The sequence below is a fragment of the Cottoperca gobio genome, chromosome 16, assembly GCF_900634415.1.
Source record: "Cottoperca gobio chromosome 16, fCotGob3.1, whole genome shotgun sequence".
Lineage (NCBI taxonomy): Eukaryota > Metazoa > Chordata > Actinopteri > Perciformes > Bovichtidae > Cottoperca > Cottoperca gobio.
The window spans coordinates 7,863,089-7,935,177 of NC_041370.1; the positions used below are offsets into that span (position 1 = coordinate 7,863,089).

The following is a 72,089-nucleotide window of genomic DNA, read 5'->3' on the forward strand; positions in this document are numbered from 1 at the left end:
TTCTGCACAGAAGAAAAAAAAGTATGTTTATATTGGAACTCAGTTTTGGCTTAGGGCTGTATGAAAAGCTGCTCTCAAAGGGAAAGCCCGCTTCAATCACAACCTTCTCATATTTTTTAAGGGTTAGAGTGAAACATATTTTGATATCTTATCAGTCTCTCAAATCACAAATGATCCCCTTTTCAAAACCAATACCTTGTGAGAGAATGGATCTTTTTCTGCATTATGGTTGAGGGTGTTTGGAAATGAAACTCAGTTTTTTTTCCTCCCTCTTTTTCTTTTACAGAGCTACAGTGAGGAGGTAGCAGTCAGCGCTCAGGCCTGGGTTGACAAATGTTATCTGGCTCACGGAGCACCCAGCACCCGCATGATCAATGGTATTTTATTCTTCCTTTATTCTTTCTCTTTCTTTTTTGTCTTCTTGTTATCTTGCTCCACATTTGCCAGGACCTTGAATAATACCTCAGAGGTGCATTCAGTGTAAAGGTTCCCTGTGAACTGCCTGACCTTGCGATTGATTGTCAGAGCCACATTGAACAATAGCTTATCTCCAGTCTTTCTTTTAATAACAAATTACATGGAGTAGGACATGTTATCATTAAGGAGATTATCATCAATGGGCCTTTTAATGAACCCTGTTTTATCAAAATAACTTAATCTACTGGGACATAGAAAGAAAACTGTGAGTTTTGCAGACACCCATTAATCAGTGCTGCCATGTGTTTCTCACCAACGAGCAGGATATGAATTAGGTGAGAATCTGTTCTATTCATCCTCACCTTTCTCGTGGACGTCTGTCATCAATGCCTGGCACAGTGAGGTGTCACACTACCTGTACCCCAATGGCTCCATCACCGGACAATCTTCTGGTCACTACACACAGGTAACGCTAAGCTGTTGCCAGAGTAACAGCAATGTGTTGACAAAGATAATTGCGGAAGACAAAGTAGGCCAATGCTGCAACGGCAGGAATAACGACAGGTCGTAATGATGCCGCTTTGTTATTGGATGATTACTTTTAGTTTATTATTTATTATGTAATGTATTTATTAACAATGGATCAAATGCAAGGCAGGAGTGATTTACCTTCTCTGTAGTTTTCAGCCGCGGCAGGCAGCTGTTTTCAGCGAAAAAGAAGAAGAGCATTTAGCAGCTAAAGATACAGACATTTCCCTTAACAGTTTGGTAGAGACCAAAAGCAGAGCTAAAAGGAGAGTGAATAATAAACTTACATTCATCAGGTGACCAGAAACACAACTGTGAATGAATGCTAATGTTCCTTATTATCTGCTCGATATGTAAACAAGAAATTATTTGCTAACAAGTAAGACCAATAGATTAAAGACTAATATTCATAACAGATTTCTGTGGATTCTAGCTTTCAAAGAGCCTTTTTGACAAATCTTACTTTGACCAAAGGATTCACGTCCTTTCAAAGAAAATTGGAGAGATTTTTTTTAAGTATTATTGTACCACCATATACAGTCATTGTTGTGTTTTAAAGAAGATGTACTTATGTAATGAAGCAAAGACAAATGGGCCGTTTTTAAAATCAAATTTCACACTTTCCCACACAACGATTTCCATTTCAAGAACTTACATTGGTGAGATATTTAAAAAATGAAAGAAAACATTAATTAGTCATGGCAGTGTTTGAACAAGCAATATGCATTATTGTTACCATTTAAGAGTTTCCTAATTAAAGTGGAGCTGAAGACGGGGGCTTTTCTTCTTCTTCTTGTCAGGTGGTGTGGAACAGCTCCTACAAAATTGGCTGTGGAGTGACATTGTGCCCTAACAAAGTCTATTTCTATGGATGCCATTATTATCGAGCGTATGTGACTCTCTCCATACCCATAACATCCTGGACATTGTTTCACATGTGATTTCTGGAAGAGCTTAATGGTGGTGGGAAAAAAGAAAGAAAAAGAAACCGTCTATATTTTTAGTCAAAGTTGTGAGGTAATTGAAGTTGGTTCATTTGTTTAATAACAGAGGAAACTTCAAGAGTTGGCCACCTTATAAGGCTGGACCCCCGTGTGGTTCCTGTCCCGATCACTGTGAAGACAAACTCTGCAGTAAGTGACAGATGACGAACACACACTGTTGGTTCTTTGTGTGGCAAACATATATTACAAGGAATATTGTCTACTGAGGTAGAAAAAAAGAGCTAACTTCTTCATTTCATTTCAGCCAACCCCTGTCCCTACATAAACGAATACATCAACTGTCCGACTTTGAAAGAGATGTATGGATGCGACAATAAGGACGTGTATGCCTGGTGTCCTGCTTCATGCCAATGCAAGACTGAAATCATTCCAATAGCCTAAAAATGAGCCCTTGAGTCTGCAGAGTGTACCTTAACTGTTCAGACTATTTACATCTGTGTTGGTTCTCTGTCTACAAAGCTACTGTAACTGTAATCAATTTAAGCTTATCATATTATACAAATGGTACAAGCAAAGAACATGTGTCTGCAAATTTGGTTTAGTACTGATTGCTTTAAGTTTGAGTGATGTTTTGGGATTGTTTTCAAATATTAATCTCTAATCAAAAACCCCTTGGGACACTTCATCAGAGTTTTCTGAAATATTCATAGTGTTGCATGCACATCATGTTGGATTTCACTTAGCCTGCAGCACCATGAAGGATGGCATATTCTGCACTTAGGGGAACACTGTCCCATTCAACGTTATGAACTACAGAAATGTGTCAGCAGAAGCAGGAAATACAGTTTTACTGTTAATCCACCCAAACTCAAGATAATGTAAATCAAAAATATGAGTTCCACACATAATCATACAATACATTAAAAATTAATTGTATGTTTGTTGTTTGTTATGGTTGATCATTCCACATGAAATGTTTTGGTTGATGTCATTATTCTCTATATATAACATGAATGTGACAACATCCTGTAGCCATTTTGTTACAGTCCGAGTACAAATAGGCCTACACATGTTTTATAAGTAACTCTTCCGTCATAATTGAAAGAAAAACAGGTTTTATTTCACATATAGAGGGTCCAAAGTCACTTTATTGTCTACACATATCTACTATTTAAACCAGGGGCTGTCAAACTCATTTTAGTTCAGGGGCCACATGCAGCAAAATGTGATCTCAAGTGGGCCGGACCAGTAACATCACAGCATAATAACCTATAAATAACGACAACTCCAAATTCTTCCCTTCGTTTTAGTGCAAGAAGATTCTGAAAATGTTCAAATTTAATGAACTATCTTTAAAAGAAAATTATGAACAACCTGAAATTTCTTAAGAAAAGAAGTTGCAATTTCAACAATATTATGCCTCAGTTTATCATTTACACATGTGCGTTACAACTTACAGATCACATTGTGTCTACAAAGGCACAAAACATTTTGTCATAGATATCTGGAACAGTATTTTTCTTTATGATCAAAACAACTAATTTTTACACTTTGCAAAGTCATCGCGGGCCGGATTGGACCCTCTGGCAGGCCGGTTTTGGCCCCCGGGCCGCATGTTTGACCCCCCTGATTTAAACCGTCTGGAGCTGGATCTTCTACATTAAAGCTTCAATCAACTTATTATTATATCTATCTGTATGGTGAAGTATGGAAAAAACTAAATACAGTGCATTTAACCGTGGTTGGAGACCATAAGCTTAAAGAAAATGCTGATATGTCATAATGCACCTATCTATGGCTCACAGTGCCACTGCCTACTAACACCATCGCTTAAGAAAATAAACACTCTGCATTCATTTATATACAGTATACCAAAAGCAACAAGCTGAATCAACTTCAAACACCAGATGGACGACCTGATGCTCCTCTTTGCTTCAGTGTGTAAATGTAACAGGTTGCTGCTGAGAGCTGCTATCAATCTGTCCAATGTTAAAGCTGCTCTAATCAATATTCTACATTAACAATGAGTCAAATGACTAAGTATAATATGAAAGGACATTCAGACAAACCCACAGAGAATCATTACCTGACTCTGCAGTTCCTCTCAGGTCTACAGAGCTACTTAATGTCTATTTAATCTCATTGTTTTGGTTTTACAGCCTGCAACTTTACTGTTTCGATTCACTCTCACAGCTCTCATCAGTGTCGTTTCCAGCAGCATACTGTATGTCAGAAAGAAACACGACTCCAAATGAATGTTAGCGTTTCTCCATGTCTGCTGCTTGTGGAAATAGACACTTATTTGGTAACATATTCAGCATGTCAACTTTATAAACTGACAATAAGTCAATGTTGTTTTTATGGCTTGTTGTGCTGCCGCCAAGTGGCCAACAAAAAAGAATACTTCTACCGAGCTGAACTAAATGCAATGTACTTAAAGGATTGGGTTAGGGCTACCAATGTTGTGGCTGGGGCTACCAATGTTGTGGCTAGGGCTACCAATGTTGTGGCTGGGGCTACCAATGTTGTGGCTAGTGCAGCAGCTAACAGTAACCTATGGTCATTGTTGAAGTTGCTCCGTAAAGCTCAACAGACAGTTAGTTGATATGAGTATCAAGATTAGCAACATTCAAACATACTGATATAATGAAGTATCATTGCAGCATTGCAACTTTCACAACATAAATGTTTTACTGTCAAGATTGCAATGTCATTTCGTTAAATATCAAGGTTTATTAAATAAGCAGCCATGTCATGTTATTGTGTCATAAAATATAGACTGGATAACACTAGATCTGTGGTCCAAAGTCTGGGGACCGGGACCTTCACAAGTTTGCACGATACATCTGTAACTAACAGGAACCAGGAACAGCAGATTTCTTCAGCAGAAAATGTGTCTTTTTTTAAAGTGACCTCTTCAGGCCTCTGAAATTAAATACAGAAAAACAAGCTACGAGGGGTCAACATTAGATATGGCTTGTTTTAAGGGTACAAAGGCCCAAAAGGCTGGAAGCCACTAGCCTATGCAATGTTCAGTAACCAAACAAATACAATCAACAACCCCTCATAGACCAGCAGATGGCTCTGTTGTACAACTCACCATACCTCCTGCTTGTGTATTCTATAGTGTTTAGTTTATCTGCCTTAATCTGAACCAGTGGTCTATGAATAACATGCATTAAATCATGTAGAACAATGTTATGCCTCATCACTCACTCTCTGTGTCTCTTATACAAAAGGCTACAGTATAGGCTATATGAACTACATCTAGGATATGTGTTCTACCATGTGTGACTAATATTTCAAAGCTCTTGTCATGTCCAAGAATTGATGCTTTGTGATTATTCTGTTTGGCTACATAGGTTAATGTGCAGGATTCACAAAAAGAGCACAAGAGGCAGTTATTCAGTGAAGGCTATTACTTCACCATTGAGGTTAGTTCATCGTCTCCGTGCACTGTCTACATAAAGAGGAAGACCTGACACACAATGTGAATGGAAACAGGAAAGAAAAATGTCACATGAGCCTTTCTGGGAGATAATAGCTGTCCTTGAGAGATGTCATATGTAGCTTCTGAATAAAGCTGACATCAACAGCAACACTATTAATAATACAGAAAAGAAGATGTTCTACAGGCCCACTAGGCAGAACAAGAAGAAAGGTTATATTAAAAGCCTTTAATTAGTCGGGCATGTTGGTTTACCACCAGTGAGGTTTTAACCCAATGGACGCTTTTAATAAACCTTTTATTCTTGTTCTGTTTTTAGTCACCTTTAGTTTCCTGGACTTAATATATGTGAAAGTGACTGAACTGTTGGTCTCTTTTAAATAGGCTGTATGTGGAGCATATTCAGAACAATATCTAAATAAACCAAAAATAAGAAATTTAAATAAAAATAGTTTGTATTTTATGCTGTTTTGTGTGTATATTGTTGTTGAATTATGTGTCGTTTTGTATGCATGTTCTTGTTGACTTTTGTGGTGTTGTGTATCCATGTTCTTGTTAACTTTTGTAGTGTTTTGTATACATGTTCTTGTTAACTTTTGTAGTGTTTTGTATACATGTTCTTGTTGACTTTTGTAGTGTTTTGTATACATGTTCTTGTTGACTTCTGTGTTTTATACAGTTTTGTATGAATGTTCTTGTTGACTTTTGTAGTGTTTTGTATACATGTTCTTGTTGACTTCTGTGGTGTTTTGTTTGCATGTTCTTGTTGACTTGTGTGGTGTTTTGTTTGCATGTTCTTGTTGACTTTTGTGTTTTGTGCTGTTTCGTATGTAGCTTATTTACATGTTGACTTTTGTGTTATGTTGCATGTATTTTTTTTTAAAGGTTTTGTGTATTTTAAGACATGAATTGCAAACTATCTTAAACTTGAAATGCTGTAGTATTGGTTCATATGCTAAAGCCACCTGTCCTATACAATCAAAATGCATACTAACAAAAAACATCTATTGAGTGACCACAATGAAGATAAAAGTCCTTTATACACATTAATTTGAGAGATTATCCGAGACTATATTTAGAACTCAGTATGGTATGCAGGTTTATTTGTTCTGCAGAAAAGTAAATGGGGGGGGGGGGGGCGTTTCTTGTCTGTCTGCGAAAAAAAGAATTAGGTTTAATTGACAACACAGCTTGTTTTGACTGTCGTGCACGAGACATACACAACTTTGTTCCTTGGTTACGACTTCTCCGAGTGACGGGTTATAGCGATGTAACGTACTATGCAAATTATCGTTCAAATGTTCTTTTTAAACGGAATTACCACGGACTGTCGAGATTGACTGACGGCGGAGGACATTTCTTCCTTTGTTTGGTACCCAGGCTTACAACAGAGGTAGTATTGAATGGACTTTGAGTTGACTGAAAACTAACTTCACCGAGCTAGCTAGCGAGAGGGGTTAGCTAGTTAGCTAACTAGCTCAGCCCAGCACACAGACAGCAAACGGCAGTCTGTGTGTGTGCTCGTTTGCAGCAACAACTTATGAAGACAGTCCTTCCCATGGCGAGACAAGGCAAGTACATAAAGCTACCATATGTTACAGAAAGCGTATCGTGATTTTTGTTGGAGAGTTGATCAAACTGATAACTTAACATGCTTTTAATATTATTTAACTTAACCGACCCTTGCTAAACTGAAGAGGGTGGGTTTACAACGGTAACAAGCAACACAATGGAGTGGTCTGTGGGATGAACACGGTTGAAGTGTGCTACAAACAGTCAACTTATTGAACAATGCAAACAAAGCCCCTACACATAGTAAAGCACGTCGGTTGTATGTATGCGTTTTTATCATTTACAATGACAGCGTTTTCTGACTGTAAGTTAACATCCGCTTTCAGTGAACACAAACTGTGAGTACTGAACGCTTCAGCTTCTTTCTTTTGTATGGCTTTACAACACTGAATAGCTGCTTCTCTCAACGTAACTGCTGTTACTAATGTCATTCTGCCTAATTATGCTAATCGCCGTGGTTTCTCTTTACAGAGCACAGTGCACGGAGCAAGCCCCTCCGTCTGTAGGAACCTGACAGATATGTGCACCGAGAGATGATATGGCAGAATCGCGTGCAAATGTTACAACGAGGCAATAGGGCAAGCAGGAAATTGGAGTAAAGCTGATACATAAGGCTTTGCTACCCAGCAGCTTGTGTGTGTATGTGTGTGTGTGAGCGTGTGTGTGTGTGTGTGTGTGCTCGAAGTGCCTATGGCGGAGTTTGGGGAGGACGGCAGCCTGCCTCCATTGAATCTTGGGGATACGGCCGTGCTCAACGACGAAGCAGCTGGCAAGACGCATTGCGAAGTGTCCGTTTTGAATGGAGACTGTGGGATATCAGACAATATGGTCGGCTCAGGATCCTTCGTCGCACCTGGCAGCCAAGCCGGGGAAACCGCCAACACCTCTGTCGGATTGGATGCCAAATCTGAAATACCACGCAGGAGCAGCATTATCAAGGTAAACAAGTTAAAGTGTTTTGTCATTCATTCTGGTGAGCTAGCTTGCCCATCTACACTGTACATAGGTGTTGGGAGTTCCAATTCAAAACCCTTTGCTCTAATTTAATTCGTTTCTTCTGTGTGCTTCTATTGCCTGCTTTTCATTATCCTCGCCTATAACATGGTTACACGTAACATGTCAGTGAAATACGTTGCTTTCAAAATACAGGCCGGTAATGGGATCACCAGAAGCACATCCTGTACTTTGTCTCAATATTTTTTGCATAGAAGTATAAAAGAGCTTCTCGTTATTTGATCGTGAATGCCTGTAATGTAGCTATATATGTGCATGCCTGTAGAGACAGGATAAGATGGGATGATCTTTATTGTTCCCAGAAGGGGAACATGTAGTAGTTACAACAACAGAGATGTACAGTAATGGAGCAGTGAAATGTATGTCTTGAAAATAGTATATACACAACTCTTGCATACAATAAAAAGGTTGAATATGTTCATTATACTAATACTATAGAAGCTAAAACAGATATGTTGAGCAGATATTTTGATAAAGATTGCACATGGATAAAAGTAGTCTGAGGTTAATGGGATCATGTTTTGTAGAGAGCTCAGCAGCGAAGGCAGCGAATAACAAGCAATAAAATATTGCACTTAAGAGAGAATGAGAGGGAGTGTCCATGAAGTGAGTAGCAGTATATACAGCTAAGACTGTTCAGTACAGCAGCAAGTAATGTGGAATGATAGTAATAGTGACTTTTGACAACTGGCAATAAAATATCATGCAGGGCTCCTGAATGTTTTGTATGTTGCCTTAACATATGCACAGATTTAATGATAGGGTCTGAAGGTTTGCATACTGTTGGCGTAATATAAATATAGTAGTGAGTAACACAATAACATAACATATCTGATATTACCGGAAAAGAAACGCACGTTATCAGCAAGACCTTCAAGTCTTAACCTGCTCCAGGTGCTGATCCTGGATGCTCTTCATGACTGCATGTATGCATACATGATTCAGAAGGATATAACAAACGTATCTTTTAACAGATTGATATTTCTAAACTATTTGGTCTTAGACTCATTGTGATTCTCAGTTTCAGTGTGAAGCTTTGCACTTTAGTTTACTTGTCTCAGGGATGTGGACGTTGGGAGTATTGCTTAAGGCTTAACAAAGATGACGACACTTCCTCGCATTGCATTAATCTACTGTATGTTGAAAGCCTCCCAACCAATGTCTGTAGCTAATGTCAGCATCTCTGTAATGTTAGTCCTGCCTCTGCTGCTATTATAACGTAAGCCATAAAACTATAAAAGAACATGCGGAAGGGAAGGTACTTTGTTATACTGAACAAAGGATTCCTTATTCTTTCAATATCTTCCCAATAACTGTAGTCTACAGAACATTACCATAGCATAGCAATCTTGAAAGACATGTCAGAAATGGATGCCTGTTTACATTTGGCTTTTAGAGGTCAGTGAATTAGCAGTCAGACTCAGAGATTGCATCCCCACTAGGGCCAGCTAGAATTAAAATGTATGAGCTGTGTAAGGAATCTGTTGAGATACACTTTTGAAATGGCAGTGTCTGGTGTGTTTGAGTGAATTTGGTGGCTTACATCTTTTTTATTACCATGTGCACAATCAATACCATTATTAGGTCTATGATTTGATTCTTCAGGGTGCTTTCTCTGCCTTGGCTACAGTCTCTGGCAGTGTATAGGGTTCAGCTGTTCACCGTTTCGCCGGCAGGTATTACAGGCAACACATTCTTGGCACATTGTAGGTATTGAACTTAGACGTGCCCTCTGTCTGGAGATTGATGGGGTTGTATTGACATTTCTGCCTTGTAAAGTTCCAAGTAATCTCTCACTACACAAGGACCTGTTTCAGTTCCCATCTGAGCGTGATTTGTTTCGGTGATGTGTCCACTCCGTCGAAACATGTAGAAGCTTATTTGAATAAGAGTTTTAGATATTTAACTTTTTAATTCAACTCAAAGCCCATTTTAAAAGAGGAGACAAAGAAAGGCTTTGTCATTGCCTGTTATCTGTGAAGATTAATGCCCCTGTCTAATTTAATGAACTGGTCTAGAAGTTTCCACATGTTTGTCCAGTGCCAGTGTATCCATGTAGACACGGAATTATTCTGAAATGCTCAGTGATCTAAATCCAATAAGTGCCATATCAGACCACACAATGAAAGCCTTTATGACATGACATAAGAAATAAGTGAAATGCTCAACAAGTTTAACATGGTTTTGCACACAGACGGATAAACATACAGTGAGTCAGAGCAGAGCCTACCGATTGGTAGAAGCCAAAATTAATGTTATGTTAAGTTAGCGTTAAGAGAACATGGACATTTACCAAGGTTTGGGTTGATGCAGGAAGTGCAGTACATCATAAAGATAGAAGAATAAAAAAGATCATCCATAATGAAGTTGTTATGTAATACTACTCATGAACCAACAAACCAAATATTTGGAAATGACTGGCTTGAAATGGATTTGAACTTCACTGATGTTACTTCAACACTGTAATAATAATGTGTTAACAAGGCAGCCCTGACTCTCACCGTCAGTCAGAGCCCTCAGTTCTTGTAAAAAAAAACCTTCTCTGAAGAAATGGTAGGATGTGGTCGGGACAACACCAACCACATTCTCATAGTAACAGCTGTAATACATGACACTGAACATTAATCCATCTTCTAAGAAGTGTGTGTGTGTGTGTGTGTGTGGGTGTGTGTGGGTGTGTGGGTGTGTGTGGGTGAGAGGGTGCAAGCTAATAGCACATCTAAACTGGCAAGTCGAGACCTTTCTACCCAAATTGTATGTGCACTGTCGGAAAAAAGTGAAGCTTGCAGTCCTTGGTTGACAAAATAGCACCTTTGCAGATCCTTTAATTTGACGGTTGCTGAATACTGAACTAAGAGTGTTACTCCACCCAAAATATACACTCACCCTCCCACTCATCCTTCCAATAGTAGCACATTTTTAAGCACCAATACATCCATAGAACATTCTCTAAATCCTCTCACTGGCCATTTGTTTGCTTAGTATATTTCAAATTGTTGTAATTATTAAAATATCTGCCCCCCCCCCCCCCCCCAAATGCAGAAAGCTTTTTTTATTGGCAAAGTAATGACTTTTTGGGACGTGCTGAGCATTTGATTTACAATAGAAACGAGTATTACATTGTATGTAGTAGTTACATAATTATTAATGAGTGTTTGGATTGTTTGGATTTGTGTTTGGATCCTTTGACATGTTTTCAAGTGCCACAACGGCACAATATGACCACTTCCTTTCTATGAAAGATGAAACTACCTACTTTCAAAAAAGTTGATTTTGGGTGGAGTAACCTTCTTTCATGAATACATAAAACTGCAACTCAGGGTTAAGTAACTTGCTCAAGTGCACAATGGTGGCAGCCCTAGTATCGAACTCACAACCATCTGGTGTTATGTTTAGAAGGCCTACCATCAGACCACTAGGCCACCGCCACCCCAAATAGTAGAGTAATTAACTTAACAAAAGGGCTAGTGTGTAGTTTTTAAAGGGGGTTCTATTAGCAGAAATGGAATATAATTTCCATAGCTATGTTTTCATTATTGTTTAATCGTTACCTTAGAATGAGCCCTTCATATACACATAAGGAGTCGGTTCACTATGTTTCTACAGTAGCTCAAACAGACAAACCAAAAACTGGGTCTGGATAGGGACTCGTGTTTTTACGTTACCCGAAGGCAACTGTAGTTCTCCAACATGCTTGGAAAATTGCGGTAACGCCAGCCGCCGTCTGAATTACATTGTTTCTAAACTGTGTTGTCGTAAGGACGGCTTCGGAGCAAGATGAAGGTCCTGAAAGCTACCACGGTGTTGCCACTGTATTGCACTCGGCTGCTCGTTAACCACAGTGTTGTAAAGAGGTATGGAGACTTTGAGTGCTTTGCTTTGAATTCTAACTTTTTATCAAGCGAGGTAGTTTAACTGCTGCATAAAAGATAGAACATCGCATGTTTAGGATACATAGCGACTATGTGATAGTAGGGCGTTTATGCACAGCCTTGAGTTATGTCTTAGGTGTTTACTAGTCCCAATTTAAACTCTGTCTTCACCAGTAAAGTGTAACCATGTTGTAAGTAGGTGGCCAGTGGCAGGAGAAATAATGAGCCCATGGCTACACTTTTCATGTCTCACCTCAAATCGTCTTGAACAAAGAGGACCTTTCCATTGCTTGGTAAATAAGCCTCATTTCACAGCTCTGGTAGGAGAGGAAAACAAACTCGGTTTGTGATATCACTCTGTTAAAAGGGAAAACAATATGGTATTAATTATGGTGGACCAACAGTGCTGCGAGTCCAAGACAAGTTTCTCCATGGGAATCATCATGTTGTAACACAGGGGTGGGGAACCTCCGGCCTCCGGGCCGTATACGGCCGCGAGACCATTTGATCCGGCCCTCAAGGTAATTCGTAAAATCCGTAGGACTGACTGTTTTTCCTGGCCAAGGTCAGGGTCCTTGAACACAACACGAGCGGAACGTGTCATCACGTGGTCACCTCATGTCAAAAAACTTCAATTTTAAACAAGACTGTCATTGACATCAGCGAACGCAGCATGGCGAGTGTAAATCAGATAAAGCTGGATGTGGAATGTCGCACTTTCCAGGAGAAATAATCTCGAGCGTCATTACTGCACGAAACATGCCGAACTGCACGAGCTGAAAGGACGAGTGCGTTTGGATAAAGTTAACGCTCTTCGGTGGAGTTTGGCCCAACAAGCAGCTCTCTGCAGAGCAGTAACATACAAACATGGAAAGATAGAGAGGAAGACCACCACACCAAGAACAGACTGTTCCACCACTGCTGTGCAATTATCACTGCCATGTGCAATACTCACTTTATTTTCTATCAACCACTTGGTACTTATATTATTTTTTATTCTATTTAATTATTGTGTACTGCCTTTTTACTTCATATGTTCTTTTGCTGTGACAAGATACATTTCCCCGTTGTGTGACTAATAAAGGATTGTTTTCTGATAAAACAGAAAGATACATGGATAAAAAAAGTTGCTTCTGTTTCTGCACAGCATAAAAGAAAAGTGAAATGAATGGGCTGCGTCTTAAAAAGAATTTTCAGAGGTTATGAGTTAAATAATCAGTACGGCCCTCGAAGGATGTTGTAAAAAAAAAAAAAATGGCCCTTCATAGGAAAAAAGTTCCTCACCCCTGTTGTAACATATCATTCAGTCAGTCTCAGTGGCAATTCAGCCTGCATTACTCAGACGCGTGCATCACTGCCAAGGTTTGATTTGTTTTCTAATCCTTGGTGTCAGTTGTTCTTTATTTGAAATAAGACTGTTGGAAGAGTTAGATTTTCCTTTTTGAATTCACCTTTTAAACGTGGTTTAGAGGTGAACTGCTGTGCTAGTGATGAAGAGCAAAGACATATTAAAACTTAATATTGTGTGTTTTTTTTATATACTGTAATGTAGTTGTAAGCTTGATAACTTTGCCATGAATTCTTAGAAATATCAACTCCCCTACAGCGCTTCCCCTACTTTTCACTTATAGCTTTTATAAACCATCTGTACATTTCCAATCACGTTTCCATTCTGCAGTTTGATTAATTGTAGTAAATAATTAGTTTTGTATATGCTGCAGTACATTTGTCCATCTAAGTACATACTCTGTAATTGTAATCATTGCCTATCCTATTTTTATTTGTTTTGTTATTGAATCGAATAGACAGTTGAAGGAAGGGAAATGAAATTGGGTAATGCAATGTGAATCTGAAACCTAACTTTATAGTACTCAGACTGAGGGTCTACCTTGTGGGTAGCATTAAGTTCCCATTAAGAAAGTGGTGATGTAAATGTTGTTGATATTGCCAAGCATCACATTAATTATTCATAATGTCACTCTAGAAACTCCCACTTGCGCAGTTACGCACTTCCAACCATCATTTAGTCTAAATCTGCCAAACCACAAATGGTTGTTTAACCCAAACCATATTAAAGCAATGTAGCATGTGTGCTTGAGTGTAATCCAGTTGCTCAACCCAGTTGATGGGGTAATTCATTAAAGATATTTTGACAGCCATGCTGCTGTCTCATTTTGGCTGCCTGTGTTGAAGGCGACTCGCAGCAGCAGTGATCGGTCGCTTACCTGAATAATCGCGTATTCATTTTTAGCTCAGGTGTCACTGATTTATACAAGTGCTACTTGCCTCACCCAGGTATTTCAAGGCTCAAATGACTTGGCAGCCGTTACAGTTCTGCCGCATTAATGGGAGACGTGGTTCTACGCCTTTTTATGATAAGTAGCATTAACATTTTACTGTAATAAGCAATTAAGGGAGAGTTTAATTATCCAACAATTAAGTTTCTACACCACTACCAGAATCCACAGAATCAAGGTAATCACTCTGTAATGTGAATAAAAGATGATTAATAAGCCCCTCTGTTGAGAGGAAAATGCAAGGCTGACATGTCACACGATTATTAAAAATGCTGATCTCAAAAGACTTTCTGGGAATGGATCATGGAACCATGAGAAAATGTTAGTGCGTACCCTGTGTACTTCTTCGCTCATTGTAATTTGATCTAGAAACTCTTGTTGACTTTACCAACTGGAAAGCTTTGTTTGATGAAATCACAAACTGAAGTCCTGCCAAAGTCTAGCTATGTTTGCCAGTGACGTGACGACGCGTAACCGCATTTTTGTCGGGAACTGTGAGTAACTGTTCTATTAATACAACAGTAACATCATATTAACCATAGTGAAGAAATATATTAACATTGTTAGGTTAATATACTCGTATTAACTGTATTTAAATCCTAGAGGAAATAGCCTGTTTTCATTTGAGTGAAGTACAAATTCACCAGGCAGTTGTTATTTCCAGAGCCCTCAGAATTGTCTTGCATTGCTGTTCTACTTAAGAAGCTCCTAGGATTAATCAGCAAAGCTGGGTATGTAACTGTAACAATGTTGGCAGTGAAAATCTTATGAAATTGGCAGCTAATATGTTAATTTTACTCTCATTGCAGGCAGAGCTTTTAAAGCCTGCCAGTGTTCTGAAACTGTTTCATCACAGATGCCTTATCAGATGCTGAGCTGTGCTGATGCAGTTCACTCTCTCCTCTGAGAGTCTGAACTATGACATGACAATTTTGCTTGATCATTCCCCCGTTGAGATCTGATCAGAATGTTAAAGATAAGTGAAAGATAATTTCCAGCAGTTGAATAATGTGTAAATGCTTTCAAGTCAAGTCTGACCTGATAGAACACTTTAGGCGGTGTGCAGTGCTTCACCGCTGTTACTTCGCGCAACACATGAATGCAGCACATACGATCTGTCAGACCTGTGATTCAGATCTGCTCCAAAATGTAATGGGTTCATGACAATCATGCAAACGGACAAACCGAGCCAAATGCATAACCTCCTCGTCCGAAGTAATTAACATGTTTGTGAAAACGTCACGTAACAATAGAGTAGAGGCCGACTCTTTGGGTCTGGGTGTGTTGTAATTATGTAATTCCATCGATTGACCAGCCTGACCTCATAATAACATGAAACGTTTGGCTTGACGCTCCTTCACACAGTCTGCAACTTACTAAAGCATCAACACTGTTGAAAGTTTCTTCGTCTTCTTATTTTTTATTACTATTGCTAATTTAACTAATTATATTATTGTAACTGTGGTTAATGGCTCAATCAATATTTGAAAAGATGAGTTTTTCTCCCAAAGCCTCGAGCCAAAAAACTAAGAGCTGGAGATGTAAATCCCGGAACGGCTCCACAGAGAACAGTTTGGAGGAAAATGGTTGTGAACAATGGACTCAGAACACCTAAGGGGATTTTTCTCTGGTTAGTTTTCTAAGATTTTCTTCTTTTTTTTTCAGAGATGAAATACTGCCATAGAAAAGCTCATTGAATTTAAATTTTCGAGGAAGCATTTTATCCAGTCTTATTGAAGTCTTTGGTTTCTAACTTTGGGAAAACGATATTCATACTGAGAGATGGGACATTTCTGGACCATATGGACAACACATTTAAACATGTAGTCATGTAGTCTCTTTTAACTGCTTTATGTCATTTTCTTTGCATGTTCTTGTCACTTGTTGGGTATCCAACCTCCAGTGTTATGCGATAGACTATGTTGTACTAAGAGGTCAGACAGTCCAGTGACTGAAGGCAGCTATTTCTTTGGATGCAGCTGTACGACTAGAGGCCAACCCCCACTGGAAGCTTTTTCACAAGCTTTTTTGACGTCCGTCATGGGCAAGTGTTAGTCCCACAGAACAGATACACTTCCATTCTATTAAATGTATCTTTCCACATTGCCTCTGTGAGACGTGTGTCCCATTGAGACCCCCCCCCCCCCCCCTCATGTTTTTTGAAGCTTCTGCTCTATTTTTGCCGTTTTAATTGATGCGTAATCTGCATAGACAGCTGTTTTAAATCACACAAATATCCAGCTGTATATGTGTTTTGAACATATTAACCGTCTCTCCATCGATTAACGAAGGCTCCCAGTCTTGTGTGAGCTTGTCTCTTTCACTATAGACATATTCCCCTCACTCGCTACGTTTGGGCGGGGAAATAAAATCATTAAATTATTACATAGGTTTACAAACACTTTTGATTTCTTCCGTTGGAGCCGACTTGAAAACTATTTTTGTTTCAGTAAATGTCTGCTGTTAGTCATCCTGGTGAGACCTAACAAGTGATTAGTCTATTTGTCCTTTACATCAGGCTATATTAACCCCAACAAAAAAAAAAGAAAGAAATGCAACCTGTATAAAAATGAAGGTAAGACATACAATAATAGAAATCCAGTTAATTAACCAAAACAATATAAAGTCAAAACCTGAGGGGAATTGATCCTAAATGAAAGTCCCTTTTTTGGCGCTCTTGTTGAACTCTAGTGACCGATGGATTTTAATCACAACCACAGTGTTCAAAATATGTATATGTATATTTGTTCAAGAAATGGCAGCGCTTTAAAAGTTCGGTCACAGGGTAGTCCCCTTCTTCAGACTTTATTTGACCAATCACTGATGAAACAATACTGTGTTGCCTTTTTCTTTTCTTTTAGCTTTCGTAAAGATTCTGACTGAACAATGCATGAACCTCCGTTAAGCATTTTACTTTTTCAAACAAAAATACATTCATTTTACTTTATTTATTATGATTTAACAAAAATGTACTGAAGCATGAACCAAAATCTGTGGTGTGTATTTTATAAGAATTTAAGATCACATACTTTGACACTATATTTCGATGCAGCTATAAGTGTTTGTAAACCATGATATATTGGATCAATATGAGAACCATTATGAGATAATATGAGAATCAATATGTCATAGTATAACTAAATCGAGAGACAATTAGTGATGAAGTTGAATTATCATCCAGCCGTACTCCGGTCATAATTTCTGCAACATATAAAGTCCAGACTTACATTATAGGCAACCAAGCGTCAGTACTTGCATCTACTTGTGCGTGTCCTTGTATTGGGTATAATAAAAACTCCACTTTATAGTTGGCCATAATATATAGGCATTAAAGTTTGTCTCATTGTTGAATTTAAAGCCAAAGATTTACCCAACTATCGGTATGTTACATAAGAAAAATAAGAAACTTAGTGTGGAAATTGTAAATTCATGATTATATATACCATAACAAATATCAGTTTCTTTCGTTCTGAAGTCAATAATAGAGGATGACTGTATAAGAACCTCTTCGGGTTAACTGATTACTAGTGGTGACCCAGCTTTGTCAGTCCTTTCGTTATTTCCTCTGAGCTTGGACTATTAGTCCTAAAAAAAAAAAGGTCCCACTGTTAGAGCTGTGGGGAAGTGGAGAAGACTTTGATGCAGTCTTGGGTCTAATCCAGAGTTGGAAAATGTTTCAGCACCTGACTCTCCATATTAGGCCTGAGTGTTTATTTTGTGCCACAGGACACATGGTACATCTGATGGCTGTCTGGTTCCAAAAAGAACATGTGCACATGATGTCAAAATCTAACTTGCAGGCTCGTTTTATAACATAGATGTTGCGTGTAATGAAAGAGGCTTAAATAATTCAATAGAGTGTTCAGAATCACCCTTACGGCCTGTTTAATTGAAACAATAGAGATGTACTTAGGCTCACAATAGGGCCACATTTGTACCAGTCTTATTGCCTTATTACTTTTGCATTCTGATCAAATTATTCTTATTAAATTGATTCAGGTTATTGTGAAATTGAAGCTAAAGCTAAATGTTTGTTTGTATTGTTGGGGATTTAGGTAGAACAGTGAAGCAGAGAGTAATGGGTCCCCTGTCATGTCCTCAGTTGTACAGACAATTCATAACTGCTCACTGAACCAGAAACAAATGTGGGATTCGGTCCATTAGGGGATTCAGATTCCTGTGGGATCTGTGAGCAGTTGGATACACTCTGTCGTACTTTCTTCTTGTGTTTGCCTCGCTCTGACTCACCCTCTGTCTCCTTCACTAATTCAAACACCAAGCAGATATTGAAACAGTATAAGGGCATAAAAGTAATATCCCCTGTTAGGCTAATAAACCTGATGGGAATGGCCTCGTTATAATCGCTTTATTACAAAACAACTTGAAAACAACTTAGGCTTAGAAAATGTACCAGGCTTTTTCTTCTCTGAACATAAATTTAAAGATAGATAACGTTGGGAATGGATGAGCCACAGTTATACAAGAGTGTCTCTCAACAATGAAAGAAAGACGTTAACCTTGATTCCCCCGACATTATATAAGATACAGTTTCACAGGTTTCAAAGAAGTGATGAGTAATCGCATCGTACCGCAGTGTGTTTTGGATGTTTACCACTGAAACTGCAGTGTTCCTTCTTCAATGACTACTTATTGTCACAAAATGGTGGTTACACGCCAAGTGATTTTGCATGTACTTACTGCTGCTTTTCAGCTCACACTCTGCTCAGTGGAATTGTATTACACTCCCTATTAGGGTCACAAAATATATTATATTCAAGGTGTAAACTTTCCATGGGAGTTAACGAGAATGTATGGGAGTTTGTGGGAAATAACTGGAATAAAATGAAAATATAGCATGGTTACAATTAAATGACAATTAAAGGACTAGTATTGCTTTTTTATGTGTATTTCCCCCCAAATAGGTTCACTATTACAATATTTTTATATTGAAATTGTGCACAATTCAAGAGCTTAACTTCATTTGTAAAATTGGTAATAGTGGTACGCCTTCCAAATACAACACCGAAGGTCGTGAGTTCAATGCCAGGGCTGCCACCATTGTGCCCCCTGAGCAAGGCATTTGACCCTAAGCTCCAGGGAGACTGTCCCTGTAGCTAGTTCACTGAAAGTCGCTCTGGATAAGAGCATCTGTTAAATGACCTGTAATGTAAGTAACATTTCCAGAAATGTCCTTACTCTTTGTAACCCTACTCTCAAAAAACTATACAGATGACTTGATGTTCCATAAATCCTTAATAAACAATCGGTCCTAACTTAGCTAAAACACAGCAACCTTGTATGAAAGATAAAGTTCATACTGGCTGTGCTGCGGACATCACTTGGTCTTTGGCCGGGCTAATAAAATAACTTTTTGATCAGAGTTCACTTCGAAAATAGATTTTATTGTTGGACATCAAGAAACGGAGATTAACAACGATATGGGATATTTATCTAGAAGAATATGTAGGCCTACCCTATAAAGCAAATGCTTGATAAAACTATAAATAGACAATCTGGTGATGGCAATCTCGTCTTTTAAAGACTACTAAAACAATACATTTTGCAAAAAGAACAACAACACCCTGGGCTGTGTGACTTCCACCAAAAAAGAGGAAAAAAGAGACTGTTGCATAAGAAACGTGTCCTCAGGAAATAATAACAAATGCTAAGACAGAGATGGGTGTGGACACTATTGTTTTCTAGTTTTGGTAAAGGAAGCTGAGGGAAATCCTGAGGAGAATGCCTTGAACAGCGGCCCTGGTAATAAATACAGCAGGAAACAGACGATCATCAGTTCACATTCTTGCCCAGATCATAAGGATTATCTGCAGTCATGCATTAACGTTTTAAGCTCCCCTTTTATTTAATGAACTCTCCTGAAGCAGCAGACTGTGTAAAATAATGTGACTATGTTTACATTTCCCTTGACATGGTCCATTCATTTTCTGGTCTGTGTGTTTGCAATACTCCAACACACAGATGGGATTTATAAGACAAATTCATTTAGAAAAAATCATTACATAATGTTTTGGCCTTCTGTCATTTCTGAATTGCCCACGGACAGGTTTCCCTGGATCTGTTTGATAAGGTGTTTATTATTTCACTTGTATTTTAGATGTTTTTCATGTTGGGGAGGACTCGTCCTCCTCTGTACCCATTTAGTTGTATTACACTATGTCATCTACTATGATGTTTTAATTATGCAAACAAATAAACAATCTGCCAAGGACTGCGCTGTCAGCAGCAGGCACTGTGGGTCCGTATCAATTGCTTTTGCTACGTCTTGTCCAATTGCAAACAAGTACATACATGATGCAGCACAGCTAATCCTTGTGTATGTCTAACAGTAAATGCTGAGCCATGGCAGTGTGATGAGACGATAGGGAAAACCGTAAGCAGACAGACAGGAGACAAAAATGAGTGATAATGATGAGCTTCAAAATGTCCCCCCAAAAAATGCTGGTCATCTATTGTAGAGGCTCAGCCAACCCTTTCAGCCACTGAGGTGCCGCTCAGTTTACATAATTCAGTCCATTGATTTTCTGTTAAACTGTTGTCCATTTCAGTTGAATCAGCTTCAGAGCAAACGCTACCTTGTGTATGTGTGTGTCTCCGGGTGTGTGTGGTCAAAAACTGTTCACCCTCCGGCGGAACAGCACCGTCAACAAACATTGGTTCCTACTTATAGCAGGAGCGCTAATTGGCTCCTACATTTATCTAAGTTGGAATTTTGGAATCACATTTGTTATTATTAATATTGACAGCTGAATGGGGGAGGATGTAAACGAAGAAAGATGTAAATGCTAGACGGAGGACGTGTGAAAGCTTCCATTTGCAATTCTAGACGTGTAGATAGAGACACATCAATCATACACGTAACCCATCATTCCTAATATTAAATCACATTTCGTGTATTTGGCCATCTTTCCTCGACACAGTGATGTTTATGAGCACTGGTTCTTGCAGTACGTGAGATATGCACATCTCAGTTTGATTACATAAGAGTTTGTGAAGGTTTTGCGCTTGTCTTTATACCCCACAGAATAATTAAGTTCAAGGGTTTCTAATAGAGTGCAGAAGGAATTCTTAAATTGGCAACGTCATATACTAAAAATAAAGTGGTACCATTAAACTGCCACACGATGATTAACAAGGGTTTGGGTTTTACTGGTGCTAACTTTGTGAAATGAGTTGGAATAATCCAAAATGTAAAATGATGTCCTTATGCTGCAGCGAAAGAGCAGGATTCATTGAAAATGTCAGAAATGTGGCTGCTGTAGATGAGTGGATTTCTGTGGGCGGTACTCCTGAGGGAGATTTCCTGTTGTATCTCCATAATGTACTGTGACAGGTACCTTAAGTCACCGAACAAAGTTGTTGCTGTGATTCTGCTCAGGAAATGTTCAGAGGGAACAAAGAGGGATCAGGAAGGAAAGACATAACATGCAAACAGTAAATCAGAGCAGACAGCATGTTGTGTTGTGTTCTATTGTTATGTAAGGAAGAGATCTACTTCCTCTTTTTGTTGAAAACTTGATGGCAGAAGATGTAATCCTATTATATTGAAATGGAACAGTTATTTTGCTGAAGGCATGAAGGGGAATGCCTGTATTCAGATTTGTGCACAAACTGAGTAAAAAAAAAAAAAAAGTAACTGTTGTGGTGACCAAGCTGGAGGTTAGTTGAATGAGTGATTGCTCTAAATCTAAAATTAAATTGGAGTAAACACAAACTGCAATGAATACATGGAACCACATTTTGTTCTATATTTGGTTTAAACAAACAATCGTCCTTGTCCTCACCCTATTGAAGTTTATGCTTTTCCTTAGCCAACGTTTTAGCAATGGTGGAATAAGCATTGGCATCTTCTACATAAATAAAAGTATCAGTACCACAATGATAATACTCTATTACAAGTAAAAGTCCTGCATTAAAAATGTAACTTAAGTAAACGTAGATGATCATACAATAGATATTTATTCTGTAGCATTACTGGTTCATTAACGGTTAAGATAAGCAACATTAAAATGTTGTCAATGAAGACTTAATTTGAACAACTTTATATTATGACATAGTTAAATCTATACAATGCATATTTCATAAACTGAACATCTGCTTTACATTTAAAATCGTTATCTGAAAAGTAAAGCTGGGAAAGAAATGTAGTGGAGTAAAGATTACAATATTTCCCCCTGAAATATAGTGGAGTAGAGTTGTAAGTGCCTTAAAATTGTACAATAGTTGAGTAAATGTACATACTAGATATATTGTACTTGTACCATTGGTGTTATGTGTGTGAACTAAACAATAAACAATTACTCTTTATAGATTTGATTGATTGTTTAGCTCGTAATGAGAAGCAAAGCGCTGTTAGAAAAAACCCTTCTATCTTCAATCTGTTTTCATGAAGCACGAAAACCATGCCTCTATACATCTGAACAGATATGCATTATATTTATATCGTTTGTAATGTTTGTCTCATAAATCATATTGCTTTCTTTATTATTCAGTATCTACAGAAGGGATTTTATTCATGCACTTTGTACTGTTTCTCTGCAGGATGGCTCAAGACCGCGTAAAGAAAGAAAGAAGACTGTATCATTCAGCAGCATGCCCACAGAGAAGAAGATTTGCAGTGCAAGCGACTGCATCAATGCAATGGTGGATGGCTCTGAGCTAAAGAAAGTGCGATCCAATTCTCGCGTCTACCACCGCTACTTCCTCCTTGATGCCGACATGCAGTCTTTGAGATGGGAGCCCTCGAAGAAGGAATCAGAAAAGGCCAAAATTGATGTTAAATCCATCAAGGAGGTGCGGACAGGGAAAAACACAGACACTTTTAGAACTAATGGAACCTATGATCAGATATCAGAGGACTGTGCCTTCTCAATCATCTTTGGGGAGAACTATGAGTCCCTGGACTTGGTGGCAAACACTGCAGATGTAGCAAACATTTGGGTTACAGGGTTGAGGTACCTGATCTCCTATGGGAAACATACCTTGAATATGATCGAGAGCAGTCAGAACAACATGCGCTCGTCTTGGCTGGGTGATCTTTTTGACGAGGCAGGCAGTAACAACAGCAAACACATAACGATATGTGCTGCTGTGCAGCTAGTCAAAAAGTTAAACCCAGGACTTAAAAATGTGAAAGTAGAACTGAAGTTCAAGGAGCTTCACAAAGCTAAGGACAAAGCGGGTTCTGATGTGACAAAAGATGAGTTCATTGAGGTCTTTCATGATCTTTGCACCAGACCAGAAATTTATTTTCTCTTTGTTCAGTTCTCCAGCAACAAAGAATTTCTGAATACCAAGGACTTAATGATATTTCTGGAGGCAGAGCAGGGTATGGCACAAGTCAGTGAAGACACCAGCTTAGAGGTCATTCAGGAATATGAACCGTCTAAAGAGGGCCACCTTAAGGGTTGGCTTTCGCTTGATGGGTTCACCAACTATCTTATGTCTGCAGAGTGCAATATATTTGACCCTGAACAAAGAACAGTATGCCAAGACATGACTCAGCCCGTGTCCCACTATTACATCAATGCATCCCACAACACATATCTGATTGAAGATCAGTTCAGAGGTCCTTCTGATGTGACCGGGTATATCCGCGCCCTAAAGATGGGCTGCCGCAGTGTAGAGCTGGATGTGTGGGATGGGCCTGATAATGAACCTGTTATTTACACTGGTCACACGATGACATCACAAATAGTGTTTCGCAGCGTCATTGACGTTGTCAACAAGTATGCCTTTGTTGCATCCGAGTTTCCACTGCTACTGTGTTTAGAAAACCATTGCTCATTAAAGCAGCAGAGAGTCATGTTTCAGCACCTCAAGAAGATCCTTGGAGACAAGATCCACATAGATCCTCCAAAACCCGAGGACTGTTACCTTCCCTCTCCCTTAGAACTGAAGGGAAAGATCCTGCTGAAGGGCAAGAAACTGAGCACAAACTGCACTGCTTCAGAAGGTGAGGTGACAGACGAGGACGAGGGGGCAGAGATGTCTCAAAGGATAAGCATTGAGTCTGCGGAACAACAGACTATCGCACCCAAACAATTCCAGCTGTCAAAGGACCTCTCTGATCTGGTGACTCTGTGTAAGTCTGTGGAGTTCAAAGACTTTCCAACATCTTTCCAGAATCAGAAGCAATGGGAGCTTTGCTCTTTCAATGAGGTCTTTGCCAGTCGCTGCGCCAGTGACTTCCCAGGTGACTTTGTAAACTACAACAAGAAGTACCTTGCACGAGTTTACCCTAGCCCCATGCGAATTGACTCCAGCAACATGAATCCACAAGATTTCTGGAAGTGTGGTTGCCAGATCGTGGCAATGAACTACCAGACTCCTGGCCTGATGATGGATTTAAACATTGGCTGGTTCCGTCAGAATGGGAACTGCGGATATGTGCTGCGTCCAGCCATCATGAGGGAGCATGTTTCATATTTTAGTGCCAACACTAAAGATTCAGTGCCTGGTGTTTCTCCACAGCTCTTGCACATCAAGATCATCAGTGGACAAAACTTCCCTAAACCCAAAGGCTCAGGCGCCAAAGGAGACGTAGTAGACCCCTATGTGTACGTGGAAATACACGGCATTCCTGCTGACTGCGCTGAACAAAGGACTAAAACGGTCAATCAGAATGGGGACAACCCTCTGTTTGATGAGAGCTTTGAGTTTCAGATAAATCTCCCTGAGCTTGCAATGGTGCGCTTTGTGGTGCTAGACGACGACTATATCGGTGATGAATTTATCGGCCAATATACCATCCCCTTTGAGTGTCTCCAGCCAGGTTTTCGCCATGTACCGCTACAAACTCTGACAGGAGAGGTTCTGCAACATACCTTGTTGTTTGTTCATGTGGCCATTACCAATCGAAGAGGAGGCGGCAAACCATATAAAAGAGGACTGTCTGTACGAAAGGGCAAGAGGAGTAGAGAGTACGCCAGCATGAGAGTGCTATTGATCAAGGCTCTGGATGATGTCTTCAAAACAGTCATGCTGCCTCTGAGGGAGGCAACAGATCTCAGAGAAAACATGCAGGTAAGACTTTTAAATGAAACTCCAATAAATGCTCATTATATTCACGAGTATCATCTGATGTGTGCACAACTGGGCCAACTGTATAGTCATGACTTTTTTTTCCATCTTCCAGCATGGGAAAGCTTTTTTCTGTAAAAAGGGTAGACTGAAGAAAGTGTAACCCCAAGTCGAGAATAGATTATAACCAGATTTACTCTAAAGAATCTTGAGCTTATAAAAAAATAAAGTCACCCACTGGAAAGAGAAACACAAAAACACCAGGCTTGACTGAATCAGATTCGATTTAATCCTTATGTTTCACACAATAGGCAAATCAAGTTTGAGGGACCGTGTAGAGATCCCTGTTTGAATGGTAGATTTTTGTATGATGTTAAAATCACTGCAGCTACAAACAACTTATGAACATGGCGTTTAGCAAGCTGTTGACATGTTTTAACCAAAGCACTTTCTATTTTTAATGGCTCCCAATCTGGAGGAATCCAGTATCATCCCATTTTCTTTTTCTGATATTGAGCAACCTTTGCCACAACAAGGATCATAAAAAGATTCTCTTTTTCATGTTCACAACAATGTCATATTTGTGGTCTTCTCATTTGAAGTCTCTTTGAAGAAACTTTATGAGAATTGCTCTACTGGAGTGTCATAACATTCTGTGGTTGATCCCGTGTTGTGTTTCTTTAGGCATTGTATTAGGATTTATTTTTGGTAGCCCTGTTTATATTGCAGGCATTGTGTGATAACAAGCTACTGGCCTTGAGACTATAACACATTTTTGCCGTCCTGTCCCAGTTTGTCCCTTCGGTTGTTTATGCAGGGTTTAAATGTGTGCTTTCACAGGAAGGTTAGAACTTCCGTGTAATACTGGTGTCATTCCAAAAGGACTGAGTGTTTATTAGTAGCTAACACGTGCCAAAATAAAAGTTCTCACAGGTAATGAGTGAGCTTCCAGCCACTTCCTCTGACTAATCTGTGGAGTTGTGGTTATAGAGTTAATGCAGATCAGTGCCAGATTTTGAGCAACAGAGAATAATTCCTTTCTTTTCAGTCTTTTAGTGGGGTTATGTCCTTAGACTTATGTTTTGCTTGGCAGTATAAAACAGAATAGCTGCATGCAAGCCCTGCTATGATTTCTCTCTTCTCTCTGCAGAATGCCATTGTGTCCTTTAAGGAGCTGTGCGGCCTTTCAGCAGTCGCTAACCTGAAGCAATGCATCTTGGCCCTTTCTCCTCGACTCACTGGAATTGACAACAGCCCCCTTCTGGTGTTTAACCTCACTGACCAGTACCCTAATTTGGAGCCCCAAGGCCTGCTCCCAGAGGTCCTCAAGAAAGTCATCACCACCTATGACATGGTGAGTAGTAGCCTGAAAGAGTTTATTTGCACAATAATAACACCTGGAAGTACATGTGATACAAGCAGATGGATCAAATAAATTGCCATGATTAAAACACAAGATAAAAAGACACAAATGAATGATCTTTGTGGGTTAAATAGAAAACGGGTGCCCCTTGAGTTACAATATGCTGAAAGGGTTGTTATAGAATGTTTGCCCAGTAATGGCAAACTATATATACACTGCCTCCCCCAGCTTTACAAAGCAAACATGCTTTTTTTCTCCAATAAATCAATACCTTGGCTTTACTGGCCCTAATGGGGGCATACAGAGATGGTTAGGTAATGTGGTTGGAGCTCTGTTAAGTAATAAAATCAATGCTCACAAGTTATGCAACATGCCATTGAGGCTATTCCCGTACAATGCCATTACTCTGAACACATCCTCTTCTCTTACATTGATTCTCTGCACATTATTAGCGAGTCGACTTTCAAACATTATTTCAGGCACAAGGCTTAAATCCCCTGTTAAAATTCACTGGCAGACGTAGAGCAATAAGTGAACTACTTTGAATAATTTTGCTTCCAGTAACTACAGTATATTTAAAAAGATGTATCTATCTTTTTCACGGTCGGGTGCACGCAGCCACACTAATGTGGATTAATACACGTAATGTGGAACTAACGTTACTAAGCGTGAGTTCAGAGATAAATGTTTAAACCATGTGTACCATCACACCCCTCGTGTCTGAGTCCAGCTGTTTTGGGTGTCACACGTTTACAGTGTGCGTAGGGCATAACATGTAACATATTGGCGAGGGCACACATGGTGTTGGTAGCATCATATTAAAAATGTAGTTTGATACATTTGTAATATACTCTGACAGTTTCAAAGGCACTTCATACAAAGACCAGATGTGCTCACATGTATGACACACTTGCAAAAAAAAGTTGATGAAAATGTCACGTGTCATTTAAGTTGTTAAGGAAACAATGCCAGGTTGTGTTGTGTTATTTTCATGGCACACGTTACCCCCTAGGACTCTAAGAGATGCATATCTGAAGAGGGGGATGATGCTGAAAAGACGCAGCCTGATTAAGGTGACCCCTATGCTGGATTCAGACTTGGGAGAATAGGGCTATTTAATTGGGCCTGATGAAAAGTGCCAGGGAACATTTGTTGGATGGAAGAAAATGATGGGTGTTTGGGGACCAAAATGGAATAAATTAGGAGGGCTTAAGTGGTGTGAAGCTGCAGGCCTTGACCGTCACCAAGAGTGCCAGAGGAGATGGAGAGCAGGAAATGCACAGCTGAAGGGGAGCACAACAAATACTGAGGCATAAATGCAAGAAGGAGAGCCACATTTAAAGAGTTGCAAATAATGTATGGAAGAGTACAATTAGAAATTCAGGCTCTATGTCAAAATCCCACCACTGGGAGTAACCAGGCTTTCGCTTCCTAGTTGGCAAAAATAGAATCTGGGTCTAGATCGCTGCCCATTTGTGTGCTGAGTAAAAACAAAAGTGGAGCGACTCGGCATGATGCCAGCGTGTGGTCTTAGATGATCTGCTCTGATTTCAGTTTTTTTGTTCACAACAGATGAACTAGGGGCACAGCCTGTAAATAGAGACGAGTTGGTAAAGCGTCTCCAGAAAAGACTGAACCAAGGGGAATTCAAAGCCCGTATGTTAGTCATTGTTTTGTCTGAAAGTAAGCCAATATCAATATGTTCTATGGAACTTTAATATATTAGAACTATACATAATAAATACTTATATGTGTTATTATTCATATGCATATTTCCATAATGGCATTGCTAAGATAACATCCCCTTAAAAAATAAATGAGCATTAGTGTCTTGGAAATATAATAATAGAACTAAACATAGGCTTCACAAGAGGTGGTCTTTACTGTACAGCAGGGCTGTTCAACTTCATTAGCAAGTGGGCCGAATAGGAAAATCACTGGTCAATGAATCACTACAACAAACTCTTACTTACAGTAGTGTTAATAGTTACTCATACATGAAGTTAACTAGTCACGTGCATCCACTTTTTTAATTTTAATTGTATCACCGTAATTCATTCCAGAAAGCAACCAGTCCATTCAGAACAGTAGGAAAGCTAAGGCTACAAGGCTTCACACAAAAGTGCAAAATGTAGCATCTTTAAAACCAAGGAGACATGAGTTGTTTCCCCAACAGGTCCATGTCCACTAATGTAGAACAAAAGATGAATATAATAAAACAGTATTCATCACTTTACCAGTAAGTAGCCCTGTTTATAATATCCTCAACACTTCCAAGCATACATAAGGTGCTTTGAAAACAAGGGCATCTCCATAAACAGAAATACTAAATGCAAATAGAACATAGTGAAACAGTAGCATCAGACTCACAATAACATGCATATCTTACACATGTTTACAATTTAACAGTGAGTCGGCTCGTTTGAATCATAAAGCAGATGTGTCTTTGCATTTACACTAAGAATGCATCACATTAAGTCAGGGGATGTACTCCTACAGAACTACAAACATATCACACTTCTGTCATGTTGAGCCTGTTTGAGTCACTGAGAGAAATTACACTTTTGGGTTTTTTTATATTCAGAACTCAGTTTTCACATTGAACATGTCTTTTATTAAATGATATGTATCTTGTTTATGTGCACGTTTCCGTGTTTACTGCGTTACTTTGCGCGTTCACATGCTCTCCTCTGCTTCGCGGGGCTCAGTCAGTCAGACACAGCGGAGGAGAGGAGAGAACTAAAACAAAGCAGGGATGCTATCGTGGCTCTCTTGTTCCGGGCAAAAGCGACCAAAAGCCACTTGACTCCGTTAAATGATGCTAACGGTCCCGGTACTTTCCTTCTCCGGTCCTCTGAGCCCACGGGAAAATCTGGCAGAAAACGAGCCGTGACTTGACCTGTAGTGTCGCTTCACGTTGTATTCTTTCATCACGGAAATACATTCGTTGCACGATAAACACACCAGTTTATTACTTGTTGCGGCTGGCAAAGTAAATCAATATGTGTCCGTCCATTCAGCTCTGGAAGTGACGATGTTCAGAATCAACTCTAGGTTTCTTTGGCTTGGAGAGAGACATCTTGAAGCGTGTTGTTAGCTTGCCGAGCTAAAGTAAGGGAGCGACTTTCTCTGTGGCCCGCCAACCCAGCGTGAGCTTGACTGAGCGGATGGCACGTGCGGACAGAGTGCGTTTTTTTCTTCGGGCGCCGCTGCAGCTCGGAGTGGGATGGAAACACCTGCGTTTTCACCGCATTTGGTGTGAATCAGGCTTTAGTTTTATTTATGCTATATATGCCAGCCCGATTTGCAGGCAACCTCTTGCGGGCCAGAAAAAAGTTCAGAAGGCCGCGGGCCGCTAATTGAACAGGCCTGCTGTGCTAAGTAGTCCCCCCCACTTAACTCGGACTCTGCCTTTAAATACATCTGAGATGCTGTCTCTGCCACCAGGATGGTAATTTCTTCTCCCATCAGGGAAGTAATCACAGAGTGTGCGACAGCTTTAAGTGCCGCATTTGCAGCTGCGGAGCGATACAAAACAGCCATAATCACTTAGTCATGACTGCTTTCGGCGTAAAATGGTCCCCCCCACCCCCGTACAGTACACAATATCAGGGTATGGACTCTTATGTAATCATGCCAAAATAAAAAAGGCTGCATCTTTATATTTGTCTTAAAATGTGCCATGCTCTCAGTAATTTTCTCAAAAACAAATTGTATAAGATCATATGACTATCCAGTGGGACTTCAGTGGTTGATTAACTGTTTCCCTACCACAGAGCTCCTAAAGGATTAGTCTTGATAACCCAACAATGTGGCAGCCTGACACTCAATACTTTACCTGATCCAGTCTTTGGCCCTCAGCCTCAAGCTTATTGGTTCCCACTAATGACGTCTATCTTTAAAAAAAATGTGCACGCAATAATTCACAGCTATGCACTGTACTTGTTCAATAACTAGTCCATGTGTTTAGTGCTCTGGTGAGTATTTCCAGCAGCAGTGTAGTGTGTGTGGGATTGACTCAAAATAAACCACAGTGCCCATCGTCATAGTAATAAAGGAACATGCCACCCACTTCAACATTTTCTCTCATTCACAAGTTTGAATAGTTTTGAGATAACAGTGGAGCTGTAGGGCAATGAGGAGTAAGCATGATCAAGCTTTAGATGTACAGGCACGACTTGTACGACTTTTCATTGCTGGTTTTTCACCTTTTTCGTAGGATTTCTTATTCGGACAGTAAGAAAAATATAGAATATCAGTAGACTTAGTAAACCTAATAATAAAGTTACATTGTCTACGGGAGTAATATACAAGTGTTACTAATTAAAACTCTCTCTCCTTCCCTCGCTGGCTGGCCACAGAGCTGGCACGCTCCAGAGATCGATCTCAGGGGCATGATGTTGGTCTTTGTCACACTGAGCTAAATTCTGTATTTACTTTCCTTCCTCTCCATCTTGGCAGCAGAGCAGGGCAGCCTGGCTTTGTGACATGACCACACGGTGCACTTAAGTCACTTAGGGAGTGTACAAGTAAATGTACAAGTCAATTACAGCAATCCTGCATACACAAAGGCCCTCCGTTGCACACTTTGAAATGAAAAGCAGAGCAACCTCTTGGGTACATATATCATCTCTGTTAGATTAAACAATTAAGCTATGACGCAGCTAATCGAAGAGAAAGAGCCACATGGTCCGTCTTATTTACCTCCATCTGTGACAGGCGCATCATTAACCTCGTGGAATGGAAGGTTTATTTTAAGGTGGTGTCGGGCAGGTGTTGGCATTTAAATGGTTTCCCAAAGACTTTGAATCTGCCTTAAAGGCCGCCCTGAAGGTTTCATCGGTGTGCAGGTCAGCAGAGTTGGTGCACTCGATTACAGCTGCACAAAACACCACAGGAGCAAAACTTTGCATCTTTCACACCTGCAATCTCACAGATGGTGAGATACTCGGTAGTGGTCTGCTTCAAAACTGACAAACTTGTCTACATTTTGCTCTCATCATGTGACATTGATTATCTGCCTTATCTATTAATTATTATTTATTTTTTAAAACCATTTAGTAGGATTGATTTATATCTCCGGAAGACTGTTCCTGTTCGAGGGAGCAAAACACTTCTGATAAACGCCCTAATTGCTCGTGTCTCCTTCCCTATAATTTTGACTTTCAAAAATGCAATTCAGCGACCACGCCTGCCGACGCGCCTGTAATAACAGCTTGTTTTTTTTTAGCCCTCCCTGGAGAGAAACACCCGGCCACCAGACGGAGACTGCTCCCTGCTTTCTTGTGGGATGCCAGTTTTTCTGATGTGGAAAATAAAGGCAAATTATAAACAATATATTTGTTGTCTCCTCTTTCAGGTGATCCAGACCAGCAAGACTCTGCTAGAGAATTTTGACGGGGTGTATGAGAGAATTCTACAAACCCAAAAAGCAGGTAAGAGATGGTCAAACGGAAAGTTTCTATTAGCCAGCTCCTCAATGCTCGCCCACCGTCTCTCTCTGACACACCAGGCAGATCACTCAATAACATTTGATAGCACTGATTATACTTTGCTTATTTGCATAAGTGTGGAATTACCATTTGAATCATGTTCAAGCATTTGATCCAGTCACTGCTTCCCTTTGAAAAGCTGTGGTTCAGACAGAAGTGATTAATCCACACCAGCAACAGCCTATGTGCTGTATTCTAATTACAAGGTTCGGTTTAGGGTTCAGAGAGATGTTCACTGGACAACATCAAAGCCAACAGATGGCAGTCCGTCTATAGTTATTCTCCACCAGACGCTCCATATGTGTATTTAATGTGTTGATGCAGCCCTGGCTTTCTAGCCTATTGTTATAGAGTGACTTAATGTGACCAGAGTTTGATTGGCAGCTCATCAGTGAAGGCTCTGCTGGATTTAATAGCAAGCACGCAGACACAGTCTCAAGAGGGAAAACGTGGACGGACAGCTGTCCTCCTCTGGTGTGTTTTTCTCTGTGCTCCTGTTGTTTTAAGAAGTCAGTCTTTTATAAGTAACAAGTGTCGTCTATACAGACGTATGGGGTAAAAACCTGGTAATGAGAATGAACTTCACATTTTGAAATTAATGTGCTTTCCAACTGTCTGGCCATGAATCCCAACTCATTCGCATTGAAGGCTAATTTATCACCGAGTAATCCTGCTGGAAGAGCTAAGTGAGAGTGGATGGGGGGGGGGAGGGGCAGACGGACCATCATTACCACGACTCAGCTTTATTGGTCTGCAGATGGATGATGGACTTATAAAATATTCAATTTGTATTGTCCTGGCACAGCAGAGAGGACTGTGTGTGTTTTTTAAACCAATGCGATGATCAAAGGCTTTGTGCTGGGTTTTTTCCCTCAGTGTTTTTAGTTCGACCAACTCCCAGCCCTTAACATTTACCAGCCAGTGGTTTGGGGGGGGGAAAAGATGCTGTGATGACTTTACTGGCATCAGAAAGAAACCCCAAAGCCTCTGCTCTCATCTGCGCCACTGGGACTTTATTTTTGACCGTTTTCTAACTGGTTCAGATTTGACTGGAGCATGTGGAATAAAAAAGAAAAGGCTAATCTTTTTTAGTGAGTGACGTCTACCTGCGTTCCATGTTTATCTGTTCACCCTTTTACAGCATTTTTCTTTTTCTATTTTAAAGACAACCTACTGTTTTGCAAGCAGTTTCGAGATCAGCAGTAGGACATTATTTACAATGTGTGTCGTAACATTTCATGAGTCAGGATCTGATGTAACCATCCTTTGTGCTGCAGTCAATCCTAGCCCTGATTGATAAAACGCCTTGTCAGAGGGAATCATTCTCTTTGTTTTAATGAAACAATAGTTTCAAAAGGATCCACAGAAGCATTGTGGGACTTTTGATCTCAAAGCACCATTATGTATGATTATCTAAAACAGCCGACAATTGCAAATTAGAACGCAACAGATGGAAAACTGATGAACTTGGACATTGATTTATGTTCCATCCTGAACTGACATGTTATCCCAGTGGTGTGTGTGTGTGTGTATCTCAATGCGTGCATGGTTTCATGATGTCTGTTGTGTGTTGTGTAGAAACTGGGTCAGTGCAAACCCAATTCCCCCCTTTACAGCAAGTGTAACGTTCCAGCAGCAACAGCTATTAAAGTTGTGAATAATCCATCGCTCAGCTCAGACGGGGCCCACTTTCCCCGTTAAAAAGAGAGGGACCCACACAAAAGGCAGTGTCAGAGAACAGTCAGGTGTTTGCAGCTCAAAGATGGATGTCACTTCCTACATCCGACACTCACTTTAAGTTCCAATTAGCATTCAGGGCAGACGGATGGCTGAACCTGCTGCAGACTAACACGATTAGCACAGAAGATGTTCTTAGATGCCAAGTGTAAAATGATTGTGTGGAGCCGCAGTGACATTTAGCAGAATAAACAAAGCAAAGGGCCAATGTTTGTGTTAGATGTGTTAAAAGAGCCTTTAATGTGGATTGCTTTCTTTGTTTCATCCCGTGTTGTGAAACACTTTGTGCTACATCTCCACCTGGGTGGTGCTGTGCGTTATAGTTCATATGATTTGTCAACCAATTTGATAATTGATTTATTGTTTTTAGTTAACTTTCACTGAAGACGCCACAAGATTCTCTGGCTCCAGCTGCTCAATGTGAGGCTTTCCTGCGGCACCACGCATGATGGTGAATTAAGACGAGAGAGATCAGGACAGTTAGATCTTTATTTGTACCGAGGGAAATTATTGTGCAGCAGTTGCAGTACAAAGTAGGAAAGAGTGCAAATAAAAACAATAAAATATTATCAATAAGGTTTAATAACCAAAATACACACGGGCAAAAAGTAAAGTGGTTTAAGAAAAGGTGCAAATCCAAAAATATACAGTTTACAGTAGGGATCATAAAGTGCAAATATAAATATGCACTGTCAAAAATATAACATGTTAAACATATAGCTATTTATGTACAATATTAAATCTAACACACATGGTGGATTCAAACTGTTCTATGACATAATATTGCACATCATCGTCGTAATGATTGTAATCTAAATTAAATATCTTTTGGTCAGATGTAATCTGTGATCTGCAGACGTCATCCTGGGCTCTGAGAATTATTACATTTGTAAACATTTCATAGACGAAATGATTAGTTAAGAGAAAACAACCAGCAGATTATTTGATCATTAAAATAGTTATAGTTTTATAGTTTATAAGTCAATCACATTATTTACAGCTTTTACGCAGTATTCTATAACTGCTAATTGAGGTCATCCTCTGATCCTCCACTTCACACTGTAGTTGTGTTTTAAGCCTTTATTGTACAGTTGTCGTCTTGCAGCATTACTTCAGAGATCAGTCTGAAATGCCTCGTTGAGAGAGAGCTTCCCCCTTTCTTTCCTGCCAGACTCTTTAAAACGTTGCTAGGCAACCTGTGTGTGTGTGTGTGTGTGTGTGTGTGTGTGTGTGTGTGTGTGTGTGTGTGTGTGTGTGTGTGTGAGATAGAGAGATAGAGGAAGCCTCTTCAGCACAGTCATGGTCCACGTGCACAGCAGCAGCTCGGTAAGAGAGAAATTATTTATTTGTACATGTTGGTTAGAACACAGGCACGTGTGATGTCGGGTTTAAAGATGATGAATGTGTCAGCGAGGTGTTGGAGGTTATAGTGATGTCTGAGCTCCGGTGACAGACGCAGCTGAGAGGCTCTGAAGCAGCCCAACCCTCCGCCTGTTACGCCGATTTCACTCGAAGGGGGTCGTGTGCGCGCCACGTTTCCATGGCAACAGCACCAACAGGGGCCAGGGCCGACTCTTGCTGATATCAGCGCTTCAAGCGGAAACGTGTGCATTCTCGCCAGGAATTTCCAGTGTTACGTGTGTGTGTGTGTGTGTGTGTGTGTGTGTGTGTGTTAGGAACTCCGCTCCATCTCGCTTATTTACCTCACAGGCTGCGGTGGCCTGTTGCTGCAGTGTCAGAGCTGCACTGTAAGGCCAGCTCAACATTAAACATGTCCTTACTCAGACTCAGTCATGCAAGGGGGGACAGAGAGGTGGTGGGAAAGCTCCTCAGGAGACAAATCCCTCCTCTGTTCGATGCCTTGATGCTAATCCACAGTGAAAGAACGTCATGTCTGTCTGCCTACGCTGCATCGCTCCTCTGCCTTTCTCTCTGTTTCCGGGGCTCTTTCTTCTTCCCTCTCACCCTGCCTCCCTCAGCTCTGCTTTCTGTTCTCTGGCTTTGATTTATATTGCCTTTTTGCTTTTTCCTCTTTCTCTTCCATCAATTCACCAGTGTTTGCCTACTCCCGTCCCTCGACATCCCATCAACACCTCGTCGGGAGGTGCCACCGCGCTTTACCCTCCGCTTACAAACATTTCACTCTAGGATATAAACTTGTGACGGTGACGCGAAGTGTTGCTGAAGGAGGTCACACATGCTCAGCAAACGGGGGATAACACAGCGAGAATAATTGCAACACTGTTGTTAAAACAAATGGGAGTCCCAAGAGACACATGATGTATTTTCCTTTGTTAGCCAACAAATCACTTGCTGAATACAAATCAATTTGCTCACACTTCCTCTCCCTTTTTTTCTCCCCCGTTCCAATCCCTCTGCTTTCCACATAGTGGTGAGATATTCTAAAATAGATATTAACATTTTGATGGCAGGTGCTTGTACAGTTTTACATCTTGCTCCCAACCCCGAGGTTGTGTCCTTAATTGTATTCAGAAATTCACACCTTTTTTTGTCAGACCTGACATACACTCTTGCCAACCGAAGCTCCTGCGATCCATTATCACACTGCAGACGTACAGTAGTGAGAGAGGAATCCTCCTCCACAGCCAGAGAAGCTCTATTCTCTACTTCCACATACACAGCCCTTCTGCTGCAGGAGCAGACTGTGAAATGTTGGCAGTGCATGCCAGTGTCTTTTGCTTTAATGTGTTTCCTCACTGACAACAGGCCTAGCACCCAGTCATATCTCCCAGACTTCAGTCACCTCACAGCTGCTCTTCTGTTTCACAAACCACGATGAAGAGTCTGACACGACACTCTCTCTCTCGTCTGTCTTTCTCTCGCAGCCATGGAATTTCACGAGAACCTCCACGACTTGGCCGTGAAGGAGGGGTTGAAGGGCAGGAAGCTGCACAAGGCGGTGGAGAGCTTCACGTGGAACATCACCGTACTGAAGGTGAGATGTTCCTTAAGTTACGTTTTTTTTAAACTCATGCAGCACTTTTACTTGTAACAGAGTATTTTTTACAGTGTGGTATCAGTACTTTTACTTAAGTAAAGGATTTGAATACTTCCTCTCAACCACTGGTGACTGTGTTACTTCTCCACACACACACACACACACACACACACACACACACACACACACACACACACACACACACACACACACACACACACAGGGGTGTTTTCCTCTTCCCCCTGCATCCTTTAATTGTTTTTAAATGGAAACCCAATCTAACATTTTTTGCAATATTATGCGTAATATCTTTCTAATATTTCACATGCCACGTATGATAATCTTATGATAAAATAATCAAATTCACATTTAACGTAATGAATTACATCCGGAGGGCATTATCTTTTTTTGTTTTGCTCGCTGAGTCTTACTGCACCACCACGCCTTTTATTTCGACCTCCACCACCACCAACACAAGCGGTAATTATTGATGAATGACCTCCTGCATATTTATATGTGGTATTTGCACGTGTTAATTAAGATTACTGCACGAGTAGCTATAATTTAGACTTTATCCCCAGGCAATTGGGTCGAGTCAGGCAAGTGTGCGTTATTCATTGTGCATTTAATGCACATTGTGTCCATGTTAATCTGGTGCTTTGCTTATATGGGTCTTATTGTTGCCAGGTGTACGACTTAAACAGACTTGAGATTTTTGAGCACTGAAAACACTTTGTCCAAAGTTTTTGATGAAACTTTTATGACATTCTATGAAGTTGTTTTACATTTCTTGGACTTTGTATTCATCTTAATGGCTTAATTACTATACAAAAGTCCTAGTATAGTCTGCCATTACAAGATGTCACAGTGGAGCACCTCGGTAGGAGAGTGGTTGCATGGTTGGATTCCCGCCTTGCGACCTTTGGTTCATGTCTTGGAAAAAGTGAGTCATAGTGAAGTTTTATGCCATTTTTTGTGACAATTTATTTTCATGATGGTCTGATCAAAATGTTTCTAAGAGCCGTACTTTCAGAAATGATTAACTCTTTGATCCCCCCTCCCTCCCCTCAGGGTCAGGCAGACCTGCTGAAGCACGCCAGGAGTGAAGTCCAGGAGAACCTCAGGCAGATCCACTACTCTGCGCTCACCTGTAACCTGAGTAAAGGCGGACCAGCCGGCGGCTCCGAGTCCAAGAGTAGCCGCAGCCTCGAGGCCATTCCTGAGAAGGCCACCGCAGAGGAGGAGCTCACTGATGAGGACAATTAAAGACCCGCACTCCTCTTCACTCCTGGCATTCAGACTCTTACTCTGTTCCTGCCTCCTGAGCTCAAAAACCCAAAGCTCTAGCTCTCTCTCTCTCTCTCTCTCTCCGTCACCACTCTGCGGCATCATCGCTCTGCACACACACACACACACACACCCGTGTTTTTTCCACATTCCATCGTGTACATTCCTGTATCCCAAGCACAGATGTAACCTCTCAAGACTTCTGCCTTGTGATCATCAATAAAATGCCACAACTATTCCAGGACACGTATCCATCCAGAGTTCAAATGACAAAATGCTCGTGTTTATCAAAGTGTCAGATATAAATCCCAGAAACATCTTCATCTACAGTCCTGATGCTTTAGTTTGTTGTCCACTCTCATCCCTCTGACCCCGGGGTGAGCCGGGAGAGCCAAGTGAACTACCAGCCACGTAACCGTTTAAGACATTGACCTTCTACTCAGTGGACCGTGGCGTTACCCCGAGGAGCCAACAACAAAAGAAAAAGAGCCCTTGGGGATTATTGTAGGAGATTTCTTAAAGCACAATTTTTTGGGGAAATATGAATGTAACTGGACAGAGTGAGGCGAAAGTAGTAAAGGAAAAAATAAAGTGGACAAACACGTCATGAGCGAGAGTAAAGAGCTGTTTACAATCCTGAACCGGTCCATGTTCACGTCTGCCAAAATAGTAAGATATACTATGTGTATATATGGAGTTTCCTGTTCCCTTTTTTTCTGCAGAGTGCATCATTTTATTATTGTATACTTTGGAAATATAAGATTTATTTTATAAAAGATATATATATATGAACATGTCTGTGGAAAAACGAGAAGTTTTATTCGTCTGTAGATAACGAGGCTTGTACGAAGAAGAGTTTTTCCCGGCGGAGAGCTTCTGCCACGTGTTGGTGCAAACAGCAACGTTTCAACAACCGCAACCAGCAACTGCATGAGAAGGAACCACGACTGGGTGGTGATAACATGTACTCAAAAACAGTTTGGACGCTGACACATTTTCATATTACAGCCTTTCATCTGGGAATATGTTTGGCCTTTTATTTTTGAGGCATGGTCCTCCCATTTCATGAGCAAAATCGACTTTCTGCTCTGAGTGGGCGAATTTACAAAAAGGATTGCGCGGCTTCTGCAGCCCATTAAATCTGCGCTGCCAAGCAAATAGCTTTTTTTTCGGGGGCTCCTGTGCTATTTGTACGTGTTTTTAAATTAAGTCATATTCATACATTTGGCACAAAATTGTCCACCTTCTATGCAAAAAAGAGAGCAATTCACAAAGGTCAGCGCTTATAGCCACACGCGGTTAAAGTGAATTTTGTTTGCATCCTCAGAGAGTTGGTGTTAACTGGAGCGCATTGAGGTCATAAGAGGCGTCGCGCCCAGACCATCCAGGAAGTGATGGTAGCCAGGCGAAGGCATCATCATCATGCTCTGCTCAGACTCACTTATTTTGGGAAGCAGTAAAAAAAAAAATGCAATGACAGTTGTGTCATGAAAAATAAATGAATAGAGATCCCTCAACGTGTCATTTTTGAAAATACATGAAAAAGAAAAATAAGGTTATTATATAAAGCACATCATTTCTCTGGCAGGCAAATTGCTGCAAAACTTTATGGCCGTCTAAGTGCTGTAGTGTTTGCACTGTAATAGCAATATCCTTTGTGAATCTGACCTTAAGCCGGAGAACACAGACGGTGCAAGTGATGCAAAATTCATGGTGCCGTCAGCAGCCGCAGTCCTTTTTCTTTTGTAAATTCGCCAACGTAAAAACTAATTTCAGTTACTTTTAGAAGTCTGCAACCCATAAAAGGTGCCAGATGTTTTCTTTTTGTTTCACTCACCAATCCTGTTATCTAAAACAACCCCAATGACAAATCAGCTACGGCTGCTTTAAAAACTCATCCCCTTGTTTACTTGTACTCTTTTGGTTCAGTTATTGCACTGAGCAGAATGACAAATGCGTTTCACAGGAAACTTAGCGTGATGTGTTTGCATAGGTCATGTACAAAAAAAAAGACTGTGGTTTCACTTTAAACATTGTGCAGTTTAAGCTATCGAAGTTCAAAAGAAAAAGGTTCCCCTGTCCAAAGTTCGCGGGCTTTGCTGCGTCTCATCGTGCGGTTAAGTGCGGCTCATCGGCTTACGGTGTTTTTTTTTGTCTGCGCGGCACATTTCAGACAGCTCAAACAAATCAAACCAGTTGCAACACCTTGTAAAGAATTTAAACTCAGGTCCGTTAAGATGGTTGAGAAAGAAATGAAACTTCAGAGTAATAATAGCTTCACAACCGTTCCTGCTGACAGTATCTGATACACAGTAACCCTGGGATTTAATTACTGCTTACTAACACTGCATCAGGAAGTGAAAAATAAATCTGCCTTTTTAAACGCCTTTGCCCCACATGTTGCTTCATTAGTGCTTTTGCATGCTATTCATTTAACAGTCCATATTTCTGTCTTTTGTTTCAAATCTCATACAAGAAAGTTCTACTTACTTTTGATTGATTGGACAAATTAAGCTTAAAAATGATTAGTATACGACATGTTGGCCATTTTAACATAATCTACATTCAGCTGCCAGTGTATGAGGTACAGCGGGTCCAAAACAACAGCCCTGCAATAAACGTTACCTTCAGGAGACGTGTGAGTTTCTGTTTTTGTCGAAACTGCTTCGAGGAGATGTTGATTCAATGTATGCTCATTCGGAAGCCGTCATGTGTCGCGATGTTGAATAATTGCATTATACTAAGAAGTATTTCCAATATTTTGTCCGTGTTAATATTAATGAGGGTAGGCTGAATATTAGAAACACTTCATTTATAACCTGAGACAATTCAACCTGCCTAGATGTGCCTCATAAACTGGCAACTGAAAGGATGTGGCCTAGGGCTCGAAGATTTGAGAAAAATATCAAATTGACATTTTTGGAGATTTAAACTGCAATTACTTTCTGTAAATTAAACTACATGCGTTTATTTTTACTCTACGAAGTATTGATTCATTGATTGTTGACAGCCGTGCACCGTAGCCGTTAAAAAACTAGTTTTTAAAGTGATACGCTTTCATAGATTGTTTCGTTATAATGTAAAGTTCCATCTCTTGCAATCTGAAAATGATCCAGCCCTATAAAGAAGCCCAAAAGAAAAACATGGCAGCAGACCCTCAGTTAAAGGCCTACTTTAAGTGTGTTCACATTAGCCTTACAAAAGTCATTTGGAATAACTGGCTGAGCGTTGCCTTAAAAGTATTTCCATAGATTTTTGGGGGCAAGACTTTAGTCGACATATTGATCACCAGCAAGGAATCAATGGCTTGAATTCCCTTGGGAATTTCCAAACATAGAATAATTGTTATTCTCTTGACACGAGAGCATTTGGACTGTTAAATGAAGAACATTTATTTTGTTATTGTTCATCTGCAGCTCTATTATCCCCACCCTCAGTACTCAGAATGTTGTGCTCTTTGGTTGTAAACACTGTCCACACTCCTCACACGACCCATGACGAGATGAAAAGAAATGTTGTCTCTGAATTTCAGTGCTGTGCCAGTCGGCGTATTTCTAAATGTTGATGAGAAGGATGAAAAAAAAGAAGCATTTCAAGTGTACTCCGGTCTCATGTCTTCATCTATCAAGTCAAGAAAAACCCTCTGAATAAACAACGTTGGATAGATGTGTGTGTCCGATGTGTTTTTGTAATTCAACTATTTGTTTCGGGAGAACGGCGTGAATCGCTTTACATCCTGTGTGGACACAACAGATCTTGCTTCTCTTGTATTGGACGAGGTCATTCCTAAACAATAGTTATTCTGTGAACACCCTCCTCCTACCCGGCCTCAACTCTTCAACTCCCCTCCCTTCAGGCTGCACCATGTTGGACTGACCCCGCAGGTCAGCTCTGCTGTTGCTCCATATTTCCCCATTGTAGGCAGCTAAGAAGAGTCACTCACATCCCAGCATCTCGCTGAATCACTTTAGTTCCTCTCCACTTGCGCTCACTGAAAGAAGGAGAAAAGATCACTCTTGGGTAAAATGTCAATCCTGGGTCAAAGGAATATTTAATCTACGTTTCTTTCTTTCCCTGTAGCCTGTACGCGTAACAGGCCTGATGACTGGCTCTAAGTGGCTCTCGATTAAAATAATACAGCATAGTGTCCCAAAATGCTCAACGTTGCCCAAGGTTAACTGTTAAATGTAAAAATACATATATGTATCAGTAATGTTTGCTACACGGCCACTTGAGTAACTATTTATTTATTTTTAAGGACAGATACACTTAGTCCCGACTCTCCCAGCTGGTTTTCCGAAGCTGGAGCGGTGCATGCATCAGTATTGATCAGCTCCCTGTGTGTTGAGTGGAGCACAGAGAGCCTGGGGAAATAAAGCTTTAGCTCGCTTCGGATGGATCAGCACACACACACAGTAACACACACACACAGTAACACACAGTAACACACACACACACACACACACACACACGTAACAAGCAAAAGCAGGCACTGTTTTACGAACATGCCAGCTGTGTAGTTACTGGCCAGCACGCATAAACTTTATTTGTATAGCGAGACACAAAGTGCTTTTTCGCCGAGTAAATTACGTTTAGGGCTCCTGCCTGCAAATGCTCGAGCATCATTTGACTTTAATCCAGACCTGGGAACAGTCAAGAGGTGTATCTGTGGATACAAGATTAGGAATTTGTACGCATCAAATCAAAACTTAATATAAACCGAGACTGACAAAGTATTTATGTTTTATAAGTAATCACTTAAATCTTCCAATACATTTGTTTTTTTTTAATCAGCTGGCTGGCAGTGTAAATTTATTTGTTAACCTTTATGATCTCTCCTCTTATCAAAAGTTAAAAGGCTACCTGTCGTATCAGCGACTGATAAGCCGGGCAAACAAACACACAAGACTGTTCCTGCTTCTCTGCTGCCTCAACACACGGTTCTGCAATTAGCTAAATGTGTGTGAAGAACATGTAAACTGAGCAGAATGGTCGTCTAATGCTCTCTTTTAACCAGCGTTACTGTTAGGGTACTGTTGACTTAGTCAAATGGATTTTATTAGCTATAAGAGCGTTCGAATTGAGGGTTTCTGTTTGCACTTTTCAGGCCGTAGATTGCTCTGGTTGGGAATCATTAAACACTGCCCTGTAATGTCAGTACTGTATCTGAGGTTAGTGGATGTATGTATGACCGACATCAAAAGAAACTTGATTTATCCAAACCCTTCTTGGGGGAGATGGCACAAGTTTAGTTTAGCAAACTGACGTATACTTAGTTCAACACCTGGAACAATGTAATAATACATCTGATATTGAAACATACATCTAACTGAGGGAAAGCAGACGGCATTATCATCATTTAGAGGTTTCAGTTCTTAGTCGGGCTTCGACAGTAAACATGGTCTGGAATGAATCAGCCGCCGTGGCAGAAAGCAGACGAGGCCTCCTCACAGATTCCCAGAAGTAAGCAGCGGTAGCGTGGAGACGATGAATGGATGGACGGATGAGTGGATGGGTCCGGTCCCGAGCCTCGTGTCCGAACTTAAATCATCGTCGTTGTGTTTACAGCGGAGCGGTGGCACTCGTAATGAGCTGTGCGGGAAATGTTTGGACAACGTGTAAAAACAAAAGGCCGTCCGGCGCAGGCCTTCGGTGAAGATGCTTTCTGTTTAGATCATGCGATTAGATGTGACTGTATCCTGTGGTAACTCCACCCGCTGGCAGGACAGTGTGTGTCACTGCTGCTGGTTGAGTTCTCTGCAGACAAACAGGGTTGACACACCATGACGGCCTCCAGATACCTTTTACAGATGGGGTCCCATATGAGAGTAAAGGTCAGTGAATGCATCACACTCCACCTCCATCTATCCCTCTTCTCTCTCTCTCTCTCTCCAACGGCTTGTTTCTTCTTCTCCTCTTCATAACCCTGTTCTCTCAGGTTATTGATCCGTCCTCCTTACACTGAACACATCACTCTCATTTCAGATACGTGGCCGGCATTTGGCCTCATCAGCCGGGAGTTAAATGACATGTAGGCCCAGCAGCGAGTCTGTGTGAAAGTGTACAGCGCTGTCAGTGACTTGTGACACGGGTCTGTCAGGTATACGGTTAAAATAATGGAAAATGATAGCATGGGCTACATCTCCCCGTGGCTAAAGGTTAAGGCAGGTCTGGACATTATTTACAGTCATTATGATTTCCAAGAAGCTAAAGGATGGCTTCTCAAAATCCCTCGTTTTATCCCAACATCAGTTCAAAACCCAACTAATTCAGTTTAGTATCATATAACACGACATGGGAAAGCAGCAAATCCTTTGTTCCGAAGCCAAAATGCCAATTATCAAAAATAGTTGCCAATTCATGTTCTGTCAAGCAACTAATCGATTAATGGAATAATTGTTTGAGCCCTAATCTTAAATAAAACAAAAAACAGTAAATAAAACTATAACAGCTGGTGGGAACACTCCCCAAACATCGTCGTTGTGTCATACTGAACTGAATGATTAAGGTCACCAGGACCGTCTCCATCTAATGATGCGTTTCTTAATCGATTTAGTTATTGAGCTGAGATGAAAGAGCTCCTTTGAACAACGCTCAGTTCATTCAGCTCCTATTAATGAACAGATATTGTCACAGCTGCTCAATAGTTGAACTGAACTATTGTCCTATTTTTTAGCATTAATTAATCGTTTAAATAACTTTTCAAGCAGAAAAACGCTGAATATTTACTGGTTTCAGCTTCTCATACATCACTGGAAACTGAATATCTTTGATTTCAGACTGTTGGTTGCACAAATGAAGCGATTTAAAAAGACGTCTCCTTGTGTTCTAGGGAATTGTGATTGGCATTTTATACACCAAATCCAAAAACAGTGGATCAATGTATTGCGGGTGATAACTCAACACACACACAATGTTTCAGGGGTGTACAGAGACAGGGGCTGACATGTGACATGTGAGAAAGTGCAGATCGTGGTGCGGGCGGATGTCTTATCGTTGCTCATAGTGGTGACTGGACATGCAGATAGTTCCCTTTTTATTTGCAGGGGTTTGAATTTGCTAAACTTTTCCTGCCACCAACAGTACATGTTGTTTTCTCAATGCATTGAGCGCAACATTAAGATTTAAGTAAAAATGAGTATTGGGTGAAAGTAAACTATCATGTTATCGTGATGTGTTCAAATGTAAAATCTCATTTTTGAACATATACAGTTGTTTACAGATGTTTTCACAGCAATATGAATAGATAATAGAGAGGTATTTAAGACCTTTTTAACTTCTGAACACCAGCTCATAATACATCATTAAAACTACTAGATTGTTATTAATGCACATATTCAAATAAAACAAGTAAAGAAATAGAAATAAATAAGGATAGCATTTAGAACTTTTGACGGTTTAACAAGACTTCGGGGTGATTTAAATTATTTTTCGGGACGGTGGTGAAATAAACTCAGTCAGAATGTAATATGGCACTTAGATGCACTAAATGGATTTAGTTTTGACAGATAATGTTATTATAGTACGGAATATAAGTACAAATGTATACTTTAACACAACAATTTAATTCAATTTCCCTGAGACTAACTCAAATCACTACCTGTGGGTCCAGAGGACATCACATCAACTCCTCTTGCCACCCCATAGTTGCACACATCAATCATTTGTTTCACAGTCAAGATGACAGGGTACCAAACAGAAATAGAAATGATTATAATATTCATAAAAATGGAAATAGTAATACAGCTTTGTCACGTAGATGCACGTCCTTGTGATTCATGGCGACCTTGTTGGGCTAAAATTGTCAGTTGGTGGGGAGGGGTTTAAAATGAAAAACAAAAAACTGAAAACCAGACGTCTCAGCAACAACACTAACGATATCAATCTGCTGCAGATGTAACTGTGCTCATTTTGAGCTGCGGGGGGGACTTTCATAGGACATCACACCAGCCAAGTCACCTGACAATCACTTCATAAATCTACTACATCTGTACTGTGCCTTCTGCTCAGGAATCTCTTCGCCTCGAGGCATCCAGGCCTGGCGTACATCAACAACACAAACGCACACTGTGGCACAGTTACCTTTTCCACTACCCTTCGTATCTTTTCTTTGTGAATATTTCATGCTCTGCTAGTCACTAAACTGCATGTCCCAGAGCGCCGTCTTCCCCCTTTGTGGGAAGCAAGTGGTTGCTCTTCAGCAGCACTTAGTGCCATTGCCGCAGATTGAGCGCTGCGGCGATCATGACCGAGTCATGAGCCCCGCTGCGCACTGAGAGGAGAAACTGAGGAGGCATAAAAAGCAGTGTTCAAAGGGGCTTCACTAAATGCAGACGTGGTGCTCGTCTTGAGGCTGAAAGACAGGCCCTTTCTTTCTTTCTACAACGAGGAATGTCCGGCAGCTGCTCGTGGATAACACAGCAGCCAATAGCACGCTTTCCCTCAGATGGCAGGATGAGATACTGTTTGACACGCTTACCTCAAGAGATACTTAAGAGGAAGGAACATTTATATCACCAATGACCATCAGGGCACTCTGTTTTACAAGTTGGCTTGTTAAACCATGAAGTGTTAAACAAGACAACGTGTTCTGCAGCAAAGAGAGGGTTTTATTTAATGTTGTCAAAGGGACATTGAACAGCTTCAGTTTTAACCAACCAATGTTTCAGTGGTTGTAAACGCCACATCAGCTGATGGTTTCATATTTATCTAGCAGTGATTTATGGTTTTAATTCTGTTTGGTGATAGCCGCGGTCATTAGATACGACATTTCTAGAGATTTTAGACACAACTAAACAAGCATTTTAAACTCCATGTATGTTTCTGATGGATATTTTAATTAGTAGGTGAAAGAGTCGATTGTTTGATTAGTCGATTAACGGAAAAATGACAAAAAGGTCTCTAACTTGATAATCAATTAATCGTTTTAGTTCTTTTTTTAAGCGTATAATATTGAAATCTTTGGGTTTTATGCTGTTGGTTGCACAAAACAAGACATCTAAAAGAGCATCAAGTGCATTTTCTGCAACGACGTATGAGAAGCTGACTCCGGCAAATGTTTAATCATTTTTCCACCAATAAAAAGTTACAGCACATAACTTCAAAACCACAATTATTTTTCACATTTCTGTTTGAACAAAAAGGGATAGAGCATGTTAACTGCTGAGCTTTACATGTGCCGGTACTGTGGCCACATTCTTTAACTTTGGAGAAAGCTGTTTCTTTCTGCTTCCAGTCTTCATGCTAAACTAGGAATCTGCTCACAGCTTCAGCTTTGTACTCAACGCACACACACCCACGTTTAATATGCATCTTCTTATCTCAATCTTGGAAAGACAATGAACGAACGTATATCCTAAAATGTCCTTTTATCCAAAAACAAATCCAAAACATTCCAAGTTAATTGTTGCTTTGGAATAATCACCATGCATCTGATCAGTGCTGCTGCTAAACAAGAAAAGAGGCAGAGGTTTCATAAAGGAAGTAGTGCTAAATGACCCGTGTTCACGGACAATGTCACACTGCAGCTCACAGTGTGACACAATAACGACTTGTTCTTGCCATTGAACATTGTGGCTGTTTGGACTTGTGCCATAACAGGATTTAGTTTCCCCTCGCCAGCTCTCCAAACAAACTCTGACTATACTCCGCTCCGCTCTACCACATAATGGCGCCTTCTTCTCGCACAATGCAGTCACTAAAGTACGTGAAGTGACAGCAGCTGATGTAATGCCGTGGTCACCAGAGGCCGTTCGTCTCGCCTGGCTTGCTCAGAGGCACGTTGGCAGAGCCTGAACTGCTGATTCCTCTGCTCAGAGCTGCCTGTGTTTCTGAAACCATAACTCACGCTCGCCTTGCCTGGACGTAATGGTTAAGAGGAACATCGTACGCTGTGGCGCTAATGGCGGAGGAATGACTTCCATTCTGATTCAAAGCAGATTAAGGCCAGGCTATCCGTTACGAAGAAGGATAGCCTCGTTTCCTTTGACTTGATTAGAGTGGTCGGCCAACCAATAAAGTCTGGGACAGATATTAATGTAATTGCCGAAGCAGCTGGTTTCCTGTCTGAGTTATGAACCTTTGTTTGAAGGGAAAAGCCAGAGAGAAGGGAAACAGTATGGTACAACGACCATGTGTTAAGAGAGAGAGAAAGGGGAAGTCGACAAAGTTGTATTTGCACAACAGACATGAACAGTGTGAAGGCCCATCAGCTATTATCTCCTAACTAACTGCACTTTTTTATACTTTGATAAATATCTCCGTCTTACCTTCAGTGTCAGAGCACATCGTACCTAAGAGCTCTTGTAGTCGGACATTAACAAATCGCCACTGACTGGAGTCCTAATTGAATTTTCTGAAGCTTTCAATTCAGACACTGTTTCTGAAGCATTGGTTCCTAGAACAGATATATATTGTGGGTTTTTTTCCATATTTAAACATAATTATTTTATGATATCTTGAGACCGTATGGCTTTAAACCACGTGCACTCATGTCAGTTAGGTTGCAGTGCTTTGGCAATGAAGCATGTCAATCCAGTCACGACAAGTGATTTGTTAATGAGGTTATGATCATGAGATTTAAAGCTCAAAAACTTCCGCTTTCATATCATCATAGACAGAGAACAGTACTGTGTTATTGTAGAAGAAGAAAAAAGAACTGTAATAAGGAATTGCCTGAGAAGTCTCCAGGCTTTCACTTGGGGAAGTATGTATTTGAAAGTGGTCATCTACTGACACCTGGTGGTTGAAGAGGGGAGATTCAGATACTCGTGCACAGCTGCACACATCATCTGCACCCTGTCCACACAGCATTTCCTATTCTAAATAAAGCCATGAACTGTTTTAGTGTTTAATGCGTGCGGCTTCCAGGCCGGCGAGGTGAAGCGTCAGCACATTTCACATGCAGCCAAATGTCCGCAGCATAGGTAGCCTATCATGGGGGATCATACTAACACCTGGGTTTTGGACAAATAGAGTTCAGAGTTTAATCAAATTAGAATTTCTTCTTGTGGCGTATTAAAACTCTGTCCTTCAAAGAGAAATCTCCTTCCTGGACATGTGGAAAAATATGTGTTATAAGAACAGAATCTGTCATTTGCGTCTAAATGTGCACATATTTATGGTTTCCACTAGATGGCAGGTCGAGCTCAGAGACTTGACACCTCCATCTTCCATCTCCTGAAGCTGCTCATGAGTTTTCCATCTAATCATGTCTTATTCTGCTGGGAGCTGCCTCCCGGAGTATCACACCTGCCCACTCCCCCACTCCCCCCCCCCCCCCTCCTATGTCAGGGGAGTAACCTCCCACAATGCACTGCAGCTCCCCTCTGTGAGGAAACACTGTAGTGGCGCTGTGAGCATATGGCACTTTCTTTAAAAAAAAGACACAAAGTAAGTCAGAAATGAACCTTTGCTATGAAATGCTTTATGTAAATGCTGACAAGCGCTGAGGCTCGTGGGGAGTGAGACATGTTCTCAAGTCCCCGGGTCGTCAGGTGACACCTTTAGACATTTTAAACTTGCTGGTTTTCATATGCAAACATGTGTAAACTGGGACTTGAAACTTTTGACTGTGAAACTCCTCCTCTGAGAGATGTTCCATTGCTACAACCTGCAATTCATTAAAACTCGATGTAATCAGAATTAATTTGACTAAAACAGGAAAATATGAGATCTTTGTCTTCTTTGAATCTTTATCCACAAGAGAGGATTTGTTGATTTTCTTTTTCAGTCACACCCTGTGAATATAACTCAGGCTGCGTGTGCATTCACTGAAGGAACTTAAGTCTCCACAGGTAGAAGGGCAACGATGCTGTCCTCTGATTGGCCGGTTTCACTGCAGATTTCACGAATGATTCAGGAACATCTGCTGCTGTAGTGTTACATCCGATACATCTCGGGCCCCCGACAACCTTATTCCTACTGCAACAAACAGAATTACTTGTGTAAAGTGACTATCATCCATCGGTAAATATGACGTGAAGATATGTCAAATGCCGTCGATACTTCTAAAGTGACGTAGACTGAGGAGAGTTACTTCCTTCCTTACTCATCGCATCCCTTTGTTTACTACAAACCCCACTGTGCGGCATTGTTTGTCAGGCTGAGGGAGCCTTGATGAAATCAGAGTCCATTAACATGGAAGGCAGCGTCGAGGTGACTTTAGCTCCTAATTAAAAACAGATGTGTCCATTTAATAGTCTTAATACTTTGTGGGAGAGCGAGACAATCACCGCAGAAATATCTATTTGCCTCATTAAATCGGGAGGCTTGATCATGATGAGAAGCAGGGTAATGAATGAAGACAGACATGTTTACCAGGTTGTTTAAACAGTGTTTGCTGGGAGGAGAGGATGGAATCTAGATGGACTGTTGTTTGGCGGCGCGGAGAGGAAGAGGAGGGATTCCTCAGGAAAAAAAGACATAAGTAAACCGGATCAACTCTAAAGCGCCAAACTATCATTGTTGGAAGTGTTGATGTGTTTCAGGCGTTACATAGTGAAGCTCTCCAGTTAACGTGGGAGGTTCAAGCAACTGCGCCGTTACACGTGTTAAACATTTCAAACAGAGACAACAACCGCCACGGGTGAAAGCGAATAACTTGAATTGACATGTCGATGTTTGAAAAGCACTGCTGAGGAGATTCTGAGCGACTCTTACTCGAAGTTCATCACCTCTATCCCTAAGTTCAAATACTCTAAAGACTTGGCCCCCCATTATACATAGTATAATAAATACAGTATGCCAAAAAGTTTTGCTTTTATGGCTATTCTGACCCACAATCCTTGGAAGGTCAAAGTTCAAAGCGCCATGTAAAGACAAAAGGTAGTAAGCAGCAGTACATGCTTTGTAAGGGCAGTTGCAGTACGTACTAAGTTTTTTTTGGGATTTGGAATGCAGCCTAAATGTTAACGTCAGCTGAGGCTGATGGGAACGTTGATCTGATGATGGCACTGGATGAAACATTTAGGAATTTAACATTTAATTACCACTACAGTTCATGCTGAGGGGGACATGAATGTTTGCATCACATTTCATGGCAATACGTCCAAACAGTTGTGGAGACACTTTACACTGAACCATAAAATGTCGACCTCAAGATGGCGCTAAAGGAAAATTCAGAAGATCACCAAAGTCTTTATGATTCATTCTGTGGTTGATATTGAATATATGTACACATTTGCATACATATTCATCCAACTGGTGGAGATATGTTTAGTAACATTTATGTTGAAATATGCTTATTTGTACACAGGACACTTTATTCCAGTTCCATGTGTCGAGGGCGGCAAATTCAAATAATCTGTTTTTATTTTTTAGAAAGTGATATTCAGGAGAGGTATGTTTAAGTGTGTTTGCTTGATTGATAGGTCTCTCAGCCTATCACACTCAGCTATGATAGTCGCCACTCAGCTCCATCATGGCGGCCTCCTTTTTCAATTTTCTGGCTTAAGTAACTGCCAAGATGGCAGCAAGTGATGATCGCAAATCCAGACTTCAAAACCTTCCAGATCATCTGGGACATCACAGATGCTACATCCATGTTCTCTACAGCATGTGCAACAACACTTCTTACCGTATAAAAGGCTGTCCATCATTAGTTAGGTTAGAACATACCGCTAAGTTCAGGTTAAATATATACATTATATAAACCAGACGTGTAAAACGGCAAGATTTACATACAAACTTCAAAAGTACTGAATTATGTCATGAACTGTTGTGTCCCTCGCTTCTGTTGTTCAGGGCTGCGTACAAGTGAATTGCTTTAATACCATCGAGTATCGAAAAAATGCCTCGTCATTCAATGACTAATGTAAATCTCTTTAGCGTTAGTGAGCCAATAAGCATGCAGCGCGCTTGTAGATCTAATATAGCGGATTATTGTGTGCTTCGAATAGTTGTAAAGGAGCATTTTAAATAAAGATTTGTACCGTAGTGTGTAATGTTGTTGAAAAGGAAATATGGTTCAGGGACCGGTATCGAAGTCGATCCCTACTGTTGTTTGTCAATTAGTATGAGATATTATCCATTACGATGTTTTTACCCACATGGCATATCCTAAATGGATATGAAAAAGTATTCTTAAGTTCCCTGTAGCTTCAAACTTCTGAAAAGAAGCAAATATTTCTCAATCATCTTGAAGATGGAGCCAAAAGTCCAACTGCAGTTCATCAAATGAGCAATGAAGTATTTGACTACGAGTCAAATCTGGAGTTGTACATTAAAAACATACCTGCGTTCATAACTGTACATCATGCTGGGATTGGGATTAATCAATCAAATGTGTTGAATGTAAGAAAGAGTGAACAATGTACAATTTACCAGACTTCTTTTAATTGCTCATTTTGTCCAACACCAATCCTAAAATCCAGAAAAAGCAGCAAATGTTCAAAGCTGAAACCAGAACATTTATAGCCTTTTTCTTCATAAATGACTTAAACAATTATTCAGTTATCAGAATTGTTAAGAATTAATGTTCTGCCGATCGACAAACTGATTAACAGGCTGTCGGCAAGAGAAGCTGCCTCGTCAACTCTTTGAGGATTATCGTGGTATTAGTGAGCATAATATGCATGTCAAGTTCATTTAATTTGTGAAACGTCAAGCATTTAGTAAGGCCACACACACACATACATATACACACATACACACACACACACACACACACACACACACACACACACACACACACACACGCAGGAGCATGCACAAAAGCATCAATCTAGGCCCAGCTGACTGGTTGTTGTAACTGCACTCTTGTGTGTGTGTGTGACAGGGGCAAAGATGTGTGTGGACACTTCAGCCTTTGCTCAGGGATCTGCTGTCACATCCCATCATCAGAGCGGTGCATTCACACCAGCCGCTGCTCTAGGACGGCTCATGACACTAAGGGGGTAGCAAACCCTCTAACAGCCAGCAATGGTGCTCATATGAGGATCAGTGTCACTATTACACGCTCCGCATAGTAAAAAAATCCACACATTAAAATGGCTTCTGATTCATTATCGACTCCGTTTGCTTATGTATTTGCAGGTCGAGGGGGGGGGTACAGCTCAGGATACTGTGAATCGACTTTCTATTGCACCAGACAAAGAGACAAAGTACACAACTGATGCTGCATCAATATAATCTTTGCACATTGTTGAGTATGCACAACAGGCCATGGTATCATTTTTGGCATTTAGCCCTTCTCCAAATGATCTTAAAACCACTGAGCATTTGATGTTTAATACAAATGTTGCATGTTTTTAATGAATTCAAGGACACAACAAACATATATAATAGATAAAGCAGCTGGTGTGTTCTATTAACAGCAAGCACTGTTTGTTTCATTCCTTCAACGTCTGTGGATTTATATTCCACTTTTCTAACTTCCTGGGCTGAAACAGGTGTACGAGACTGAATGCTCATTCATAAAGCCAGGCACTGAAGAAGCCAGCTGCTCCCATGTGAGGTTTCTTGCAGCCTCCGCTTGGATTCAGTATAAAAAAAAAAGCAAGCGCTTGGCTGCACGTCACTCAGTCAGTCAACCAGTGCATAGGTTGTTGGTGAAGTTGTTAGCGTAGATAATGAGCTAATTGGAGCTGGACGGATCTGCTGTGTGTGCTGGAAAATAAAAAGATCCCCAGAGACCTTAGCTCACCTCCATTTGGAAGATGGTGGGGCGGTTTTGTGTGTTGGGTGTGTGTGTGTGTTTGTGTGTGTGTGTGTGTGCTCTCAATGGTGCAGTTGCTAATGTAGCGGAAAAAACATAGGGAAAGGAAGACACGTGAAACAGACACATTGGCAAAGGTCAAAGAACCACAGAGATGGTGCATAACGCTGGGGGCAGAGATTTGAGACTGATACTGTGTTGTCAGCATTACAGCCAACGATAACCATAACATTAGCAGAAGTTATGGACTGAAGTGACTGGTAGCTCATATTTTGTTTTGATATATAATGCATTTGAATTTGACCCTTTTAAGGTCAATAAAAGTAACCGAACCAAAACATTTATTTCCATCTTCTGCTTCTAATCTCACTATTAGTATTTAACCTAAATTACTATTACTTGTTAGTTTAAGTGTATTTTATTTAGTTTTTCTCAATTTGGTATAACATTTATCTTAGCCATTGCATTTTTCCTCTGATCTAACTCCACTTTAAATGTCAACCATCCCTTGAGCAAAGCCTCATCAGCGCTCAGGGAGCCAAACGAAGTTGACTGTAAACATGGCTGCACGAGCAGGGACCCAACTGTTTCTGGAGGGGTAATTATTGTTATTAGCACTCTGAGCTGCAACACGTCACCACGAGACTCCAGAACAATGAACATCCACACGGGTGCTGTGACAGGTGGTCTTTAGGGTATCAGAGTCTCTTCAAGGTATCGGAGTCAGCGAGACGCTAATACCCAGGCTAATAATGGCTGCCAAGTGGAGCTTACACTGAGCTAATAGCAGCGGTGAGGGACAGGCAGGTGCCACCATGGGGCCGTGTCTCACTCAAACTTGGCTGTCCAGAGGCCTCGTCCTCGCGCTGTAATTAGTAGCCAGTGACAACAAGGGAAAGCAGCATGCCAAGCAGATACACAAGGGTCTTTGCAACAATAATAATTATCAGTCACCAAAACAATCAACCCCCAGTGCTGAATATTCTATATACGCTATATATATATATATATATATATATATATATATATATATATATATATATATATACACACACACACACACAAGTCTTTTAGTAAACAATACAGATTGTGACCTAGTTCAACAACAACTAAAATGAGCACTACACTTTCAAAGTATGATGAGAGGGTAAACAATGATATAGCAACATCTTTGGGAAATTGATTCTTAATCTGTTCAAAATTTCCAAAATTTCCTGTACTGATGGACAGTAACGATACAAACCAAGTTTTGTCAAGCATTATTGTGTGATTTGTGTAAAATTATTATTTTTTAATTGGCAAGTTTCTAAGAAATAAAAAAGGCAGCGATCCTAAGTCTACCAATTTTTTATTTTTTTTGTCTACCTTGAACTTGTAAGTCACTTAGAATTGAGAAATACTAAAAACCTTTTAGTAAAATGTTTAATAGTGCAAGTTCAGTCATTTTGTCTCCATAATCGTATACACACTTTTTGCCGGGCTCAGACGACAGGAGTTTTAAAATCCTAACCGATTTTGAAATTGAGTTGCACATGAGAAGAAACTTTACAGATGTTCTTCTCTTAAATCTCAAACGTGCACACACTGCAGGATATTACTAAGACTATCGTGCCAGAGGGAGCAGTGCGCTACCTTGCATGATGTCATGGGGAAGCAGGTGTAAACAAAATGCAGACCGACATGGCGCCACAACTCGCTGTACTAATGCTCTGCAGTGAGAACAAAACAAACAAAAAGCAGACGGGTAAACAAGTCTGGATGAGAAAAAGTTTGGGGAGTTAATGAGGGTTACTCTTCCGTAAAAGCTAAAGGTGAGAGTTTAACTGTCTCTTCTGATTGTCTGGCTTTACTTACTGGTTTTTATGCCATAACTTGCCACGCTGCCTTTGTGAGCGCAATTAGCACCCTATGTACTAAATAGGAATACTATTTTACTAGTCCCCAACAAATGGACTATTTCCCCATTTTTAAAGACTTACAGGAAGTAGGTAGGACCCGCAAACAGACTGTGGAAGTCAAACAGTATGGAAACTAACTAACCCATTGTTGTTTGGGTCTTTGGTTTGAAGGGTCATATGTCATATCAGCACCCATATACAACAAATATGTTGCAATCTGTGCGTCGTCTCCGCTTGAACAATGGCTCAAACAGATAAGAGGAAATATCAACTCATGTGAAAGGTGAAATAAGGTCAGATGTCTCTTGAAGCTGGACTTTATCCCTCTGCAGCGTCTATTTTATGTATTTCTTGTTCCTACAATGCAACTTGATATGAAGAAAAATGTAATTGTGGCAACTGTGAAATAATAACGTAATTTAATAATCTTAACAAAAATTGAGAAGATGAAGAAAAACAAGTCATGTGATTCTTGATTCCCTAAAATACAAAAAGGGAAATCTCGTCGTTTGTTCATTTTTGCACTAAATACCTTTTTATTCTCCACTGATGAAAGGAAAAAAGTGCAAATGTTTGAACAGCAATCTCGCAAAAATGAGGCAGAAGCCCATTATCCTTCCTCAAAATACATATCAGGCCTTTCACCAAGACACAATTTGTGTCTTCACTGATGGTCTAGCAATTTCCACATCCAATAAAACAGCACACATTTTCATATTTCATTGTCCCCCGTGTGTACAAGACTCGGTTGTGGGATTATTGACCTCAACTGGCTGAGTGTAGTTTTAAATATGAATGCGACACGTCTTACGTGAATTACATTAAAATCCTCTCTGTCTCGTAATGTGGAAGTAAATGTTGTCTTAAGGACATCAAACACGTTTCAAACAAAAAGTACACAGGATGGGGAACTGACCCGAGTCTTTTTTTTCGAGTCTGTTTAAATCCCATAAAAGCTGTTTGAATGTTTCTAATCTCAATTCTCCACACTCAGACAAAAAACTCGTATCGCCAAGTAAATTTTCCATGAAGGAAGAAAGGAACAATGAAGAACGGCTGTTTGTTGCTGTTGATTGATATGTAACATGACATTCATCCTGAATTAGACCAGTTACACGTTTAAAGACAGAAAGAACATTTTCAGGAAGAATCTGTAAATGCAAAATGCTTTTATCCAAAGAGAGTTGTGTATCTTTCTGCTTGAGGTTGATATCTTATTGCTCAGTTTATTTGGAGACAGGAAGCCTCTTTGTTTGCTCCTAATCTATTTATTTAATGTATTACTGCCATATTCTGGTGTCTTGTGAACATCTAACTAGGGCTGCAGATAACGATAAATTGTATTGTCGATTAATCTGCCGATTACTTTCTCGATTCATTCGTTGGTCCAAACAAATGTCAGAAAATAGTAAAACATGTCCCAGTTCCTCCAACATTGTCTGCCATTTCTGAATGAAACGATTAATCGGTTATTAAAATAGTTGCCGATTATTTTTCTGTCAATTAAGCCGTTAGTTGACTAATGGTGGCAGCGCTACATCTACCAGCCCTGGTTCATACAGAAAAGTGTTCGCAAACATCTATATTTATTGAGCCAAGACTCTTTTTGATCTTTCTAGATCTAAGGCCACGTCCATGAACCAATGACAGCAGTAGAATCTGAAATGTTCCTGATTTATTTTTACTTTCTCTGCTTGTACTTCACTTGGTACCTTTTTACATACAGAACAAATACACAGTACTATACTCGACTGTGATGAAAGGACGTGCTAGCTCTCTGTTTGGAGACCTCCCAATGCGGCTGTTGCTGATACACAGTATCTAAAACCGACCCCTAGCTGCACCGAGCCCAGGGGCTGATGGGAATTCTCGGGGGAACCATTAACGAGCGGATCGGCAACGTGGCGCGCAGGGAGCGAGCACAATTCATGGGAGAGCGCCGAAAGAACTCACAACACTCTAACAACACCTGTCACCCCTGCGCCTAATGAGAAACACAATTAGCAATTAACAGTGCGATCTGTCAGGGCTAATACCTGCCCCCCCCCCCCCACACACACACACACACACACACACACACACACACACACACACACACACACACACACACACACACACACCTCCTTCATCAGCACTTCCATGCAGGTATGAAATGAGCCCAAACAAGCGGATCAATTAAGACAGGTGATGTAATGTTGTGAAACCTCAGCTGATGCTCGGTGAAAGATTTCCTAAACTGCGTCCTCGCCGATGCTCCACAGTGACTTTTAGGCATGAATTAAGTGACTTTTATCACTCAGCAGGGAACTGAACTGGACACACTTCTCACTTGGCCATACATCATGCAGCCTAGGCTATTAAACCGTGTGTGCAGTGGGAAGTTTGTCATAATGCACTTTCCTGGCAGATTTGGTGCTCTATTCTCCTGTAAAACAATTGCTGCCATGGGGATTAACATAAGATGAACTGAAGTGAATATTAACAGCACAGGCAGTAAAAAATGCCCTAAATCAGCACATTATGTGTTTATTTCGATCCCTGTTAGCTGTAGCCTCGTGGACACCAACTTCCAAAGATGGATTCTAAGAGCATATTGATCCTGACACACCTTCTGGTATTTCTCACTGATTATCTCTGAGGGGAACCTTGAGAATGCTTCCAGCCACGTGCAGGTTTCCATCAACGTCCTCGAGGAAATAAAGAGAACTGTAATGCACAAACTGCAAAGCATCTGTTCATAATTAATAGTTAAGACATGCACATTGTCGTCTCATGTGTAGAAGTAGCCCATATATCATGTTAGCATTCAAGACTTGAGCTTGTTCTTATGGAAGTGACATTTTTTATTGATATTACTTATGCTGCAGTGGAGAAATCTGCTAAAACTTTAATGGATTTCAACAAACTGGGAATACAATAAGGCTAGTGTCATGTCTGTGGAAGACTGGAATAAATAAATGACACATTCTTAGCTTCTTAACATGTGACGTTATTGACCAACTGTTCCGTGTTTTTGTGCCTTACACTGTAATTGTGCAATACCATTAGAGAAAGGTCAAAGGTCAGGTTTGGCTCTTGATCACTGACCCTGGAGCTGTTAGGGATTCAGTAACTTGCCCAGTGTCACTTCAGCAGGGCAGATAACTCCTGGTTGGAATCTACCGCTTTCTGTATTTCACTGTTACTCGCTTAAAAAACTTCTGCATTCAGATTTGAATTCTAATAAATTGTCTCTCTAACACACACACACACACCACACACACACCAGCATAAACACTAGCTGTGTGCTAATTGGATTACACCAGTATGCATGTGTTTGTGTGTGTGAGTTTGAGTGTATGTGTGTGTGTGTGTGTGTGTGTGTGTGTGTGTGTGTGTGTGGCATATCCAGCATAGTAATTGTGTCAGCCTTGCTGGTCAGTGGGGAATTGAAGTGTTAAATCCAATTCTGAATTTGTATCTCTCGTACAGAGGAGGGGGAGATGTAGCGTGAGTACCAACCATATGTCACCGTCCCGAATTCAGAGGGATTGAATATGGATGAGAAACAACGCAGGGTCCTGGCGTCGCCACTGGTAGAAGGTTTACAGTGTGACGCTGTAAGCTCATTTGTTATCAGAGAGGAAGTGGAGTTGAAGACACCAGCACTGCAAAACGGACAAAGATTTACCCTAATGAAGATACAACTGACAAAATAAATGAATTCAGTAGCTTTGACCTTCTAGTTTCTCTGCTACTGCAGGACTCAGTACAGGCTGCCCCGGGCAAGAGGATCACCAAAGCATTCTCAAAAATTCCCATGATTTTAAGAGCTGAAACCAATGAATCGACACATTTTCACTTTCCTCCGCATAACAAAAACACAAAATGAAACAGTTTCTCCGGCATGAATTATATTGTGAACCCAGTATCTTGAAATATAGAATCTGGTAATATGTGCAACTCTCAACAGACATGAGAAAGAAGTGAAGATGGCTCGTCAGCTACATCAGTGAGCTCTGGAAAGAATTGAGAGATTCCCTGATCCCGTTTCTTTTGCTGCCAATACCAATTGCCAATAATGTTTTTTGTCATAGCAGCACTTATAACTAACTTTTTTAATAATTTCAACAGTCCCAAATCAAAACTGTGAAAAATCCTAAATGTTTTACGTTGTTATCGTCATCTGAAAGGGGAATTTGCATAAACATTTAAATGATTAGGAAATAAATGCTTGTATTTTTATTTAAACATTTGCTTTAATAAAAGATGTATCTTTTAGTTATGTATTATAAGCTGCTTAGAGCTATTGTTAAACAGACTTAAATAGATGATCATTCACTTTCCAATATCTATTTCATATGCTGTGAAAACATCTCCTTCAAACAACTGTATTTTCAAGTTTCTCGCCAAAAACAACATTTTACAAGAGTACATTTGAACACATCATAATAATGTTAAAATTGACCTTTTTCTAATTTTTACTGAATACAGCTTGAACACATCACAATGTAAGTCAGCTCACTCAGTTAGCCGTTATTTAGCCAAGCGGGACTGGGCTGCCAACCAGCTGCTAAAAACTAACGTTGCCCTCCTACCGATAGCAACATGGACTTGTTGTTTACAATGTATTATTGTCATGGGTCGGCAACTAGAAAGCATTGATGGCGATCTCTCAAATATGTATATTTCTTATGAATATCGGCCGATAACGATCGGCTGCTGCTTAAAATCAGAGCATCCCTAGTTTATTTATGTTTTAGTTGCTAGATGTAATAGCCCGACGTGGCATTTGATTTACCCCCGGGCAATCGGGCAATCGGGCAATGCTTATTGTTGAGCCCTGTTTGCATTTGAGTCTAAACTAAACATTTCACTGAGTCCAATATTTTACTTTCTCGCAGTTGTTTTCTCATTGTTTTCCAGGCTATGTGCCAAGTTATAATGATTCCAAAATTATGACAGTGGTCTCATGTGAATGATGTAAGATTTAATTACTGTCATGGCAACAATTCAAATTGAAGCACTGAAATACAAGTTGCACAGGTTGTGTGCCTTGTGATCCAATTTATGAGGCAATAAGTCTGTGTGGTCCAGATCATGTAATGTAACGGAAGAAATCTTAAAATATCACATCTGTCTGAGGGGACAAACTGAATTAGACACTACAGCGTCTTACCTTTGTAACTTTCCCATGTACCTCCCTTCAAATGATCTGTTATGATGCGTTATACTCTACTTAACCCAGGATGTATGTAACTAATCATTTAAGTAAAGAATCTACTATATTCTAAAAATGCATTATCATACAAACTGTATTGTTACTTTCTACTGTTTCATGTTACAGACATTTAATGAAAGCTTTGTCTTTTTCAGAGTATGCCAGCACACGTCAATTAATCAGCACTTTTGATTGACAGGTGATCTGTGGGGAAATGCAGTGCAGAGACACGACAGCAATCAACACCTAGCACCAAACACTTTGCCGTTTAAACCAAAAACAAAACACGAAGCTTGTGAGTTACTGCTTCAGGTGAATAACAAAAGGTGTTAATAACAATAACCATTCCTTCTATTCACTGTTCTCTTTATGTTTTAGAGAGTGAATACTGAACACAGCCCCCACAGGCGTTGATAATAGTCGATACATGCAGGATAACATGTATTGATCAATAGTCAAGGAGATTAAGATCAGAAACATCAGTTTTGACTTACCAGTAATTTATTTCCATATAGCCTTAATTTGTACTAATTACAATTTCAAGAGTAACTCGATGTGCACTGCCTTGCTGAAGGGCACGTCTGCAGTAAGACAGAAACATTTCTCAGTTATGAGAATCAGCAAACTCTGGCTCTAAAATGCAAATCCGACCTCTAGACTCCATTAGCATCCACAATGGACAAAGGCCGTTAGCAGTTATGCAAGTATATATAAATGTAAGTATATATTCTATAGCATCCCCTGGGTTTCATTGGGGTGTCCAAATCAGTTTCCCCTGCAGCTTCACTGACTTCTTTAACATATATCCTCTCTATGAACGAATCTGCATTATAAATGTATCACATACACAGTATGTAAATTATTTTATGGGGTTGACTTAGCTTTATGTTGTCCTTCCCTTTAAATAAGTTTCTATTCTCAGACGTTGTCTCTTCTTACAATTACTGAGATATTTTTTGCCATTTTGTTTGATCTATTGCTCCTCCTGGTTTTTCTTTATAGCCCATCGAAAAGCATCGTAACTTGTGAAAATGACAGGATAACCTTAGCGGTGTCAGCTCGCCTTGAGAAACTGCTCCACTGTGCCTAATACCACCACTTAAAGACAAAAACAACCCTTCGTTTCCAGTCGATTAATGTATAAAGAAAAGGTGACACTGCTGAAAGTAATGGCATTCTTTATCAAATGCGGTTATTGTTGTGAATTTTTATGTACCAAGTCTTACCGGAGGCTTATGGAGTCAATAAATCGGTAAAATTGGGGCACTACCTTTTTTTAATACAAAAAACAGTGTTTTACAGGAAAGGTTGTATAAACCTTTGGTTAAAACAAACTATTACAGCCTGCTGCTGACAATGCCATGCTACAGCTTCTTATAAATGGCGAGTATGGCTACTCATCAGTTGTATAGAAAGAAAGGGATCGTTTGAAGAATACAGTTAAGCAACAACATGACACCACCCTTCCTGAATTGTGCTGAAATGGCAAACTTATACAATCCCTGCTGCTCTGGGTTCACTTGCATGTTTTAAATCACAATGGATAACTCACAGCCACTATTGTCAAAAGCCCTTTGATATGTTGACTAAAAGCACTTTTCCTGCACAGGGCGTTAGTGGAAGTCAGATGTTAGAGATGGGTTCATTAAAAGGTCTAATTCTAGTAGATTCAGAAATGTGCGTGATAATGTAATATTACATTTAAGCACTAAACAACAACAACCTATGGCAAACTGGTTCACATTTCATTATTGTCAGAACAAGAGGGATCCTCCATAGCACTGAGTGGTTTGTGCGTAAGTGTAGGCATCTGACCAAACACACAAGTGCACACACACACACACACACTCTCCTGCTTTTCATTACGACCAAGGAGTGTGAGCAAAGTTTGTTTTTGTAATTGCCCTGATCTTGCAGACTGTTTGACAGGCAAACAGTGGTGTGGTCTGGCTCTTCAATGTGCCAGACTAACAAGCAGAGATTAAACCAGAGCCAAGGCCGAGTCAAACCGCAAACTATGTCAAGAGCAAAGCTGAAGTAAAACCTTTTCTTTTATTCTGTCGGAGACGATAAAAGAAAAGGACTGAGCATTGTAGAAAAGTTAATGCCAAACAAAAATGTTGCTTCACTCATCGTAGTCTGTCAAGGCTCAAATATTTTCACAGCAGGCTTTTCAATGGGTCTTTCACAGTTCTCACCTTCACTCGATGCATTTACCACATTGTTTAACTAGTTGTTCACAAGGTTGAGGAACGTCAAGAGGCAACGACTTATATCACCATCTAAACACTTTCTTCAGTTTGTTGGGCTCAAGGCTGGTGGTGATGGTCTAGTGGTCTGGTGGCACGGCTTCCAAAATACAACACAGTTCAATACCAGGGCTGCCACCATTGTGCCCCTTAGCAACGTACTTAACCCTGAGTTGCTCCAGGAGGACTGTCCCTGTAGTTAGTCCGCTGTCAGCTAAATGACCTGTGATGTAATGTAAATAAAAGGCTGAAACATGCTTCGCACAAAGACGAAAAACCGGGGGAAACAGCTGGTCTTGTTCTGTCCAGCGATGACAGAATTTGTCTACCACAATCTTTAAACATATTTCCTAAAATGTTGAACTATTACTTTAAATCTTGTGGCACAAAAATGAGTTGGTGAAGCGTAGTTTGGCATTTTGAGGCTAAAGTAATGCAAGGTGGTTACATGTTACAGCCAGCAGTACAGTGCAGCCCAGCGGCCAATGTAGTAATGATTCCTTTCGGTCATTTTTATAATTAAACATTACCAACTACTTCAAGTTCTGAATTATTAATTCATGTGGGAAAAGAACAAACTGAGATTCACAATGTGCTTCTCTCACAATTATGTCACCTACACACACACACAAGGCAGGTGGATTCATTTTTGTATGTACAAATCCGGCCTTAAGCAAGTTCAACCTTTTCTGACCAGCGAAGATTATTCAAGTATGCTTTCTCTGTGCCCTCCGTCACACCTGGGAGATGCTCAGTACAACCACAGTCCTCTGCTGCTGGCCACTCAGCAGCTCCACTGAAGTAATTGGAGCCCAGAGCCTTCTTGTAAGTGCCTTGATCAATGGCACGTGTGCGATAATTGCTGAGGGAGAGCCGAGAGTTGCTCATTTACTTTCCCTGCTCATATCATCGCTACTGGTCAGGGGATCTCTACCAACAGGCTACTGATCACATATTTTAGGGCTATTTAAGAGTAAAAAAGGGGCTGCATCGAGTTTCTAAACACGGCCTACAGGAACAGAATCCTGGTCGTGTCCAGGGGATATTTCTTCTTGATATAAATTCTGTTTACTGCTGAACTTAGAGAAATGGATTGTATACTTGTTCTTGAGCTTCATAACAATGATGAGTGTATTTCCAGAAATGACACCTCTTACCGCAACTTATATGTTGTTCATTACAGTAACTTAAAATATGTAAATGCTTCTGATACCGAAAGCACTCCTCAGTGCAACACATCGTCTTGCACTTTTGTGAAAGCAACATGTTTTCAACTTAGATGAGACTCTAAGAAGCGCGTTTCGGACTCTCATGGTGATTCGATTTGACAGATCTGAGTGTAAGAGAGCTGCAAGTTCAGCCCAATTTTTCTAGTGAACAAACCATCACTACATTAGTCAAAAGCAGAAATCCTCAGCAGGCCAGCGATATGATTAAAGGACTTATTCATAGACAGTTTTCCCAACATAAAGCCAACCACACAACTCAATGATTTCTATTTACTTCCATCTTTCTTTCATCTATTCCAGTAAAAGATTTTACAGTAAATATTCCTTGGATTTCTAAAACTATAAAATCAAATGAACTAAGAGTAGCATATTCATAAAGAAGAGTACAGAAGTTCCCCACAGGGATCACAAGTAGGATAACTACAGTATACCAGGAAGCTCAGTGTGTCAGTTCCTCTTCACCGTCATTATCCCTCATCTCTTGGCAAACTTAGGCCATATTTATCAAGTCTGCAGCAGCTCTTTAGCATCAACACTCGTCTCTGCCCTGCATCCCTTCTACTCTCTCATCCCCGCCCCCCCCCCCTTGTCTCTTTCCAGCCTTTCTCTCCTCTTCTTCCTGCCCAAGAGAGGAGACACGGCCATAAATCTCAGAATAGCTAATGAACTGCATTTAACAATAAAATGCACTGGAAATGGAACATTTCATTTACAAGAAGATCAATGGCAGTGACAAACACCCTTCTCGGAGCGACTAGTTAGCGGGATGATGTTCCGCAGGCAATCCAATCAATCACAGCACACCGACGCTGAGATCAATCAAAGAAGGAAAAGGAAGGAGGAAGAGAAAGACCTGAAGCTTTTCTCTTCATACTGTATTTATAGTCTTTATTTAAATAGGGCTACTAATCACTCGCTGAGAAGTCCACCTTCTTGTCCTCTTATTTCTTGCACTCGATGGATATTCTCCCTTTTTATTTATCTCATTCTTTTTTTCTTCTCTCTCACTCTAACCCTCCGAGCACTGGGGAAGGCAGTTGAGAGGCAAGAGGAGGAGAGTGAGTGATAACCATCCGGGGAGTCAAGTGCTCCATCACCGCCATCCCCATCTGCGACCCGACAAGTTCATAATGCCAGGCATCTGCTTTCATTTATAAAGGCCTCACTTAGCCCTCACACACACTCACAGTCTCTCCAGCTCTTTTGCTACGCCCTCCCCTCCTCCCCTTGCTTTCTCTCTCGTCACTCTTTTTCTCCCCATCCATCCGGCTGGCTGAGAGGCTGAGCCTCTTGTCCCCCGCCTCACCTAATCCTCCTCATCTCCTCCTCTTCTTATGCTCAAGCCCTCTCAGGTTGTTCCCCCATTTGTCCTCCACAGTTGCATCCATTTCTTTCTCTCAAGTTCCCCCATCTTCTCCTCTCACCACCTTCCCCCTCAAGTGCAAGAAACTATAAAGCAGCATAGTTAACAGTGAGTAAGAGTCCTGTTTTTTTTTTTTTTATTAGAAAGATACTCAAATATTCCATGTAAAAACTGCCAAAATGTTAAGACATTAAAAAAACTTTAAATGTTTTAATATAAACTTAATTTATTGTAGAAAATACAATAATTTCCCAAATAAATACAGAAAAATCCACATTTTCAGTGTTCAAATTACAGTATCATCCGCACATATCAACGTATGTTTTATAATTCCTTAAACTCTACAGAAATGAAAAACAAGTAAATGTTGAGCTGTTAAATAGGATGACCGAATTCCAAAAATGACTGTTTGCATAGAGACACGTAGGAAATATGATTATGAGCTTTTTTATGTTTAGTAGAGCTGAAACAAGTAGGTGTTTAATCAGTCAATCAAAAATTATTCTGCAACAATTTTGATAACCAATTGTTTGTTTGAATCGAATAAACATGACATATTGTTGGGCGAGGATTTGCTGCTTTTACATGTTTATTTAAAATGTTATATCTTTGGGTTTTGTGCCGTTGGTGAAGACATCTGAGGACGTCACCATGAGCTCTGAGAATGCATGATGAACAATATTCAATAGTTTTTTAACATCTCATAAATCGACAGGTTGAATGTTAATGAATAAAATTTTTTATTTGAAGCTGTAATGGTTACTTTTCCTTGAGTCTGTGTAGTGTAACTTGAGTAAGCTGTCAATCAACAAGCATTCAGTGCACAAAGCATGCAGCCATTGCAGCAGTCTGCAAGTCAAGAGCTGTGTTGTGCAGCCAGGCTTTTTAGTAGATGAATCACACGGTCCGAACGTCAGTTTTAGTTAGAGAATACTCATTATCTCCTGGAAATGTATACAGCCAAGTGAAAGTTTGACAGAGGAGACATTTGCAACCATTAGGTGGTGCACTTCTCTCACTTTACATGTGAGGGACCTCAGAAGAAGACAAAAAAAGAAAGAGAGAGAGAAGAAAAACTTGCTCTGCTCATTATGAAGTAAATTTTCTGAAATGGGTTTTTATCATGAAAAATAAAATGCAACATCTGTTGTAAATATATTTGGATACATTAGTGTGTCCTCTGAGGGCTGCATGGAAATCAGAGGCAGTTTGTGTATATGTGTGTGTGTGCACATGAGCGCACGCACTCATTTTGTGTGTGCGTGCATGCGTGCTTCATTTATGCAATGAATTGGCCACACAGAATTTTAGCAAAAGACAGAACAGAGCATTGGACTGAAGAGTGGACTTCTCTTTTCCAGAAGGCTTTTGTTAAAAAACCTCATGAAGTAGCTTTGATGGAGCACTTCAGCATTAAATCTCTGTCTGAAATAGAGAAAAGGCGGCAATAAGGGAGACAGATTGTGAATGTAAAGAAGCAAAAGCTGAGAAAATGTGGCGTATAAGAGTACCAACACTTCACGGGAAATAAATATAAATGTGCTTAGTTTCAATTGTTACGGCTTCACTTCTTTACCAGAATACATCCTGTATAAAATCAATAAATTAACTCAGGAGCTCAGTAATGACACGTTTAAAAAAACAATGAATAAATAATACTTCATGCATTACTGTGTAGGTTTCTGTCATGATGGAAAATTATATAATATAATAAATATAATGCAGTGGGAATTTAAGCATATTAACAAAAGTAAAAACCTCACTGCATTTACTTAGCAAGTGCGTTTCCAATGCCTCTTGATTTTATGCGCATTTTCAATTTGAGCCTAAGAACATTTGTGGCAACGCAGAAAGTTTTTAAAAGACTCACAATATCGCATGTAAGTTTTTACACTTGGTTGAGGTGGAAAAGTTAGATAGAAGAACATTTGCAAAACATTGCAATGGAAACAGACGAAGCAAATAACTAATGACATTTAAAACGTCCACTGAAGAGACCAAAACACCAGGTCTTTGTAAGTTTCCTCAAATGAATACATGAAACAAACATTTCCATCATGTTTTTTACAGTGTTTGCCACCATTTGAGTTTTGACTGGCGCTCTGTAGAATACGGCATCTTGTTGCACCCTCTTCCTCATCAATGGTTTAATGGCACCTGACTGGAGAATTAGCACCAGCAGCTGTTCTTTCTGGGATTTCTTTTGAAAATTCAGTTAAGATTTGCGCTACAATTAGATAGAAACTGGTCACTGTGCTCCTTTCTGACCAAGGATAAACTACTGGCCCGATGATGTTCATGAAACTTGATGGAAGGGTGAAGCCTAGGCCAAAGAAGAACCCATTAAATGTTGGAGCGGATCAGAACCACGGGGCGGACACACAAACTAAGTTTGACTTTCATTAATATTGTGAGATGGGGCGTTCATGAAATGTCAGAATAAACCGAAACATTTGTTCCCGACTATGAAATTCACCTGAAGATCGACAAAAAACTCGGAAACAGATATTAATGTGTCTTTTCAACGCTCTGAGCAATAAAGTATAACACATTACTCTTTTTAGTGTCCATGTTGTTTCCACATTACGACTTAAAGCTCACGAGCGAACCAAGGTTGGAAGAATGACTTCCCGAACTCGGGAAATGGGACCATGTGAGCTTGTAAATGCAGCATTGGCCTTGGTGGATGATGGAGCTGACAGTAATTGAAATGCTGAAAGTATTATTTAATGAAACTGATCAATCTGATGATGACCAGTTAAATCCTGAACAACAATTGTCCTGATTAATTGTTGAATTTCAGTTAATAATTGCTCTGCTTCACATTAATGTACTATACTTTTGAGTTTTTTTTACAGCATTGAAGGATTTTACCTTGATTTCTGTGAACCAGCGATGAATTCTCCCTATTTGACATGTTTTACATTAAAGCACTAATTTATACATCAAGAAAAATAATTGGCAGCTTAACAGATAATGAAAATAGTCATTAGTTGGCGCTCTACAATTAATTTATTTTTAATTGAGCCATTATTCTCTAAATGTCCATCAAGACACATTGGAACACATAATCTAATGAAACAATAACAAACTGAAGAAACTTTAATAATGAGAACATGTAGGATATTGTTGCAAAGCAATTGTATCTTTAAAGTACTTTAATCCTTCAAACCTGACGTGAACTATGTTGGAATGCTGGTTGACAGGACAAAAACAAAAAAGTGCAGACAAAGTTTGAGTTATTAAACTTAATCCTCATGGCTGATCCCATATTGCATCACACAACTTTATATGTTTTTGGTATTTGTCACTGTGTCTGCTGCAGCCATTACCGGGGGGCTACGCGTCCTTGTGACAGTGTTGTTGACAGTTGACAGTTCCCTCCCTCCGTGCTATGTCTCCCCCCAGCTGGCAGGCTCGAACGCTAATGGTCGCCCTCAGTAGGAGCCTACGGGTGCCTTTGCCGTCATCATTAAGCACCATTGGTTTAATGAACGCGGCATTTAGGAGTGGTTGGACCTTCATGCTCCGCCGCCTCATTAAGTGGAAAGCAAACTAATATGGGGAGCAACCTAGAGCTCACCTCTAGAGATGGCAGAGCGAGAGAGAGAGAGAGAGAGGGCATGAGCGAGAGAGGAACACACAGACACTCAGACACTTTGATGGAAAGGCTTGAACCAAGTTGCAAAAGATAAGAACAGAGGTTGTAACAGCTTTGAACATGTAGCGGCAGTTGCGGCGGTAGCAGTAGTAGCTGCAGTTTTAACCGAAGTAGTAACACCATCACTAATGGAAATCCCAGTTTATTTGACTAGTGTATTGGTAGTAACAGTAGCTAAAGTTTTAGGGACAGGTGAGAAGTGAGTAAATTAAGTTAAGGATAAAACATAAAGATCTTGATTAGCACTGAAACTTTTTCAATCGACAGAAAAATAAAATCACTAAATATTTTTGAAATGAGATTAATTGTTGCAACCATCTTTCAAGCAAAGATGAAAAACAGCCTCCGGTTCCAGCTTCTCAAATGTGATCCACATTGTGTCAATGTAGATTGAATATCAAAGATTGCATTCTAGACTTTTGATTGGTTAGCTCTAAGCAGGAAATTGTGATGTGGCATTTTGCTAAAGTTTCTGACATGTCATAGACTAAATGATGAGTAGTGGAGAAAATACCCAGAAGGTCATTAGTTGCATAAAATAGGTCAAGCTTGGGTCTTCAGAAATCAGAATCAGAAATCCTTTATTAGTCCCACAACGGGGAAATTTACAAACATCATCATTGCGTTTATACAAAACCAAATTACACAGCCAAAAGACAAGCTCTGTACAGAAGTGTTTAGCAGTTGCTTTTAAAATATATGAGGTCTGGATAAGTCTATCTTAATACAATACTTTCACTCTTTTAAATGATTGCTTCACAGCCTGTATGTAGCGGAGGAAACATAACAGCAACCTACAACTCTTTCAAAAGGCATTGTATTAGAGGATGAACTTGAAAAAAAATCCAAAACCTGGTGAGGTTGGCTTCACCAGTGAGCGTTAAAAGGTTTAAAAGTGTTGAACAGAAATGTGTTCAAGGTGTCCCGTTACAACCTACCAACCAACGACAAATCGCATTTTCCATGCCCAATACATGGAACTATTCTAGTCTAACGATGCTGATCTAAATCTGAATAGCGCTATCCTGAATAAACTATGGTTTTAAAATATAAAAATATAAATCTGCAAAGTGCCAGCCTACATACAACATTCAAAATCCATACACAACCCCCTGATTTTAGTCATGACCCAGTTTCAGTCTAAAGTCTTTGGCTTTCAGAGAAGCTGTGAATGAGGGAGACTTCTCAACCTGCCGCCCACTCCCTCAAGTGGCTGTGCCAAAATCTGCCCACACCTTGCCATCCATACTGCCATTTCTGTCCATCCGCAGATCCTTTCCTGCCCCTCCTCTTTCTTCCTCATCTCCTGATCCCTAGGGTGAGCCTGGGTGGAGATAATTCCCACTCTACATAGGAACAATTAAGGGCTCGGCTCAGGGCTTTATGGTCAGAGGAGCAGCTGCTTTTTGCCATTTCTGGGTCCATAACTGTCTGAAATGACAACGCGGGGGGTAGACGAGCATCCTAGCCCCTCCTCCTGATTCTATACAAGAACCATAATTCTTTCCCGCCTATTCAGCATATATCACGCACGTCTGTAAGACAACTATAAACAGATAACGTCACACAGAGTATTTGATGTCTGTGTGACAGATTGGAGTTGCAGTCAGGCCGTAAACATCTCTTGCAAGCAGATGCTGAAGAGGCCCAAATAATTAGGTTGTTTCAGATAACCTGAGTTTGCGGAAGCTAAGAACGACAGACAACAGACTGAAGTCCAGGTATAGAGCCAACAGGTATGAACGGGGGGGGGGGGGGGGGACCGCATCCAATGAAATGTCTGGAAGTAATAAACTCACAAAAAGTAAAACTGATAATACAATCTGCAGTTTAAAGCTGAACTGTGAAGTTTCCTTGTCACCGAAACAAATGTTTACATTCGGTGTTACTCACTTATTGAGTGTATCCTTGAGATGGACTGAATGCATATCCCTTCTCATAAAACAAATGTAAAAGGTGAAATTATTATACGTTTTTTAAATCCATCATGATTTCTTCATCCTTACCGTTGTTGTATTTCTTGCCGTGTTAGAATTGGAATTAATTGAAACTGGTAGCTATAACAGAAACCATATAGCATTGTTTTATTATCCAGGAGACTCCTGTGATTCTGCGTTGAGGATCATTGAGGACGTGATTAAAAAAAAAAGTTTATGAAATGGGAACAATTTGCTAGCATTCAACAGAAACATATCACATGAGTGTTAGCCATCGGTAGCTCCAGGGGAGCCGTCAATGTTTTATGTTTACTAAAAAAGAATAGATATTACAATATTCTGGCTTCATCCTTTGAAGTTTAACTCAACCAATGCAATTATTTCTAGCGCCAGAGAAATGTGTGTATTAAAAACAAAATGTAAACTCAGTTCAGAAACTAGTGAGATGTGGGCATCTGTGCTTAAATGTGCATGTGAATAAGTGCGTTTGCATGCATGTGGGCTACATGTCTGTGTATGACGGAGTTAAAGAGTGATGGAGAAAGAGAGAGAGCTGTGAAAAAAAGAACTGAATGAGTGGGAAGTGGGGAGTGAAAAAATAGCTTGGTCTTTGGCTGTGTCATCTGCAAGTGTTGATAAGCGATACTGAGGGAGGTGTGAATGGTGTTAACAGGGGGCCCTAGAGAGGCTAATTGCTTAAATCGAGAGTCTAGTCATTATGGAGACCCTCGGAGTGATTAGAGAAAACAGTGAAATGATAATATTCAACAAGTGCCTCGTCCAACTTTTCCAAAAAATACTTCAAGACTGCTCAATAGTAGTCGTAAAAATTAATTCCACAAGTATTAACTTCAGTGTTATCAAGGGAACTGTCTTCAAGAGACGGCACTAACACACCGTGTGTGACTTTTGTTTACAATGGAAAAC

General features: G+C 40.2%; 2 protein-coding genes across 3 annotated transcripts in view; both read left to right on the plus strand.

The window, feature by feature from the left end:
* Positions 1-2,820, plus strand: part of LOC115021606 (cysteine-rich venom protein) — a 5,188-nt gene extending 2,368 nt beyond the window's left edge. Inside the window, exons 5-9 of the mRNA XM_029452139.1 lie at positions 287-377; positions 741-883; positions 1,746-1,834; positions 1,996-2,078; positions 2,194-2,820. Coding sequence (XP_029307999.1) covers positions 287-377; positions 741-883; positions 1,746-1,834; positions 1,996-2,078; positions 2,194-2,330 — 543 coding nt within the window. The 3' untranslated portion in view covers positions 2,331-2,820. The remainder of the gene's footprint in view (positions 1-286; positions 378-740; positions 884-1,745; positions 1,835-1,995; positions 2,079-2,193) is intronic.
* Positions 2,821-7,384: 4,564 nt separating this feature from the next.
* plcl2 (phospholipase C like 2) lies at positions 7,385-41,636 on the plus strand. 2 transcript variants are annotated; one of them, XM_029450995.1, is made up of 6 exons: positions 7,385-7,848; positions 22,652-25,135; positions 26,283-26,486; positions 31,855-31,930; positions 36,571-36,680; positions 37,755-41,636. In XM_029450995.1, the coding sequence occupies exons 1-6, from the start codon at positions 7,600-7,602 to the stop codon at positions 37,947-37,949; spliced, it is 3,318 nt and encodes a 1,105-aa protein (XP_029306855.1). In that variant the 5' UTR covers positions 7,385-7,599; the 3' UTR covers positions 37,950-41,636. The 2 variants fall into 2 exon arrangements, with proteins under 2 accessions (XP_029306855.1, XP_029306856.1); XM_029450996.1 differs by lacking the exon at positions 7,385-7,848 and adding an exon at positions 15,624-15,722.
* The last annotated feature ends 30,453 nt before the right edge of the window (positions 41,637-72,089 follow it).

Excerpts from the sequence above, each read along its gene's own strand:
- plcl2 (XM_029450995.1), top strand. The coding sequence starts at position 7,600 with ATGGCGGAGTTTGGGGAGGACGGCAGCCTGCCTCCATTGAATCTTGGG. Across the intron at positions 31,931-36,570 it reads TCTACAAACCCAAAAAGCAG|CCATGGAATTTCACGAGAAC; the intron begins GTAAGAGATGGT and ends TTTCTCTCGCAG. Across the intron at positions 36,681-37,754 it reads GGAACATCACCGTACTGAAG|GGTCAGGCAGACCTGCTGAA; the intron begins GTGAGATGTTCC and ends CCCTCCCCTCAG.